This window comes from Spea bombifrons, chromosome 1 (genome assembly GCF_027358695.1).
Source record: "Spea bombifrons isolate aSpeBom1 chromosome 1, aSpeBom1.2.pri, whole genome shotgun sequence".
In the NCBI taxonomy this organism is placed as follows: domain Eukaryota; kingdom Metazoa; phylum Chordata; class Amphibia; order Anura; family Pelobatidae; genus Spea; species Spea bombifrons.
In genome coordinates this window covers 88694358-88766446 of record NC_071087.1, presented here as the reverse complement: position 1 = coordinate 88766446, position 72089 = coordinate 88694358, and the positions used below count along the sequence as shown (strand labels likewise).

At 39.9% G+C, this 72089-nt stretch overlaps 1 protein-coding gene, 1 long non-coding RNA gene and 1 other non-coding gene across 3 annotated transcripts; 2 read left to right on the top strand and 1 right to left on the bottom strand.

The window, feature by feature from the left end:
- Positions 1-50030: 50030 nt before the first annotated feature.
- On the top strand, positions 50031-53489 carry LOC128495114 (thioredoxin-like). Its single transcript, XM_053465855.1, has 5 exons — positions 50031-50161; positions 51894-51995; positions 52469-52528; positions 52639-52704; positions 53020-53489. Exons 1-5 carry the CDS (start codon positions 50138-50140, stop codon positions 53080-53082), a joined length of 315 nt encoding a protein of 104 aa, XP_053321830.1. The 5' UTR covers positions 50031-50137; the 3' UTR covers positions 53083-53489.
- Positions 53490-62620: 9131 nt separating this feature from the next.
- LOC128468526 (small nucleolar RNA SNORA35) lies at positions 62621-62750 on the top strand. Its single transcript, XR_008345857.1, has one exon. It is a non-coding gene; the product is annotated as a small nucleolar RNA SNORA35 (small nucleolar RNA).
- LOC128495163 (uncharacterized) lies at positions 62627-63106 on the bottom strand. The gene is made up of 2 exons (XR_008354221.1): positions 62911-63106; positions 62627-62869 (listed from the first exon to the last, which is right to left on the bottom strand). It is a non-coding gene; the product is annotated as an uncharacterized LOC128495163 (long non-coding RNA).
- Between the last annotated feature and the right edge of the window lie 8983 nt (positions 63107-72089).

Below are 72089 nucleotides of genomic sequence, written 5' to 3'. Positions count from 1 at the left end.
TAAGGCCTGGGGGACAAGTCTAGTCAAGTGGCCCATTGTGCCACCAAAGCGGCTGCGAGCGACATTGAAATCGGCCGTCGTGCGGCAGTCACTCCACCGGCGCCACGCCGCCCAATAACCGTGCCTCAGCTCTTTATCCCACCCCTTTTAAGACGTGGGACGAAGAGCTGAGGAATGGCCATTGGGCCTGACTGCCGCACGACGCAAGGGCGTACCTAGAGTTTTTGGCACCTGTGGCAGATCCTGTATGTGGCACCCCCACCCACACACACACACTTTAAAACTGCATAGTTTCTATGGTTAGGCAAACATTGACAGGGGTACAGCAAAATTGTTATCATTATATACTTAGGGATTACGCTGTACCACCGTCAATGTGTGCCTATACTTTGAGCCAGACACTGACAATACTGCAGTACAACCCCTATCACTATATACTAAGCCAAACATTGATGTGGTGTAGGCCTAACACTTCAGTGACTGGCTTAGTAGTAGGGATGCACCGAAATGAAAATTCTGGACCGAAACTGAAAATTCTGCATTCATTTGGCCAAAAACGAAAAAAAAAACTTTTAAAATACTTTATTAAAAGTAACACACCAAAATTAGACAAAAAAAAAATCAATAACAATATTAATATATATATATACATATATATAATGAACAGCAATCACAATCCTATCATGCCCAGGTTCTATCATGTACTGGCTGACTTAGCATGATAGGCGTGATGATCATTTATATTTTTTAATACTGTTATTGAATTTTTCTGTCCAATTTTGGAATGTAATTTACTTTTTTTTTTTTTTTAAACTTCTTTATTACACGGAGAAGACAACGCATAAAACATAAGAACAAAATGGCATCCACACATGGTGATATGATAACCAAAAATGATATCAACAAAGACAAGCGATGTACAGTTCTAGTAGCATATATAGTACAAAGAAAAAGTGGGAAGACCCAAAGTAAGGGGAGGCGGATGACATTCATGGAAACAATCATCAGGTACAAAAAACCCCCTACACAAAGATGTTATAACCCCTACAGACGCAAACCTCCGGGCCACAACACATACTCCTCCCTCTCAACAAGAAGATCAAAAGCCAGGTATGGGGCGAGTACCCCTCAGGACCTGGAGGCAGTACCATTCCGTGGTATTAAAAGTTTGGTACAACGATAACCTAGTATCGCCATCTAGCGTGGCGATAAATGGGGACCAACGATTAAACAAAAATTTGACTTTACTCTCCTTATGAAGAACGGCCTCAAGCCAGTCCATTTGAAACAAAAAGTGTAATCGCGACAGGACCAGAGGCAACCGCGGCGGCTGAGGAGCAATCCATTGAGACAATATCGCCCGCTTGGCCACTGCCGAGATAGTAAGCAAGAGAGACCTAGCTCTCGCCACAGAGGGAGGAATATGGTCAGGGAGGATACCGAAAATAGCCCATTCAACAGAAATGACAAAACGAATGCCCAAAGTGTCTGAGATATATACCGTATTTGCTCGGTTATAAGACGACCCTGATTATAAGACGACCCCCCAAAATCTAAATATTAATTTAGGAAAAAAACAAAAAGCCTGAATATAAGACGACCCTATAGGAAAAAAGTTTTACTAGTAAATATTAATTCATGTAAACAATTTTTTCATATTTAACAAAAGCTATGATTGAGAAAAATATATATTTTTTTATTTCCTTTTATTTGCCAACCCCCCCCCCCAGTTATGCACATCTGCCCCCAAGGTTGCCACTCTGCCCTCAGAAATGCCTTAATACCCCTTTATTTGCCACTCTTCCCCATGATATGCCTTTTAACCCCCTATATGCCAGAGTGGCATATAGGGGGTTAAAAGGCATTTCTGGAGGTATATAACTGCTAACAGCAATCAAACTCCTATCAAGCCAAGGCAGCCAGTACATGCTGGAACCTGGGGATGATAGGAGTTTGAGTACAGCCTCCCTATGCCATGCTACCACCCCCCCTTACACATCCATGCTATCACACACACACTCATTCACAAACATTTAAATACTCATTCATTCCATTAATCACACACACATACACACACGCTCAAACCCCCCACCCCCTTACCTGAACTGCAGATCTCCCACTCGCAGACTCCTGCAGAGGCCCGGCTGTGCAAGCAACTTCTCTGGCCCCGCCCCCAGAGGAAGGAGGGGGAGGCAGAATTATGTGACACTCTGCTAGCTTCCTGCTGCTAATAGAAGAGACGCTGCTCCGGTAAGCACCGGTAAGCAGCCTTGCCCCAGCAGACATTTTTTTGAGGTCTAATTAGAAGACGACCTCGATTATAAGACGAGGGGTATTTTTCAGAGCATTTGCTCTGAAAAAAACCTCGTCTTATAATCGAGCAAATACGGTAATTGTAGGGCATCCCAAAAGGGGACAATAGAGCCACAGGACCAAAAGCTGTGAAGAAGATCAGCCTCAGGTGAGTGGCATTTGAAACATCGAGAGTTGTCCGACAAGCCCATTAAGAACCGGAGTTTGGGGGTGACATACGCTTTATGCAAGATTTTGAGGAACATTTCACCATAATCCCTAGACACCAAAATTTTAGAATTGCGGGAGTATGCCTGAAGAATCTGTTTTGGACTCAAATGCGGAAAATCAGTTATCCAGGAGGTAATACCAGCCGTTTGGGACTCCCAGTTGATAATTGGTCGAAGCAGATTATAAATGGAAGACATGGTGAGCATGGGGGCGGATGATAAGATTGTTACCTGGTCCAAGGGGTTGTTGGAATGAGCCCCAGAGAGATGGGGGAGTAGCGTGTTAATATAGTTACGGAGCTGGAGGTAATGAATAGGATGAATTTGAATATTAGGGAATTTAGACCGGAGCCGCGAGAAAGACAATAATTTACCCTCACGCTGATCAAGGAAGTCACCCACAGCGCCACCCCTCGCCCGGGCGAGTCGCCTAAAGACAACATCCTCCCTCCCGTGCTGAAACTGCGGGTTACGAACCAGGGGCAAGAACCGGGAATAATGAACCTCCAAGCCTAGGCGACGCCTGACACGCTCCCAGGCCCTCAATGTATGATACAACAATGGATTGGCGACAACCTCGGATGGTAAAGTGTGTCTGGGCTGATGCAGGAGAGAGGCCAAAGAAATGGTTGGAAACAGTTGTTGCTCAAGGTACACATTAGCGAATCTAGATCTGCCACATAGCCAATCCGCCACAAAACGGTAATTAGAGGCCAAATTATAGTCTAATAAATTTGGTAAGTTCACCCCCCCGTTATGAGCAGGTTGTTGAAGCTTCACCAACGAAATCCTAGCCTTCTTGTCACACCACAGAAACCTACGCAGCAGGGCATTATGATATTGAATATCTTTCCTCCGCAAGGCAATGGGCAGCATGTGGATCGGGTATAATAGTTTGGGGAAAAAGGCCATTTTATATAAGTGGCATCTACCTAAAAAGGAGAGGTTAAACTTAGACCAAAGTTTAAACGAGTCTTCCATTAGGCGTAACAACGGGGAAAAATTGAGTTTATAAAGATGTGACAAATTTACGGGAATCACAAGGCCAAGATACCGCAAAGAGGGAAGTCGAGTCCAATTGAAGGGGAACGTCCCTCCCCAGCCACGTTTAGCCTGTGGGAAAATGGGAAGCGCCTCAGTTTTAAGCCTGTTTATTAAGAAACCCGAGGCCTTATGAAATTGATCAAAAAGATGAAGGAGATGAGGCATTGCCGTTTTAGGGTTAGAGAGATACAACAAAAGATCATCAGCAAAGGCGGCAACCTTTAATTCGACATCGCCCACCCTGATTCCTTCAAGCTCGGCGGATCGCTCAATAACACGAATTAGAGGCTCGATCGCCAGATTAAAAAATAGAGGAGACAGGGGACACCCTTGGCGAGTACCCCTTCCCAGGGAGAACCAATGGGAGTTCATCCCATTCACCGTAACCTGAGCCACCGGCGAATGGTACAACGCTCAAAACATTTGTACAAAAGGCAACCCAAAGTGATGGAATTTAAAAAAACTAACAAGGTATGGCCATGAGATTCTGTCAAACGCTTTATCAGCATCACAACTAATTATTATAGAGGCCTTACTCTGAGTAAGTTTGGCAGTAAGAATAGCTGAGATAAGGCCCCTAATATTTTGAGTGGAGTGGCGCCCCTTAACAAATCCAGTTTGGGAGGGAGAGGTGAGTTTCATTAAAATTGGTTGCAATCTAGAGGCTATAAGTTTGGCATATAATTTGAGATCTTGATTCAAGAGGGAAATAGGGCGATAAGAGGAGAGCAAGGTAAGGTCCTTGTGTGGCTTGGGAAGGACAACAATGCGGGAGGCTGTGAATTCCTTCGGGGGAATCCTCCCCTGCAGAAAGCCATTATAAACATCAGTAAGGTGCGCCGGTAAGTACGTAGAGAGAAGTTTATAATATTCGGCACCCAGGCCATCCGGGCCAGGGGATTTGCCATTAGGAAGGGACCTTATAGCAGCAGCAACTTCAGACGGAGTGAACGGTCTGACCAATCGCTCGCGGTCTGCAGGTGACAGCTTTGGAATATTAGCCTGCCGAAACATTTGAAGCGCCACATCAGGGTCAGTAGGTTCAGAAGAATAAAAATCCTCAAAGTAATTAGCAAAGAGTTGCACAATTTTATCAGGGTCGTTCACAACCGATTGAGGAGAATCCTGGAGCTGGGTAACAGGATGATATTTAGATTTGGAGTGACGAATTAGATTGCCTAGGAGCTTGCCGGACCGATTGCCCCAGCGGAAAAAAGCGTTACGAGTATAATTATAAGACGTAATTTACTTTTAATAAAAGTGTTGTTAACACACCACAGTTGGACAAAAAAAAAAAAATTGATAACAGCAATCACACTCCTATCATGCCTAGACAGCCTCCCTATGCCATGCTATCCCCCTACACTTCCATGCAATCTCAAACCCTCATTCAAAACATTCATCATAAACTATAGCATAACACCCATCACTCTCACACACTTACTAATATTTTCCTACCTTTCCTCTGGCACTGTCACTTTTCCTCCTCCTCTTCATTCTTCCTCTTCTTCTTCCTCTTCTGTGTCCCGTCCTTCCGGTGCAGAGAGCGCGGAAGACGGTGGGCGTGGCTTCAGTGTTGTGCGCCGGGATTTGACATCAAGTCCCGACGCACAGCCACAGTTGGCGTGCGCATCTTTTTTGGCGGACAGTCCCGGTGGCAGCCGCTTAGTTTTTAACTTTGCGGCTGCCATGAATGTTCTTCTGCCGGCCACCCGGCCAGCCTGCCGCCCCGGATTCAGGGCGGCCTGGGGGGCAACTTCCCCCTGGCCCAGCACGCCCCTGGTTGTACTATTTACTGATGGTCTGAGATTTTATAGCTGTTACATTTTGCTCTGACATACATTTGTTTGGCATTTTCTTTTACAAATGTCCCCCCCCACCACCAAGGACCATGCTGTAACATGACTTGTAGAATACACTCATTAGAACTTTGTGGGGTGCACATGGGTAAGTTAGGAGCAACAAAACACTTTTTAGATATCCAGCATCTACATAATACTAGAAGTGTATAGACTGCACTGCTATCCTCATGTGTCTGGATAAATCAAAAGCAGCTTGTAGTTATCAAGTCTGACATTACAGGACATTGACTTCTGCCTCTCATCTGATCTACATTATGTAAAATATAGCTGTAATACCTTTATTTCTTCTGTTATTTCATCCGATAATATTTAAGTCATGTATTCTAGACCAAAGCAAAATAATGATAATCTCTGTGAACTCTACTCCATTTAAAAAAACAAAAAAATCTTTGTTATTTATTGTCTTTAGCAGTGAAATGGATTTTCCCTTTGTTCTTGTCTCTTACAATACTTGTATAAACCACCGCTGAGCAATGTTCATTCCCTCATCTGACAACATCGAATAATAACTTTTACTGAAACAGTCTTCCAGAACAGCATATCTGTACATTCTCTCCAAGAGGTTCCCTTGGCTCCAGCCCTGTCCCTCAAAGAAAGTCAGAGTAAATCTTCCGTTAAGAGGATGTAATAGTACTAAGCTCAAATTTTCAAATGTCCAGATCTGCCCTGTTGGGTAATGGGTGCGACAGGATGGAGCCAAAAATATTGCATGTGTGGGCTAAACAGTTTGATTTATATATAGTGCCACTGAATATATCCGGCATGAGTTCTGGAATTATATTACTTGAATGTGTTATGCTAAATACGTCGCTAAAATAGCTTAATATCAAAATACAAATCCCTGCTTGTGCAGGCTGATCCAGAGGACCGGGGGCAATTTTGGGGTGAGGGCACTTGGCTGCACTTGCCCCATCCAAAGGGTACAAACCTTCGCTTGGGTGTTTTCTAACTCTTCTTGATAATTATTAACTTGATAACTTAACAGCTCTGGCATCAGGAGTTGCCAACAGATAGTCTTGTGGGACAAAACTCTCAAAATGCTCACACAACCACAGGAACCCCCCTTTTCCTATAGCATTAGGGTCATCTGAAATAGATGAGGAGGGGCATGTGTGCAAAAGCTTTTCTAGGTTTCATGGGCAAATTATAGACGTTGTAAGAGGTTGTGCTTTATCCTCTTTGTTGCCAGCTTTATTATGTTACAATTTCTCCCATGACCGAGACAGGTTAGCGACATCAACAAAAAAGGGGCATTCACAGACTTTCTTAGAATTTCTGTAATTTGTAATAGCATCTCCTGCTTGGTACTTACTGAACTATTCCATATAGCTTTGCATGAAACAAGAATGGAAAGAGAAAGTTTCAAGCCTGGCTTGCTGAATAATATAAGGAAATTAACACTTTGCATTTTCTATCCAGGTGTAAAATGTTTATTTTTTGTATGTGTTAACATTAAAAGTCATTTCTTAATTTGTTTCCCTGTGCAAAGAACATATTAATTATTTTCTAACAAATAATCTAAGTTGATTAGCGCATGTTGATGTAAACACTCCCAGTATATTAAGTATATTAACACTTAACCAACCAATACTATTTATTTTCTTAAGTAAGGGAGCAATAATTAATCTAAACACAGTAATCTCGGGTCTTTGGCTCTACAAAGTTATTGGCTACTGCCTCGTATTTCAGTTGGATGAAAGCTTCAAAGACTGTTTCGTCATCTTCCTCATCATAATTTCTCAGATTTAATTATACATTTTTTCCAGTGCTTCCCAGCATTTGATCTCATCTTAGAAATGGTTATCGAATTCAGTTTGTGAGAAAAAAAAAATCCAAGGAAAAACACTTTACCTAAGCACAGTATTTCAGCCATATTTCTTCAACTCTTGGATATTTACTACACATGGGTTTTGGGACCTGGTGCATTTTAAATTAAATCTAATCTTTTCCCCAGCATCTGGACTTTTCTCTGAGTCAAAAAATGAAAAGAAAGAAAACATAGTAAGGGCTGCTTTAGGTTACCACCACCTGGAATTCATTTACAGACAAAGCAGAATGAGGCCTTCTCATGACGCTAAATAAAAAACAGATGTATTCTGCTTACAACACAAAATTCAAGCAGTTTGAAGGCGACTGTGATTCTTTCTATTGAGTTTCTATTTTGTCATGACGTACTCACAGAGAGGATTGATCTGACTACAAAATGATAAGCAATCTCTTATTTAGGTATTCTTTAAAACATCATGTTTAGATAAAAACTACAAATATTTTTACCTATGCAGATCTTTTAACTAAATCTCAGTGCTTGATACATGATATTTTTGCAAAACTTGCAAGTTGTCCATTGTTGGCTTGACAAAAGCGACAAGTCAAATGTGTAAGCAGTATCTGAGCAGGGCCTTCTACTTGTTGTTTCTGTAAGTTGGATTGTTACATTATACACTACTTGTTATGCCCTTCACTCTAGGGACCCAAGTGACCCCTTGTGACCACTTGTCCACCCCTTTAAAGCTGATAAGTACGATAATAACCACAGAGGCACAAAGAGTAGGGTCTGTTTGGGGGCACTAAGCAGCCGTTTGGGACAAAGATGGTGCAGACAAGCTGTTTGGGGACAAAGATGACTCAGATACGCTGTTTGTGAGCAGTGACAAGCTGTTTGATGGCAAATATTGCATAAAAAGATGGCACAGGCAGGCTGTTTGGGGAACTGACAAGCAATTTGATTGCAAAGATGGGCCAGGTAAGCTGTTTGGGGACACGGATGAGCTTTTTTTGGGACAAAGATGACAATGTAAATTTCTGAAGCACAGTATAAAAGGGAAAGTGGACAATGCTTCCAAAGAATACATAATAAAAAGTTTCTCTCAGTAAATGGATCATTACAAAACATGTTCTTCTTTAGGTCATGGTGCACAAATGCTTACAACACAAAATTTAAGCAGCTTGAAGGTGACTGTGATAATTTCTATTGAGTTGCTATTTCAATTTTAGGACCTATTTTTTAAAAAGCTTTAGATGCAGATATTTTCTTTAGAAATAATATATATCTTAGCTATGTTAAAACACACTAGTATTTTCTTGATACAACCAGCTGAAGCAAATATCTGACAGCATAGCTTTTCAGAATTAACTTGACATATTGTACAGATGCCTCATCAATTGGCAATTCAGCATAATCGACGGGAACATTTTATATGTATACAAAGTATAAGGTACTAGACAGTAAAATACATATATGGTACAACTGTCATTGTGTATACTGAGTAACAGTAGTGCAAAATACTAAATGTGGAGTATTCTACTAGTTGCTAATGACTTTGCATACATCACCTTCAATAAGTTAACAATGACTGAGAGTGATTCATTTAGAAATGATCCTTACTGACTGATGTAAAAGTAGGTAAACTGTGAAAGAAAATGGCTCAATAGTTTATCTTTTGGAAACCCACTGAAAGAAAAATATGACACCAAAAATGAATAATTTATGTTCACAGGATTACCGTATATACTCATGGATCCAGGATCCAGGGCTGGGAACACAGGGGAAGACTAATTTCAAGGAAAGGCATGGTTGAGCAGGGACATATACCCCGTCCCAGTAGTAGCAAGGCTGCGTTGAGAACAGACTGGGGTTGTAGAAGGTAAGCGAGTATGTGTGTGTGTTTATGTTTGTGTCGGGGTATGTTATATTGTGTATGTCAGGGTATGTTGGTGTGTGTGTCTGTGTTAGTGTCTCGGTATTTTAATGTGAATGTCTGTGTGTAATTGTGTGTTAATGTGGTTTGTGTGTTTAAATTTTTACAAGCGGTTTACACATTTTGCTTGAAATACATTTTGCTTAAAACTTTGAGCATTGGCTTATCCCCAGATGGGCTTAGGTAGGAAGATTTTGGACACAGGTAGCCATAGTTTTTAAATTGCTGCAGCCTTTTTAATGCCATATTATATTGAGCTACATGAATGATTCTCCCCAAGATATCTAAACTAATCACGTTGGCCTCTAAATTATACATATTTCTTTTTAGCCTGAAAAGTGACAGACAAAGCACCGCTCCCTGCATAAAAAAAAATAACATTATAGAAATGCACATATACAGTGCAGGAAAAATGTATTTCATCCCCTGCTGACTTTGCATGTTTGTTGTTTGAACAACAACAAAAAAATCCAGAATAACACATTTCAAAAAGGTTATAAATTGATTTGCATTTTACTCAGTGAAATAAGTAAAGTAAGTATTTGATCCCCTATCAATCAACAAGATGTCTGGCTCTTTTATACAGGTAACGAGCTGTCAGGGTAACAGGGTCCGTCGTAGTGACTCACCGGAATACCCGCGTGGTCCTGCCATTAGGTCCTGCGTCGCGTCCTCCGCTCCCTCCTCCTCAGCATCCTCTGCTCGCACGGCGTCTGCGCGCCTTCATTAACTTTATGTGTTCCCCGACACTCCTGGCGAACGAGCTTGTGTAGGGACAAGCCCACTGGGTGTGTTGTCTACTGCCGGGCTATTCAAAAACTGAGCACTGAGACTCAGTCAGTGCTCAGTTATTGTGCTGTATAGACGTGCTTCCTTTTGTGAACTCCTGTTAACCTCTTGTGTACCAGACCTGGCTATCCTGACTACGTTAACCTCTTGTGTACCAGACCCGGCTATCCTGACTACGGTAAGCTCTTGTGTACCACACCCGGCTATTCTGACTATGTTAAACACCTGCATACTGGACTCTACCTATTTTCACCTGTGCTGTTGTACACCTACACGAGCTGAGATTAGCTCTTAAACTCTTTCCATGCACTAATTCTACCATCAGCCTTTTTAAAAATTTGTGGCAGTATTTTTATTGTGGTTTTCTTCACATTGTACTTCAGGTATAGATGTTTAGCTCGTGATATATGTCACTGCCAAACAATACCCCAAAATGTGCAACTGTACAGTGATATCACCCATGCATAGGTTTGTTGGAGGCTAAAAGGCCATATTTGGGACACACAGGCATTTTGACATTGGTCATCCTGTCCCCATGTCCTATTTGGGGAAATCTTTAAAGCCGGCCATGTAATTAAAATTGGGAGGATGTCTAGAGAAAGTGCAGACGAGATCCAATATTAACAAATGTACAGCAATGCATTTGGGTAGTAGCAAAACACATACTCAATATCACTTAAATAGGGTCAGATTGGGGGAAACTTCACATGAAAAATACTTGGGGCAACTAGGTGGGTCCAAACTCAATGCAATGTTAAGTAGCAGCTACTAAGGCAAAAAATACTAACATGCAATCAAAAAAGAATATCAATGAAAAAACAGAGCATTTGATTGTGCTTGTAAACAAAGTTAGGCTTGATTTAGAAAACGCTTTTCTGTTTTAAAATCCCATAAAATATGTGATCAACTACAAAATTGAGGATTTTATCTACAAAGGGTACTATTGCTAAATTTGATTTTTATACTCTTGAAGCAATTAAAGTTTGACTTTATCTCATGGTACACATACCATCGGTGTAAGACTAGGGAAATCGTTACCCCATGGATAACAACAAACTCTGAATTGATATTAGAGGAGTCATGGATCCATCTTAAACAAACAAAGGAATTTCTCCACTGTAAGGGCTGTAAACTTCTGGAATGCATTGCCTACAGATATGGTGGCCAGAAGTACAGTGGTTTTTTAAAATAAACTGTATAGTATTTTCCAGAAAAAATACATGGATTATTCTGAGACCTCATGGAGTTTTTCCCTTCCATTTTAAACTAGAATAGTTCTTGCTATGGGGGCTTTTTATGTCTTAATCTGGATTAATGTCATTAGGGATATCTTGGATAGGTTGAACTTGATGGGGGTTTCAACCCTTCTTTGTAACTATGTAAATATGTATATTAATCCATAGTGATCTATACTTCTATACTAGCATTATCTCTGTCTGCTCCGCCCAGGAACAAGAGAAGAGACGCTGTGAGGGAGCAACACGAAGGCAGCCTTGCGGGACTGCGCGGGAAATCTGCAGTTCAGGTAAGGAGGTGGGCGTGATTGACCACATATGTGGCGGGAGCGGGGGTGATTGACCATATATATGGCGGGAGTGGGCGGGTTTGGATACACATTGCGAGAGCGGGCGGGATTGGAGAAAAAAATCAGGGCTTTATTTGAGTGTATCACACAAAAGAGCAAAAATGGGAAAAGCTATAATAAATGCTCCATAAAAACCATAGGTTTTATGAGGTAAATCTGTCCATTGTGAAACAACCTTTGCAAACAAAATTTGAAAAGGCTGAAACAGTGTATTGTTTGCTCAGTCTGGGATTTCACTACACAAACACATTGCTCAGGGGGTAAAGCCTGTAAGCAATTGCTTTGGTTATCCATATCCAAATCTTTTGCAGTTGGTATGGCTAGATCAAGGCTCTCACTTGGCAATCAAGTTGTGTGTGTTTTCCATTATGACTAGTGACAGACATCTTACCCTTTGATTTCTGACCAAGTGGGAGGACAGCAGGCAGCATTTTCTTCTGTAACCTCAGAAGCCCAGGAAAAAGTGGTATTGTTCTGGTATCTTAACAAACTCTTGCAAAAGGCCAAATGATATACTTTATTTAATATGTCTCACATTCCTCATTGCATTCAGAGATTATGCCATGACTGCATATGTTTAATAAGGAGACTGTAGGCGACAGGCAGTTGTTACTGCATTTGGTGTCTTAGACAATAGTTTAGTCTTTCCTCAAATAGTAAACGTTAACAAAGCGTTCACTTAAATATATGACATAGGTCATTCAGATTAAGATATGTTTAAGATGCCTTCATTTTCTCATGATTATCGAATAAATAAAATGCAACAATTACAACAGCGATTGAACAAAAATATGCCAAAAGGCTAGTTATATCATATATTTTCTTTTAAAATATAAAAACTGATTGATGGCATTTTTTAATCCAGAAAGCCATGGCTCTTGAAATATAAACATTTAGTCTGATAGAGACCAATAAAATTCTTCTGCTTAAATTCCCTGGTGTTTGCTTATATGACTGCTTGGAATAGGGAACTTCTGCAATACTTTGGTTCTTTCCAAATGGGTGCCAATAGTAAGCATTCATCCTTAATGCCCATAAATAGGAAAACCAAAATCACACGTGTAAATATAAAATAAAATAAATTAAAAAAAATAAAATAAAAAATAAATAAATACTTCCCACAATGAGAGCAGCTACCAAACAACACTCTTTCTCAAAGTGTATACAATGGACGCTATACGGAACTTTTTATGATTTATGCTGCCGTTTGATTTTCTTTTCTCCTGATGAAGCTGACGATCCATCGGGGAAACGCGTTGAGAGAGAGAAAATAAATTGGAGAGATTTTTTAACCATACACCGGATGTTTTATTTCTACATGCGTTTGCACAATACTCTTTGAGTTGTGCTACATCTTAACTGTAAGTGCATTTTGATCTTTTAAGATAAGGTTACTGAAGATACTGCACCATCCTGGTTTATGCTTGGTTTTACAGATCACAGTTTTAGAAGTTTGACATTTGATGAGCCCGCTTATCCAGTCCTTTTGTGAGTCGAACTTACACTATATTTAATTTCATTCTTTTTGACATATTACACTATTGGCGTTGTTTTTGTTTCTTTTTCTATGTATATGCGCTCCATTTTTTCTGGTTTGCATCCTTAATGCCCATACCTGGGAATTTTGTGGCTCTTGCTACCCAGAGCTCTCCTCCTTTTGGTCCCACTGACGTCGGTGTGCGGTCCCGCTGATGTCGGTGGGCGGTCCCGCTGATGTTTTGTGCGGGACTAACCCCACATGCAGGAAAGAGGCCTTGTTGTAGGGGAAGTGGGCGGGGATCAGGGCATACTGCAATGTCGACCCAGAGTTTTCCCCCAGAGACCTGAAGAAGCGACACTTCACCCGGAGTCTCCAGGGGTTACATCCAGAGAGTTCAAAGGCGTTGGGAATGTCCTTGCCGACATGGGCATCTTTATGTGCACATGCACAGTATACTTGGCAGAGCTGGCACATAAGCAGACTCCTGGTTAACTAAGCAAGACATGTTTCTCAGTGAAACATTGTTTATTTAGGTTAGAGGAAGACATTAGTGAGGAAACCTCTTGGGTATTACTGCTCCTTTAAGAATGGAAAAAGAAGACATAGATCAGGAACATGGAGATCAATTTGATAAGGCATTGAACAGAGAATTCTCACAGTCAAACGTAGATACTAATCCAATGATTCCCACAGCATCTAGAAGGAAAATGCTAACTATTTTTATGATGTGTTCAAAAAGTCATCAGATCCCCTAGAGAGCCCCCCTGTTTATCATGTTTAGAAGATGGTAATTCAATTACTAGGAACACTTATTTCCAAATATTTTTTTAATTTAAAATTGCTAAGAATAACTTGATTTTGTTATTATATTTGAGAATAACATATTGGTCATCATTTAAATATTTATTATTAGTGTGGTCCTTGACTGGCTTCCAATCATCAGCCAGTGACCTAATCTGCTGTATTATTACACAAATATTATACACAAGTTTTTTCCCCTATATAATTAAGCTGTCACGACACAGCGTAGGAAGGACACACCTAAGTCAGGTATGACTGGTAAGGAATGGTCCAGAGAGCCGAGGTCAGGATACCGGAGAACAGGATCGTCGTGGGATAAGCCGAGGTCAGGATACCGGAGAGCAGAAGCGTCGTGGGATAAGCCGGGTCAATAACAGGAAAGCAACTGGAACGGGTACAGAGATAGGCACGACCATCAGAAGGCAAAGACTGTGTGTTTGAGAGTCTCTTAAATAGGCACAGGAGTTTAGGCACTAATTGGAGATTTCCCGCCAAATATTCAAAGTGTCGTTACGTCACTTCCTCTGCGGCCATCTTGCTTGTGCCGAATACGTAATCTTCCCGTATAAACCAATGTAGTTCCTGCCGGCGCCACTAGGTGGCGTGAAGAAGAGCGAGTCCGGACACCGGAGCAGGACCTGTCTCCCGGCTGCGGGGAACGTAGCGTGGAGGAGGGGGGTCTCCCTCATCGTCGCAGCGGCTGCTGCTGCTGTGCAGAGGAGGGGGGTCTCCCCTTTCTCGTGGCAGCTGCGGCTGCTGTGCAGAGGTGGGGAGTCTCCCCCTTCTTCGCGGCGGCTGTAGCTGCTGAGTGGAGGCAGGAGGTCTTCCTCTCCCTCGTGGCGGCCGTGGTTGCCGTGCAGAGGCGGGGGTCTCCCCCTTCTTCGCGGTGGCTACGGCTGCTGGTCCGAAGCGGGGATCTCCCTCTTCTTCGCAGCGGCTGCGGCTGCTGGACCGAAGCGGTCCAGGTATGTCACAGAAGCATAAAGTTATACCTGCATGTTATATACAGGTGCCTATTATACCGAAGATTGTACAGTACTTGAAGAAAAAAAAAAATATTGAAAAAAATATTGCATACAAAAACTGACTTTGTTGACCATTGTTTGAATGATAGTTGTTAAAATAGCATGCCTCAGTATAGAATACAACTATGCTGTAAATTTGTCATGATCCCGGCCGGAGTACGGGCCGGGGGGACTCACCGCGTCGTGCTCCCGTGCGGAGTGCGTCGGCTGAGTACCCGCGGCGTCACAGCCCCGTCCGGGACGCGTCGCCCGGGTGCTCGTGGCGTCGCGCTCTGGTGCGGAGTGCATCTCCCGAGTACCCCCGAATGGTGCTTACCCCTCCCGGGACGATCCAGCCACACAGTGTCCTCATACGCGGCGGTTCACAAGAAGGAACCGCCGCACAGTGATGGACACCCACGGTGTCACAGGACACGCCCCCTGCCGATCCCTTACCCCTATGGAGGAGAAGCAACGTCCATTGGACGTCATCATGGCTGGGGGCGGGATCTGGAAAGGCGGCAGGTTTAAAAACAGAGCACTGATGCCGGTTCAGTGCTCAGTTGTTTTTACAACTAGCTGTAGTACTTACCTGGTACTTATCTGTTTATTCATGTTGATTCCTGTTACCGACCTTGGCTTGATTCCTGACCACGTTGACCTCTCAGCTCCTGACCCGGATTGTTTGACCATTCTCTGCCTGCTGCCTGTTACCGACCTTGGCTTGATTCCTGACCACGTTAACCTCTCTGCTCCTGACCCAGATTGTTTGACCATTCTCTGTCTGCTGCCTGTTACCGACCTTGGCTTGATTCCTGACCACGTTAACCTCTCAGCTCCTGACCCGGATTGTTTGACCATTCTCTGTCTGCTGCCTGTACCGACCTCGGCTTGATTCCTGACCACGTTAACTTCTCTACTCCTGACCTGGATTATCTGACCATTAAGAGACTGATCCATTTGTATCCTGCATCCTGGTTTCCACACCTATGCAAACGTAACAAAATTGAATTTTGAAATATCTGACCACGAATTAGGATGTTTTTCACAGTCAAATTCAGAGCTATACTGTAGTTGTATTTTTCAACATTTATTTCAAACAGAGTCAATAAAATACATTTATTCAACATTATATCTGATAGCTATGGTTTTATTCCAGAAAAAAAAGCGTTGGGATAGAAATGTAAAATATACAGCTGCTCCACAGTTGACCAGAATCAAAATGCAACTCATGTGCAATCTGCGTTTGATAGCAGTGCATATGAATGACATACCATATGATCCTCTGGCAAATGTGCTTCTTGGCACTAGTCTCAATGTTCTGTTTCCATAAGTCAGACAGGGCTGGGCTCCTGTTGATGGGTGATCATTTATCCTTTCCTAGGGATATCGTGTTCTCTTGGAATGTTTTAATAGGCTATATCTAGAGGGCTTAGAGACTTAGCTGATATCACGGAGTGATCAAGGTGGAATCAGGATAGTGCAGAAGAACTTCAATCAGTGATGCACAAGGAAGCTCTTGTTATGTGCCTGAGAACTACACACAGTTGTGTCTACAGGCTAAAAGGATCAATTATTTTGTTTTCTTTTGATGTGTGACTAAAAATTAACTTCCAAAATAGCGTTTTGTTAAACCAACAAAAGTGAGATTATAATGCAGCCAGATTCACCAGTCAAAAATGGTCTAGATCTATTCCATTGAGAGGACCTGGATATTTGGAACGTATTAGAGACCAACATAATCTCTTTTTTTTCCCATGAAATACTTACTTTAAATCAGTTTTTCTGTTGTTTATAAACAGGAATAGGCATGGGCATATTTCATGGTGCACATTTTTTAAAGTAACTGGACTAAATGGAGGACACAATCATTTTCATTTAAAACAATGCAAAATAGTTTTACTTATTTAAAACTACGTTCATTAACAAACAGTTTATAATAGAAACATTCTATTCTCTTTAAAATGGCACCAAAATAGAACAAGTAATACACATACTGTAAAGCCTAGTGATCCAAACAAGAATCAAATATGTGCTTTATATGCAGTTAGCTCTACCAGTAATTTTATATTGATATATACCACTACCCCCAAAACTGATACTATTCGCCGGGGAATGATATCACTTCCCAGCATCCAGGGTCAGTTAGATAGGAGTGCCTTCAAGGACACCTGACCAGATCAGATCACTGTTTTTGGCGATCTGCTTCCATTATCAATTTTGCTGTGGTTCGATTGACGGACACCGGAATTCTTTGCGGCAGACACTGCGCTGACATCTTGACGACAACTGCTTGTAACCAATATCTCATGTATTTTTTATTTTGCAATGCAACTGTATAAAGATACTTAGTATCCAAGCATCAGGACTCATTTAATGCTATTATTTGCCTATGTCTATAATAATGGCTTATAAACTTTGCATTGCCTGTTTTGGGGTCACCTGACAATTGTGTCTCCAATAAAACATATGCAAAATTTTGTATTAAATAAATTATTTCCAGGAACAGTCTGGGCATTCAACAATACTAGGGGTGATGTATCTAATGTTGCATTTAGCTACCAAAGTGTTAAATTCTGCAGAGTAGACGGAGCAACCCCCTTCATGGCTCCACTTATATGAATAAAAAACTTAAACCCATACACTGAAAGAGTTAAGCAACATGAATCTGCTGAGGTTACCAAAAGGTTTTATCTGTTGTGGGTATTATTTTCTATTATGTTTCCACTAGCAGTCAGGTTTCTAACTTCCTAAGAATATTGAAAATATATATTTCTTAACCTAGCTTTATCTTACTAGAATTTCCTACACTCATTAAATGTCTAAGCAAATTTATATACGGAATCATAGGTACTTTTGAAGTCCACTCACTAATGCAAATGAAATAGTAGTAAGGTTGAATACAATCTATCGTGATATTTAAAAGGTAAATGAGCACAACTCCGAAAAAAAGGAAAACTCTTTGGAACAGGAAAGTAATAATTACTAATTGTAAATGATCAAAAGAAACCTGCTGGATCACTGCCATGATGTGACTCAGTAAGAAACTCTCCTTTTTTTTCTATACCCTCTGTATTTTCATATTAAACAAATCTTGCAAACAGCGCACTCCAGACTGGTGATTTCGGCAGCTGTTTGCTCCGTTACTAGAAACCTAAAGGCCTAGACCTTCTTCTTTTCCTTTTTGTATTTTTTTTGCGGTTTATTTTTGTGCACCGAAAGCTTTGGAACTACAGCTTGTTATTAAGAATTATGTGTAAGCATCATGTCGGATTTCTAAACAGCACGATCAGTCCAGGACAAGCACTTTGTTTTGCTTACTAAAAGCTCAAAAGGTGACCCTTAATTTCCTCTCGTTTCATGGTGTTTAACTTTGGCTATTAGCATGTTATGTCTATACAGTGCCGAACCTCGCGGTAAATATAGAAATTATTAACGTCAATAAGAACCATGCCCTCCCAGCTTATTCACAATCCAAGTCCTTGCCACCACCACAGACAGATCTCTGTCTGTTACATCTCCCTTTTTCTTCCCTCGACTAATTTGACTGTGAATCTGGTATACTGTATCGTCTGAAGATAACCCATTACAGGTAGCTCTCTAGACACTTCAACAACTGCTCAATACGATTTCAGCTATGCAACCTAACATTTAATAAACCTAATCGCAAACAAATTAAATCGTCTAAGCTTTCTCTTCTCATGCTTGTTGTTCCAATAACAATAAAAAAGTGATATGGAAGAAAAATGCTTAGAAGAACTCTACATGTCACCGGAGTCAACAAACAAGGTTTACATAATCAAAACACAGCTGCCGGTGACTCCTATTAAGTCTCTCATCACCAGATGGCTACTATGACATATTCCAACACTCAATACTAATAGTATTACGGAGGTACAAACTACAAAATTGTGTTCTCATTGACTAAACTCGGTTACCATCTGATTCTAACGTATATAACCCTGCCATACAAGGTACATCTGTACAGCACATATTAACTCTACTGCCACCACAGAAGCCAGAAAAAATGGTGTCACCACATGTAAATAAACAGAACTGCTTCCCATTGATTGAATTCAGATGATTCAAAAATAAAAAACAACTGTATTGGATCAAATGCAAATTCCCCCCCCCCCATACAATGATGACCCCACCACAGTGCTCTGTGATTAATTACTTTAGGAGACTACCACTGCAGTAAAAATCATAATGGAATCATAATAATCTTTATGAACCAAAATATATCCTGCATTTTTCAAATATAGATATTTTTTCAAATGACATTTACTGTAATACGCAGCTTAAGTGCACCGATTTCTCTCTCCACCAGATATTTGGGACAAGAGTCACGTGGAATAGGACAAATTGTGTGCACTGATGAACTAACATCTTTGGTTTCAAATGGACATTGGTGTAAATTTTGTAACATTTTATGACAGCATGTATGGTGTTTTCTGAACTACTACCGCTATTTATGTTGAGAGATGTTCCTGCAGGACAATCCTCTTCAATTTGCACCTCTGACTACCTCTTCAATTTATGCATCCTGTTCCTCCATGTAAATTACAGGACATGAATGGTGTGATTTTGTCTATGTCTATGGAATTGATTTAGTTATTGCTTCTATATGCCGGTATCGAATAGTTATTTTCCTGCACCCATATATTTTATCTTATGTTATATGTTTTGACTAATTAAGAGTGCACTCCCTTAAATGTTTATTTGTAACATTTTGTTACTTTAGGCATGTCTATCAACATCGTAGCTTGTTGTTTTTCCCTAGCATCCTCTTTCAAGGAACTATCTTTAATAGCCTTTTCATAGCAGCTTGGTATAACTAAAGTCTATGTATGTCCTGGGCTACATGAGTGACTTAACAGTGACCCCATGTGTCCAATGCGATAAACTGCATCCTTCATCTTATTGATCAGAAACTGAAAACATATGGTTTTTGGTGTGTTTATCAAACACAGGGACATTATTTAGCATTCATAAAAGTTGGCTATGTTTCACTTTGATCTATTAAGCCACCTTTATTTACACACTAGGAGGGCGCTATTGTAGGTAGTCATGTGACTACAGGTGATTTTCCCTGTTCAAATGCCACACTGAGCTGATGAGGTCTGGGCCATCTGTATGAGGGGGAAAAAGAAAGGCAAATCAAGGGGTGAGTTCAGGAGCTATGGTATAGGGAAGGAAGTGGTCAGAAGAGTTAGGCAGCCATGCTGGCATCACACTACCATAAACCAGTTTCCTATACAATAAAACAGCAACAACTACTTTTATTTAAAAGAAAAATGGCTACTGTTAGAAATATCAATTATAGTAAATTATGTAGGAAACAAACACTTTGAACGCTTGAGAAATGTACCACCAGCTCTTGTCTCACTATTCCTGTCAGGAACTTTGTATGGAAGTCCCATAGTGCTAGATTGCAAGCTTATGAGCAGGTTATTTGTATGTGTACAGTAAATGTGTATTTGTAAAACACCCATATTTGAATTGTACAGTACTGGAATATGTTAGCGCTTTCTAAATAATGAATAATAATAGTAATAGTGCCAGGGTTTTTAAGAAGGTAATATTTAATTTTGGTATCAATTGGACCTTTTTATTAATATAGATTATAGTTTCACTAACCCATTTAATTCTATATTACATATATTTATAAATTTCTGTATAAGAATGAAGGTTTCAATTAGGTTTGACTAGATATCCATTATTTTGGCATAGTATAATAATTAAAATAAGCCCTAAATAAACCTTCCAGTTTAAGGCAAATGATAGAGTTAAAAAAGTTATAAAAGAGGAGAATAAGAGGAATATGAGTGAGTAAGTCACAAAATATCCACATATTTTAGTTTATTATCAATAACATTTGGCAACACTCAACAACAGACACTTACCAAACTATTCTGTTCTAAACTTTTCTAAAACTCTTCTTCCTTCTGGTTATTTCTTTACCAGATCTTTCTGCTATTTTAGTATCATCTTACGACGAGTGGCTGGTGATTACTGTCCCTCCACAACAAAAAGAAAGCCAGACTGGTTGCAAAGCAGGAACCCGTAGCCATGCATTGGAGTGATATAGTATCACCTTATCTTCTACCATAGTCTGTAGATTATTAGTTGGCTGGGATTGTGGGAGAAGTAGTTTGTTGACCTGCTGGGTCAGAACCTCCATCAACTCTGACTATATGCAAGCAACACACTGTCTTTCATTCACATACACAATTTCTTACCAAAACCTTACCAGGACAGGTTAAAGGATCTTAACCTATATAGCCTGGAAAAAAGACGGGACAGGAGGGATATTATAGAAACATTTAAATACTTAAAGGGAATCAACAAGATAAAGGAAGATAGTTTATTTAAAAGGAGAAATACTACCACAACAAGAGGACACAAGCATAAACTAGAGGGGCAAAGGTTTAATGGTAACATCAGAAAATATTACTTTACGGAAAGGGTAGTGGACGCATGAAATAGCCTCCCAGCAGAAGTGGTAGATGTTAATACAGTAAAGTCATTTAAGCAAGCATGGGATAGGCATAAGGCCAAGCTAGATATAGGATAAGGGCAAGTACTAAAGGAAAGTACTCAGAGGTTGGGCAGACTGGATGGGCCTACTGGTTCTTATCTGCCGTCACTTTCTAACCTGTCTTATGCCAGCTTATATGTGGTGTTAGCTACCCCGCTGCTACTGTAGGGTCATGTAACATCACATTACATGACCCCACTTTGCTATCACGCTCCATTATGGGCCATCTAGGTAAAGAAATCAAACTGGCCAACGGGCCAATTGGTTATCCAAATAGTTGGAGGAATAAACATTCATTTCATCAAATAGGAGTCTTTAGTTGAAGTTGATACCTTTTATTGGACCAAAACAAAAAAGGGATGTTAAGAAATGTGAGATTTAGGGATGAGATTTAGGGACCCTAGAGGTCTCTTCTACAAATGGAAGGCTATTATTTTGTCCTACACATTTTTTACCACCAACTTTTGAAGATGTTAATGTGAAAAGAACTGCACAAAGCATGTCCATATTCCCCAAGATAAATACCCTGGGTTGTCCAGTTTTATTAAAATATTGGTATATGTTTTCCTGAGTTAAATTGAAATATAGGACACCAAGTTGCCTCAAATGAGACTTGGGCCCAATAAATCAATCTGTTAAAATTTTTAATTAAAAACTGTTTTCACCAGAAGGCCAGAAGGAAATATCAAATTTTTGTGAAAAATGCATATTTTTACCAAAAAGTTTGTAAGATTGTGGTGTGAAACCAGCTGCATGAAACATGCCAATATGTCACTAGATAAATCTGTCTAGTTTTCAAAAATATGTTTGGAAATTCAAATATGGGACCACCATGCTGCGTCAAATACTTGGACCCAATACATCAATTCGTGAAAGTTTCTAACTTGAAAACTGAATTGCTAATGTTTCAATTTAGACACTATAACATCCCCAAAACATCACATTTTTATTATTAGGCTTTCCCAGGGAATGTGGCTTAATGCAAATTAGGCTTTTTTAAAAAACATTAATGGTCTTACGCAGGGAGCCGATATCCAGGAAAGCTGTACAACAAGCCAAGGTCAGGGAGCCAGAATTCAGAATAATCGAGTAATATGCCAAGGTCAGGAAGCCAGAGTTCACAATAGTCAGTGTTAAGTTAAGTAAAACACGGGGACAATGTAGCAATAGCACACATTAAGACAAGATATACTACGGCAAACATAGGTAAGACCATCAGAGGGCAAGATGTAGCAGTTCGCTGATTGTTATATAAGAAAAGAGAGGAGAAAAGGCGCAAGTTTCGAAACTGGCACCAAATTCAAAATCACTTCATTCACGTCTGTCCATTGTGTCCATCTTGTGTGTGGCGTGGCTACGCGCAAGGGCGCAGCTGGCCACCGTAGTCGGAGGGAGCCGGAAAGGATTTGCAGAACGTTGTGGGACACTGCCTGGAGGTCTCTCCCGACGGTGCAGCAGAGAGTCTACCCTATTGCAGTGGCAAAAGGACGTGAAACTGTCTGGGGGACTCCCCTGTTGTCACGTGTAGGTAACAGAATTTTTTTTTTTCATTTTTTGCACATATTTTCTTTTTTTAAGAAAATGATAATAAACCTAATTCTCGTGCTCACAAGTGAAAATAAGAATTGGTGAAAAATAATAATAAACTTGCACAATACTTCCCAAGTGACTGCAGCAGCCCAAAAACACTCTTCCTCAGGGTGTAGCTATACAGATAAACAAATGATTGGGGCGCAGGTACATGTAAGGGAAAAAAATAATAATACAATATAGTGTAAAGTGTATAAACAATAATTGGTGTAGATCGTGTTGTCGTTGCACCTACAAAAGTTATAGATGCTTCGGACCCATCAGAGTTAAGTGGAAAAGTGTCTTTTATTGATCTTTATATAGAATGTAAAAAGACAAGCTGAAATAGTGCAGTAGCTTAGGTAAAAACGAATCACCGATCGATTTCACTTCTCATGAGGAAGCCGACTTGGCGAAACGCATCAGAAGGATTACATTGGATATTTTTTCGATCGAACTTTGGTGGACTTTTAGCACAACGATTTTATATGCACATTGTGCATAGACGAACTGTGAGTGCATTTTTACCAGCTATATTTGTTTTTACCACAATCCACACTAATTATTGTTTATATACTTTACACTATATTGTATTATATTTTTTTCCCATACATGTACCTGCGCCCCAATCATTTGTTTATCTGTATTTCTTTTTTAAAAAACATATTTAATAATAGTGTACATAAATGAGAATGGTTGAATATAAAATTTCTACTTGCCCTGAAAAAAAAAAAGACAACAAAAATCCTGAAAACCCTGTGTCCGAAAACATAAAATTGTGTGAAATACCTGTATCCTTAAGGGGTTAAGAGCTGGACACCCAGCTAGATTTTTAGAAGCCTGAAGAATGAAGCCATGCTTATTTGGTTTCTGGTGTTTCTCCAGTCCTGAGTGAGGGTAAGAATGGTATCTGGAATCATACAATATATATGCGAAACATGTATTTTTTGTTAGTGCTTAGGTTAGAGGAGTCCTGGGGATAGTTAACCCCAGACCCTTACCCATTCCCCTCAGAACAGACATACGACTGCCAATCTTAACAAACTGATAGTTTGAACAAAGTGCTCAAAGGACAGGAAGATGAAGGAGATCATCATCATGAGATGCCTGAATAACAGTTATGCCCAAAATTAACATGGGAGACCTTGAAAGTATTAGAAACTGTCCCTTGCCTAAGAATGTCTGAGAGATGTCAATTGATTAAACCACGACTTTCAAAGGATTATAAAATTTTCAAAAAAAATCTAACAATGATCACTGGGTGGCAGCACTGTTTTGTGTTTCATCAAGTCACCCCATTGTACATGTATTTTACAAAAATAGTCTATATTCCATAAAAAAAAAACATTAAAGCAGTACATATTTGCTTCCTATGATGCACACAGTAATTAAAAACTACCAATACTTGCCCCTCCAACAAAAAAATGAATACACCTTGCTATAAAAAAAAGCAAAACTACACAAAGGGAGAAATATCATTATGATTTTCTCAATAAATGGTTAGAAAAATGGATATAGAATGGAAGAGGCCTCTGAGGTCCTGAAAGTAAATTCTGTGTTCTCTAACTACATTACCTAGCCAGAGTCTTGTCTTTTGAAACATTACCGTATTTGCGATTATAAGACGACTCTGATTATAAGACGACCCTATAGGAAACATTTTTTTACCAGTAAATGTTAATTTATGTAAACTATGTGAACAATTGTTTGTTAATAAAAGCTACGATTGAGAAAAATATTTTGTTTTTATTTCCTTTTTTTCAACCTGCCCCCCCAGTTATGCACATCTGCCCCAGAAATGCCTTATACCCCATATATACGGGGAACTCTGATCTCTGACACCCGGGGAAGGTCTGCGCGATGGACGCAGACAACCCCCGCTGCTACCCGCACCTCTACACGCTGCCCGGACTAAGCACCGGGGACTCAGAAGTACCGGTAAGTTGGGGGGGAGACAGGAGAATCCAGGTCCCCTGCATCGCTGCGGGGGATCTGGATCTTAGTCTCATAGTCAGACCTAGTTGAGGTCTGATTATAAGACGACCCCGATTATAAGATGAGGGGTATTTTTCAGAGCATATGCTCTGGAAAAATCCTTGTCTTATAATTGAGCAAATACGGTAACATATGCTGACTAACTGCATAATAGATACCAAAAATGTTAAAATACATGTATTCCTGTTCATTAGGTAAAATACTGTTTTGCCACTAATGTGTATTTTTTCTTTAAAAATAGGTTTTTCTTTAAAATAGCACCAAACTATAAGACTGCGGACTATAATCGGGTGCAGCCTATAATCGAGCCAATACGTTATTATCACATAGTTGTTTGGCAGCTTTTTAAATCATAATGATAGCAGATATCACCAAAATGGCATTGATCAAAAGTTTATATACCCTTGAATGTTTGCCCTTGTTACAGACATACACAGGTTAAAATGCCAATTGAAAGGTTAATTTCCCACACCTGTGGCTTTTTAAATTGCAATTAGGGTCTGTGTATAAAAAGTCAGTGGGTTTGTTAGCTCTAAGGTGGATGCACTGAGCAGGCTAGATACTGAGCCATGGGGAGCAGAAAAGAACTGTCAAAAGACCTGTAACGGAACTTATAATGGAAAAAATGGAAAAAGATATAAAAAGATATTCAAAGCCTGGAAAATGCCAGGCAGTACTGTTCAGCCACTTATTAAGAAGTGAAAAATTCGGGGATCTCTTGATACCAAGCCAAGGTCAGGTAGACCAAGAAATATTTCAGCCACAGCTGCCAGAAGAATTGTCCTGAATACAAAGAAAAACCCACAAGTAACCTCAGGAGAAATACAGGCTGCTCTAGGAAAAGACATTGTGGTTGTTTCAAGAAGTACAATACAACCATACCTGAACAAAAATGAGCTGCATGGTCGAGTTGCTAGAAATAAACCTTTACTGCTCCAATGCCACAAACAAGCCCAGTTAAAATATGCGCGACAACACCTTGACACACCTCATAGGTTCTGGCACACTGTAATTTGGAGTGAGGAGACCAAAATAGAGCTTTATTGTCACAATCTTAAGCGCTATGTTTGAAGGGGGGTTAACAAGGCCTATAGCAAAAAGAATAACATCCCTACTGTGACGCACGGTGGTGGCTCACTGATGTTTTGGGGCCTGTGAGCTCTAAAGGCACAGGTAATCAGAAAATACTGGCAGACAATTTGCATTGTTCTGCACGAAAGCTGTGCATGGGGCTCTCTTGGACTTTCCAGCACAACAACGACCCTAAGCACAAGGCCAAGTTGACCCTCCAGTGGATACAGCAGAAAAAGGTGAAGGTTCTGGAGTGGCCATCAGAGTCTCCTGACCTTAACATCACCAACTCTGGGGAGATCTCAAACGTGTGGTACATGCAAGACAACCAAAGACTTGGCATGACCTCGAGGCTATACCACCTGCAAGAATTTGGGGCCTCATAGACAACTATTATAAAAGACTGCATGCTGTCACTGATGCTAAAGAGGGGCAATACACAATATTAAGAACTAGGGGTATGCAGGGTAAAGGTGTTTTATGATTGTGCCATTCTCATAACCTACAGTTGAATTTGAATCCCATAAGAAATAAAAGAAATGTGTTTTGCGTGCTCACTCATGTTTTCTTTAAAAATGGTACATATACTACCAATTATCCAAGGGTATGCAAACTTTTGATCACAATTGTATATATATGTGTATATATCATCAAAAAACTCACTTTACAGCTTAGAGACCACTGTCTTGGTTGGCTTTATAGATGGCCTGTACTGATGCAATGTTTCAGGCATCTTGACTGGTTCTCTTACACTTAGGGAAGGGTATAACTAGAAACCAGAGGGCCCTGATGCAAAACTCCCAGGTCAGAAGGGCACTTTCTAAACAAAGAGGTGACAGGGAAGGGCCCCGTCGCAGCTACGACCCCTGTAGTTACACCACTGCACCTAGATTATGATATAATTAACATTTAGACTATGCATTATGGCTAAGAAACACCAGTACTGCAAATGCATGTGACAGGTAAGCTGCACTTAATTAAAAATTGTAATCACAGATCAAAAATTACAACAAGATGGTAATAGGAGATGTAGTGTTGCATGTTGCAACAGGTTGTTTATATTTAATACTATGTTGAAAGGGATTTCTTGTCACATGAACCATCAAGAGATGTAATTTACATACTTAATCACCATTTACAGTATTGTGGTGTTAAAAACCTGACCAAACAATCACTAATTAACACATCATAATAAAGCAAACTAAATTTAACAAAGGAACTGATGATTTGAATGATTTAGACAGAATCCTAACCAAGTGATCCTGCAATATTTGTTTTTTAGGGTAGGTGCAGTAGGCTTGTTGGATAACCACACTAAACTTATTAAATGCTCACTATCTCAAGTCACAAAGAGCAAGCTCTGTTTTTTGGCGGAAGTTGTTGCATAGCGGAGCTTGGGAGCTTGTCCTGGTACTTGTCTTGGTCTTTGGGTGTGGGGTCGCTTTGGGAGATCACAGATCTCCCTCTTATCGGCCGAAAATTAGACCTCTGCTTCAGCTCTCTCTTTTGTGTGGTGTCAGTGCACAACGTAAATTTGCTGTGTGCCAGTATACAGTGTACACTGAGAAATGAAGAAGCTGTACAGAGTAGGGGGAGATCAATTATTTTCTGTGTCAGGATATGATGCACCTCATGTACCTGATACAGCTGCCCATGCAAAAAAAAAATTGCTCTGCACCCTACTGTGTACAGCTTCTTTCCTGCTCCATCAAGCTAGGCTCTATGTAAGAAGGGACAGTTCAAGAGAATATCCTTGCCTTTGGTGCTGGTCTTGGACTATCCCTGGGCACCACTAAAACAAATTTGAATCCAGGAGTTTTTGAGGGTGAGTGGGGTCATGTAACGTTGAGAATAGGCTGAGGCGGGGTAAGTGAGTGGACATGTTAGTTATGTTAGTGTGGACATGTGTTTGGATATGTGAGTGTGGAGCAGGTATGTTAATGTTTGGGTATGTTAGTGTATGGGTATATTAAGTAAGAGATGTAATTTATGTGCTTAAATACCATTAACAGTATTGTGGTATTAAAACCCTGATCAAGCTATAACTAATTAACCCACCATAATAAACCAAAGAAGATTAAGCAGTGGAATTGATGGTAATCTTGGGGATTTTGACAGAATCCAAACCAGGATATTTAACTGCATTTTCTAGATAGAGAGAAATACAAGACTGGTCACTGTTCTTGCCTTAGCACACCTCTCCACAATACCATTAGAGCTGACTATAACTATTGATCAAGAGGCAGGACTTTTATTTAAAGGTAACATGAGTTAATATATCATACACTTAAATCCCAACGGGGGGGGGCGGTAGATACAGGAGGTTGTTGGATAACAAAACTCAGTTTATTACATACTTACAATCTAAAGTCCCAAAGAGGAAGCTCAGGGTCCCCACAGTGCACAATAGTACATCTCATCACAAATAAAAAACTTGTATGATTGAGGCATAAAGGAGTAAGGTCAGTACAATAATCATAGCCAGCATCAGTTACTGAACACACAAATCTATTGTAAATGAGAAAATGTGACAAAAAAAAATCAAAACATGTTTTTGAATGTTAGTGGGTGATTGAATGAATGAAGCTAGTAGCAAGTTAGTGTTTAAGGGGGAAAAATGGAACAGGCAGGCTGATTAGGGGGACAGAGGTGGCACAGGCAGGCTGATTTGGGGGGATTTGGATTTGTAGTACAGTGAACTCATTGTCATGTTCAAGAAACCAGTTTGAGATGATGTGAGCTTTGTGACATGGTGCATTATCCTGCTGGAAGTAGCCATCAGAAGATGGCAACAACAACCATGCCACGTTTAAAGTCACTTAAATCCCCTTTCTTCCCCATTCTGATGCTCAGCAAATTGTCTTGACCACGTCTACATGCCTAAATGCATTGAGTTGCTGCCATGTGATTGGCTGATTAGCTATTTGTGTTAACAAGCAATTGAACAAGTGTACCTAATAAAGTGGTCAGTGAGTGTTTTTGAACAGACTTCGGGGTTAAGCATACCACCTACCACACAAGTACCTCATTGATGGTGACCAAAAAGGGCTTTAACCCCTTAAGGACAGAGATGTTTTTTTGGTACTCTGCATGACAATGGTCGTTTTAATGATTCTGCAGTGTTTGTAGTGTTTCTTCTCTCTCATTTAATGTACCCACACAAATTATATATTGTCTTTTCAGGACAAAAGGGCATTGCTTTGATACTATTATTTTGATCATATTATATAAGTTACTATAAAAAACTTATGGTAAAAAAAATCTGACTTTTCTTTGAAAAATCTTCTACAAAATCTAATGAAAAAACCTGCTAAATAGATTCTAATATTTGTCCTGAGTTTAGAAACACCCCTAATTTTTTGTGGGGTTTTTTTGTAAGTTATAGGGCAGTAAGTATGAGTAGCATATTGCTATGTCAAAACCATTTTTCAAATCTGGTCATTCTACCCCATGTTCTATTAGCGGGACCAGTAGCGTACCTAAAGGGGGCGAGGGGGGTGGTAAGCCCCGGGTGCCACTAATCAGGGGGGGTGCCTGGTGGCCTGATGGCTCCCTAACGCGGGCCGGCAGCTTACTGCTGTGGTGCCCACGTACTGTATGAGGAAATTCTTTCCCGCGCAGGAGGAGAAGGAATGTGGGTGGGAATAAGCTGCGGGCCAGCGTTAGGCAGCCGTTTGGCCGCATAGATGTCTGCACGGCCGCCCCCCCGGACCAGGGAAATCAGCAAGAGAGGTAAGTGGGTGCGGGAGAGTGAATGAATGTTAGTGGGTGATTGAATGAATGAAGCTAGTAGCAAGTTAGTGTTTAAGGGGGAAAAATGGAACAGGCAGGCTGATTAGGGGGACAGGGGTGGCACAGGCAGGCTGATTTGGGGGGAAGAGGTGGCACATATAGGCTGCTAAAGGGGCAGGATTGGCATAGATAGGCTGTTTCAGGGGCAGACTTGGCACAGACAGGCTTTTTCCAGGGACAGGCTGTTTCAGGGGCAAAGCAGGCACAGGCCGGCTGTTTCAGGGGCAAAAGGTGGCACAGGAAGGTTTCTAAATGGGCAGCGGTGGCACAGGCAGGCTGTTTTAGGGGCCGAGGCCTACCACGTCAATGTCTGGCTTAGTGTATAATAATAGGGGTTATGCTGCACTACCATCAATGTCTGGGTCAGTGTATAGTAGTGGGAATTACGCTGTACCATATCTGTTCAAAAATATTTATCTATTTAAACTTATTTAATAGTTAATAATTTATTTTTCCAGATTTCTACATACAGGATCCTCTCCGGGTGCCAAATACGCTAGGTACGGTTTGGGACATCTTTGAAGCTGATCAGTTCAGTTTACTCCTATCAAACCATATATGTTTGAAGACATCCCAGGGTATTTCAAATGCTAGTATTTAAACTATTTCCACACACTAATTCTACTACAAGCCTTTGTCAAACTTGTAAGTGTGGTAGTATTTTTTTCCGATACACATTGTATTTCAGACATGAATTTATAGCTTGTGGTATATGTCACTTAAGAAAAACACCCCAATATGTGTTCAGCAACATCTGAATACAGTGATACCACCCATGCATGGGTTTGTTGGGGGCTTTTGCTTTAATTTTGACATGTGGTAAGTTTGTGCCCATGCCCTATCTGGGACATCTTTAAAAAAAAAAAATATTGGCAACATCAAATTTTAGGACTTGCTCTTAAAAATAATTTTTTTCTTACATTTTGGACATATTTTCATTGAACTGGATGGTTTCCCTTATGATGTCATGGTAACATCACTGTGGTCTTTTTATTTTAAAATGTTATTACATTTTTTTTTTTTTAAAGGATTTTTACATTTTTATGAGATGGACTCTACTGACCTGCATGGTTGGCTGCAGTACCTGTAGTATTCCTGCAGGAGATCAAAGTTCTCAGTAGGGTCTGGAGAGACCCAGGGTCCAAGAAATATTAAAGCCCGCCATGGTTTACATGTACATTCTTGTATGTTTGACCGATGCAAGAAGATGGCCTTCTTTTGAGACCATTATTATCTTACTATAAAAAAAAACTATGGTGAAAAAAATTCTGACTTTTATTTGAAAAAACATATACGTTACTATAAAAAAGAAAGTAAAAAAAAAGTATTGTCCTGAAACAATAACATAAAGGCAGCAGAGCAAGCTGAAAGACTGGTTTTCGTAACTCATAGCAACTGTGGATATTTTTTTTGTTTTTAAGTCCACACAATGGAACATTACGAAGTAGTTAAGGTACTGTGTATACAAAGCTGTGAGTCAAAGAAGGATTTCAAGTTGGACTAACAAACTGATACTGTTTGAATACTATGTTTAGAGGAACCCGTGGGTAGAATAAGACAACAAGGTCTTAACATTACAAATTTGACCGAGACCATGTTTTAATTATTAACCCCTTCAATCCCAGGGGTTTTTGGTACCTCAAGTCCCAGAGCAATTTTGCCATTTTTGCGCTATGTCGGTTCAGCGATTATTCTCTTTTCCTGCGAATAGTGTACCCATGTAAACTATTTATTATTTTTTCAAGGAGAGATAGAGCTTTCTTTTGATACCATAGTTGGATGATTAGCTGAAAATTTAGAATGAGAAATTTAGTAAAAACTAGCGAAATTCTGAAAAAAACACCTAATTTTTTAAAAAATGTTCCCTCTGAATCCTCATAAAATTAGGTAAAGTGATGAAAAATCCACTCCAAGTTTATCAATTCAGGTGTCCTGATTTCAGAAATACCTAATTTATATGGATTTTCCATAGTTTCCCAGGACTTATAGGCAGTGGTGGGATTCAATTTTTTTAGTAACCACTTCTTTTGTATTTTTTATATATATATATATATATATATATATTTTTTTATTTATTTATTTTTTAAATGGTTAGAGGTCCTGTTATTAATGCCAGTGATGTCACAATGACATCACTTAGCTCACTTTATATATGTTTTTATTATTATTTGTAATCATTATATTATTTTTTTTTCTTTGCAATGTTTTTTTATTTTGTAGATATACAAATTAACAACATATATCAATGCGATGTAACAGGAAACATAATGATGTAGTTATGTTAACATGTTATATTGTTCTAGTGTATAAACATATGTCTTGAAAGTACCGTATTTGCTCGATTATAAGACGAGGTTTTTTCCAGAGCAAATGCTCTGAAAAATACCCCTCGTCTTATAATCGAGGTCGTCTTCTAATTAGACCTCAAAAAAATGTCTGCTGGGGCCAGGCTGCTTACCTGTGCTTTGGTCCCGAGCAGCGTCTCTTCTATTAGCAGCAGGAAGCTAGCAGAGTGTCACATAACTCTGCCTCCCCCTCCTTCCTCTGGGGGCGGGGCCAGAGAAGTTGCTCGCACAGCCGGGCCCCTGCAGAAGTCTGCGAGTGGGAGATCTGCAGTTCAGGTAACGGGTTGGGGGGGTGGGGGGTTTGAGCGTGTGTGTGTGTATGTGTGATTAATGGAATGAATGAGTATTTAAATGTTTGTGAATGAGTGTGTGTGTGTGATAGCATGGATGTGTAAGGGCGGGGGTGGTAGCATGGCATAGGGAGGCTGCACTCAAACTCCTATCATCCCCAGGTTCCAGCATGTACTGGCTGCCTTGGCTTGATAGGAGTTTGATTGCTGTTAGCAGTTATAGATATATATATATATATATATATATATATATTATATATATATAGGAGGGCATAAGACATTTCTGGAGGCAGAGTGGCATATAGAGGGTTAAAAGGCACATCATGGGGCTGAGTGTCAAATAAAGGGGGATTAAGGCAATTCTGGGGGCAGAGTGGCAACCTTGGGGGCAGATGTGCAAAACGGGGGGGGGTTGGCAAATAAAAGGAAATAAAAAAATATATATTTTTCTCAATCCTAGCTTTTATTAAATATGAAATTTTTTTTACATTAATTAATATTTACTAGTAAAACTTTTTTTCCTATAGAGTAGTCTTATATTCAGGCTTTTTGTTTTTTTCCTAAATTAATATTTAGATTTTGGGGGGTCGTCTTATAATCAGGGTCGTCTTATAATCGAGCAAATACGGTAATTCAATTATTGGTTAATACTGCTACTTATTTATCTCTTTGGTAACACACTTTGTGTATATAAACTCGCCTTTAATTGAAAGATAAATTTAGCCTGTTTTGACATTCTTTCTAGATAGAATTAAATGTTTCCTCTTGAGAAGTTCAGAGTCGGGTGTTATGTTGAATTCTCACTTTTTTTTTTTTGTAGAAGGGAAGGTATGGCCCTCATAGTCCGTGCGTCATCTCCTCCTCCCGCCCCCGGCAGGATCCCGACAATATGACATTTGTCCACAAGATTGCAATTGTGTGTGTCATAGGCTATCCAATGTCATTATTTTTTTTTAGGGTAGTGCAGTAACCAATGTTGCCACGATTGCACACATTTATGACCGTTGCCACTTTGCCAGGCAAATGTTTCTTCATAAATTTATGTCGTAGACACTTTATTAATGATTTCTGATATAGAAGGGACAGTCTCAGACTTCCAATACTTGGCAATGCTAGATTTAGTTGCTATGGCAATATGGCAAAGCGGTGTTCTGATGTCTTTATCAATTTTATCTAGGTTAATATTCAAAAGGAACAACTCAGGTGTCCATCTAACTTTACCCTGAGATAGGAGATGTAAAAGCATATTGAGATCTTTTCGTAGCTTATATAGTTTTGGGCATTCCCAAAAGATGTGTTTGAGAGATCCCTCGCCTCCGCATTTCCTCCAACACTTGGGGGAACAGTTCTGATACATTGTGTGGAGTTCTGTTGGAGTATAATACCACCTTGATGTCAGTTTGAAAAATTGTTCCTTATGCGCTATACATTTTGTGGCTCGTTTGAATTGGTCTAGAGCTCTAGACCACATTTCTTGTGTAATAGTCAAGTCTAATTCTTTCTCCCATTTCTTCCTATACTCTAGAGGGCATATGGATATATACTCATTGAATAAGTCATAAACTGTTTTTGTGGAAACCTTGTCCAGAAGATCTGAGGACAGCTCAATAATGTTCCATAATAATTGTGGAAGAGAACTTGTGGCTGAAGGGAATTTATGGAGATGTGCCTTAATGTTGTTGTATACTTGGATATCCGATTCCGGTATACCAAACTTCTGACAAAGTGTATCGAAAGGGAGCAGTTTACTTCCTGTCATTAGGTCAGAGATGTGCCTAATGTTAAATTGAGCCCATTTCTCAATGGATCCTTGTCTCATAAACCACTTTAATGATTGGAAAGGTATGTTTGTTATTGATCTCATGTCCGAGGAGGGGCATTTCCGTCTGCCAGCATCCCAGACTTTTAGAGTTGCTGAAACAATGGGGTTTGGTTTAAAGTTTAGGTTGTTAAGCTTATGAGTGTTCAGCACTAGATGCTTCCAATCATGAATATTATATAACTTGCTCTCTAGAGCAGCCCAGTTCTTTCTAACTGCTAGAGGTCTCAACCAAGACTACTTCAAGAGATTTGAATTTTAATAAACCAATAAGTTTGGAATGGTTAGTCCTCCATGGGAGTATTTTTTGGATAAGACTAATCTAGAGATTCTTGGTTTCGATGAGTCCCAAATAAATTTGGACATCTGCGTCTGGAGTTTGGTGATAAGTGTTTTGGGGACATTTAATGGGATAGTTCTAAAGAGATACCTAAGAATTTTAGACCTACATCATTCCATTTGTACTCGAGAGAGTCTTTCAGTTTTTTGACCATAGTCTCTGTGGTGGTGATGTTAAGAATTTGTGATTTGCTGCTATTCACCTTGTGGTACGAGACTAAATTTGGTTAACTCTTTTTGGATTTCTGGAAGAGATCCCTCTGGGTCAGATACTAAAAGTAGGACATCATCCGCAAACATACTGAGCTTGCTGTGTCCTTCTTGGTGTTGGAATCCTATTATTTTGCTGTTTTGTCTAATTGAGCATGCAAGGGGTTCAAGCGCTAATATAAAAAGTAGTGGCGAAAGTGGGCAGCCCTGTCTTCTCCCGTTAGAGATTTCAAAGTTTGAAGAATAGATCCCGTATGTACATATTCTCGCTGAGGGAGAGGAGTACAGCGAGAAGATGGCACGAATCAGAAAGACCGAAGGCATTCAGGGTTTTCCCCAGTGGACTCTGTCGAACGCCTTCTCTGCATCCAGGGATAGGAGCAGAGAAGGCGTCCCCCCCCCCCAGCCCATGACAGCAGATCTAGCACCCTCCTAGTACCATCCGATGCCTGACGCCCGGGGGTGAATCCTACTTGGTCAGTGTGGATTATATGTGGGGTAATCTGTTGCAGCCTTGATGCTAAGATTTTGGCGTATATTTTTTACATCCTGGTTAAGGAGGGAAATAGGTCTTAGATTAGCAGGTTGGTCAGGTGATTTACCTGGTTTGGGCAGGGTAATAATCGTGACGTTTAGCATGTCTTTTGGAAGTTGGCCGGAAGAGAATGCATGATTAAACGAGCTTAATAGAAAGGGTGTGAGCACGTCACAATATGTTTGATAATATTCTGCTATATATCCATCAGGATCGGGTGATTTATTCTTTTTTACATTTTTTATAGTCGATTTGATTTCAAACTCTAAAATCGGTTCCTCTAGGATCTTTAATTGGTCTGATGTAACTTGTGGGATTTTACATGTTGATTGGTAGCTAGTAATGTCCACTTCATTTGGTTGGGGTGTACTGTAGTCCTCTTTTAAGTTATATAGTTTCCTATAGAATAGGGCAATCTCCTCAGCAATCTCCTTTGGGTGGAAAATTTTTGTATTGTTAGTTTTGTTTATTAAATGAGGGATTCTGGATTTTATTCTAAAACCTTTTGCTCTTCGAGAGGTAAGTTTAGAGGGTTTATTGATATGTGCATAGTACCGTATTTGCTCGATATGCAGCCGGAAGGAGGTGTGGCTAGCAGCGGGGGTTGTCTGCATCCATCGCGCAAATCCTTCCCCGACTGTCATAGATCAGAGTGCCACGCACCGGTGCGGGGAACTCTGATATCTGACAGCCGGGGAAGGTATCCGCGACGGACACAGACAAACCCCCGCTGCCAATTCAACCTCCTTCCGGCTGCAGCGGAAGGAGACGTCAACCAGCTGCCCCGGCAATACAGCAGGAAATGGGAAGCACCGGTAAGTAAGTGTGTGTGTGTGTGTGTGTGTTACATAGGGCATTTCTGGAATGCCTTATACCCCTATATGCCACTCTGGCATTTAGGGGGTTAAAAGGCATATTATGGGGCAGAGTGGCATATAGTGAGGTATAAGGCATTTCAGGAGGCAGAGTGGCGTTAAGGGGGCATTTAATAGAGCACTCTGCCTCCTGAAATGCCTTATACCTCCCTATATGCCACTCTGCCCCATAATATGCCTTTTTACCCCCTAAATGCCAGAGTGGCATATAGGGGTATAAGGCATTTCTGGAGGCAGAGTGCTCTATACAATGCCTTTTAACTCCCTTAATGTCACTCTGCCTCCTGGAAGGCCTTATACCTCCCTATATGCCACTCTGCCCCAAAATATGCATTTTAACCCCCTAAATGCCAGAATGGGATATAGGGGTATAAGGCATTTCTGGAGGCAGAGTGGCACATAGGGGGTCAAAAGGCATACCATGGGGCACAGTGGCATATAGAGGGTTAAAAGGCATATCATGGGCCACAGTGCCATATTGGTGTGGCAAGCCTGGGGCCAGATGTGCGTAACTGGGAGACAGGTTGGAAAATACAAGGAAATAAAAACAAAAAAAATATTTTTCTCAATCATAGCTTTTATGAAAAAAAATAGTTTACATGAATTAACATTTACTGGTAAAACTTTTTTCCTTTAGGGTCGTCTTATATTCAGGCTTTTTCTTTTTTTTCCTAAGTTAATATTCAGATTTTGGGGGGTCGTCTTATAATCAGGGTCGTCTTATAATCAAGCAAATACGATATATTGATTTCATCTTCCTATCATGCTGTCAAATTCTCCTGACATTAGGTAGTGGAGTTTGAGTCTTTCATCTCTAAGTTTTTGTAGGAGAATCAGGGAATTGTTCTTTTTGTGAAGTGACTCAAGGGACCTCACTTTTGATAGTGTGTCAGACAGTACTTTTTTGATTTTTTTATTATGTCTGGCAGCATGTTGGATGAATAATCCCCTTATAACTGCCTTGTGTGCAGCCCATAAGGTTGAAGGGTTTTGTACTGAGTTCATATTTAGTCTAAAAAATTCCTCCAAGCCTGAAGTGATTTTTTCATTAATGTTGGGGACCGTTTGTAGATAGGGGTTTAGTTTCCACTGAAATGAGCTGTTAGGGTAATCAGGAACTTTTACTTTTAGTATTACGGGGGCGTGATCGCTCCAAGTAATGTTCCCTATCTCGCATGACAACACATCTGTCATATCTACAGTTGGTATGAGAAACATGTCTAATCTTGAATACGTGTGGAAAGTGTTAGAGAAAAATGTGAAGTCCCTTTCTGAAGCGTGCAGGCATCGCCAGGTATCGTTTAGGTCATTGGAATTTATCCAGGGATTAAGGTCTGGTCTCGTTCTCTCTCCAGAATAGGTGGAATCCAGACTAAAGCCCCCAACTATATTAAAGTCACCGCAGACTATCAGTGATCCTTGTTTTATCTTGTCTGCTCTACTCATAACTTTGTTTAAAAATTTTATTTGGTGAGAGTTAGGTGAGTAAACATTGATTAAAGTGGTTAATTTATTGTTTAGAGAGCATGCTAGAATGATGTACCTGCCTTGGGAGTCAATAATGGAGTCGATAAGGTTGAAAGTAATAGTATCTTTAATCGATATAATGACACCTGCTTTTTTCCTTTCTGCACAGCTATTGAACATATGAGGAAATTATTTATTTTTTAGTATGAGATGGTCTTTAAAGCGGGACTCCTGAATGCACTTTTTCACTTCATTCCATAGGATTGCCCGTTTTTTAGGGGAGTTTAGACCTCTTACATTAAATGACATTAGATTGATAGCCATGTTGATTCCGAACTGTCGCCCCGAACTTAATCCGGATCACAGGCGGGAATGTGTGTTTTTTGAGTTGTGTGCTCAGTGCGAGCTTACCCTGGTCCCTGTCGAGCAGGGGAGGAGGGAACGAATGGATGTCCAAGCTGAAAGTAGAGTAGGTAAGTGCTAGACGAGATCAATTAAGGTAGTCAAACAATTTCAAAAGGTGCAGTATCAAAGTATTCGACCTAAAGAAAAACAACTTAAACAGAGAGATGCTAAGTAACCTATTTCAAGTTTCAGGTAATTAACTTTAACGTGATAGTAAGAAGACTCTTGTAAAGTGATAGGTAGAAAACTTAGTGAGGCAGCAAAAGCTGCACAGAACTCATCATTATATTATTTTAATGATTTTTTATTATTATTTTTTTAAAAAGACACCATTTTTTTTCCCCTCGTTTTCTGTTTCAGCATGGGAGGAGGGTGAGAAACATGGTTTCTCACTCTTCGCCCCGCGATCACCCTGCACCGATCACACTGTGATCTCTATGCAAGTCCCCACAGATCGCAGCGTCTGTGCCTCATCGGAGGACAGGATATCCCCTGCAGGGGATATCCTGTCTTTCGATGAACTTCCAGGTTACGTCAGCGGTGACGCGACCCAGAAGGGAATGCCTGATCACGCGTTCGCCATTTAAAAATGTAACAGCTTTCTGGCTTTCGTGTCGGAAGCTGTTACAGGAGATCGGACAGCAGGGGAGAAGTCCCGGCAGGGATGTGTCCCTGCCCCTGCAAGAAGGGCTGGACGTACACGTACGTCCATAGGGGATTCTTGGGATGCGTTTTTTGGACGTATTACTGGGGTTAACCGTACTGAAGGGGCTATGGCCATATGTTGGTTAGCTGCCACTACGTCAAAGTACCCCAAGTTTGGCAATTCTTATCTAATTTTTCACGGCTGTATTGCTTACCAAGGAGCTGAATCAGTGGGACTGATTGGCATATACACCCAATGAGACTCTCATGCAAATTTTAACAGAAAAAAATATACAGAAAGGGGAGCGCACATTCAAAAATCATGAAACCCATACACATTCAGTTTGCCAGGTTTCTGCTAGAATATTATTAATAGCCAATAAATGTTTACTGAATAGTATTTTCTGTTTAAGTACTGAATTCTTCTTTGTGTATTTATTGGCTTTTGATTATTTGAGTTATTCATTCATACAATGAAAAAATAGTTTTTAATGTAACTATTTTTACTTGTGTGGAGAAACGGATTTGTCTTTGTTTTTAGTGTAATTATTTTCTGTAATTATTTTTTCCCTGGTTAGTGCAAAATTGGAAAGAGCGAAACTGGGGGGTTTTGCCTTCTTTTGGATCAACAGGAACAAATTAACAGATATAGGAAAGGCTGAACTTGATGGACACATGTCTTTTTTCATGTAACTATGTAAAAATGTGGGTCTATTTAACTTATGTTTCTCTATTATAGTTTAGTATTATATCTTAACATTGTAGGTGTACTGGTTTATTTTACTTTTTTTCATTACTTTCCATTTGTGTTTTTTTTTTAACTTCAATTGATTGATTGTGGACTTGAGGGAGACAGATAATAGTAAGAAACAAATAGTAAGAAAATTGGGTTAATTTAATATATATACAGTATACTCAATTTATAATATATACTTTTCAAATAATATAGCTATTGTGGTGGGGAATTAGTGGGGAGGTAAAGGTTAGATAGGGGTTAAACAAATTAAAAATATAATTAGCATATTAATACGACAATCATTCATCTTTACTGGAATAAAAACATTTCCTTTTAAAGCGGGGAGGAAATTCCCCAGTACATGACTCATGCTTCCTTGAACTACAATCAGGTAAAGGAATGCTTGCAACAGAAACATTATATCAGAGACAAGAACTCTGTGGTTGCACAACAAGTCAAATTATTATTTCATACACATTCCAGAGGATAGGGGCATCCCTTGAGAAATCTTGTAAGTGTGAGTGAGAGCTAGAAATCAGAGGAGAGAATAGAAGGAGATCATTGGATGAGCGGAGAGACCGCTTAGGAGTGTATTTAGAGATGAGTGAGGAGATGTAGGGAGGGGAACCGCTGTGAAGGGCTTTGAAAGTAAGAGTGAGGATTTTGAAATGAATCCCGAAGCGCACAGGCAGCCAGTGAGGAGACTGACAGAGAGGAGAGACGTTAGTAAAGCAATGTGAGAGGAAGATAAGTCTGGCAGCAGCATGCATGGTGGATTGTATAGGGGTGAGACGGTTAAGAGGGAGATTGGCTAAGACAGAGTTACAGTAATCAAGACGGGAGATAATCAGGGCATGGACAAGAGCCTTAGTGGCATGCTGTGTTAGGAAGGGAAGGATGTGGGCAATGTTTTTAAGATGGAGACAACAGTTTTTAGAGACAGACTGAATATGGGGTGTGAACGAAAGGTCGGAATCAAGGGTGACACCAAGACAGCGTGCATGAGTAGACAGGGAGATGATAGCACCATTAACATTGAGGGAGATTGATGGGGGAATCTTAGCATTGGAGGGAGGGACGATGAGGAGTCCAGTTTTGGAGAGGTTAAGTTTCAAGAAACTTGCAGACATCCAGGTAGAGACAGATGCAAGGCAGTTAGATACATGATCTAAGACAGAGGGAGAGAGATCAGAGGAGGATAGATAGATCTGGGTGTCATCAGCGTACAGGTGGTATTGAAAGCCAAAGGATGAGATCAGTTTGCCAAGGGAGGAAGTATAAAGAGAGAACAGAAGGGGTCCTAAAACTGAGCCTTGGGGTATTCCAACTGAGAAAGGGAGGGGAAGTGTTATTGGAGACAGAGACGCTGAAGGTACGATCAGAGAGGTAGGAAGTGAGCCAGGAGAGAGCAGTGTCACCGAGGCCATATGCTGGACTATCTGAGCCCAAATTGGTTCTGTCAGCTTCTAAAATTAAAAACACCGCCCATTATATTTATTTATGAAGCGCCAGCAGAAGCATAAACAGGTAGCATAAACAAAAATTACTAGGAGGATTCATCCAGGGAAAACAAAACCAAACAAACTCACTCATCTTATCTTGGCTATAACCATTCTTGGGAACATCCAGGCTCCAGCTACCCGGAGCCCTCCCTTCTCCCTTTTCGGGATGTGGGTAGGTGGGCAGTCCTGCTGACTTTGCATTTTGTGCTAGCCACAATTTGGCTTTGGTGTGCCACAATGCCTCTCCCAAGTCCACAGGTATGGCTATAATTTTACTGTTAAGGAAGCATTTATGTGACAGACATCTAAAAGAAAAGGTGACAGCACTTAAGAACAAAAGCTGCCATCAAATGAACTAAAAACCCTTAAAGCAGAGGTAAGCAAATTTGGTTTGGCTCTAGAAGCCAGTTTTTTTTTCTTCCCCAATCATGTTTTTATTTTCATATATTTACCCCTGGTCTGCAGTTAAAGGGTGTTTATTGGGGGCAATACAACAAAAAACACACCTGCACCATGTTGTCCAGTATCACAGTACAAAAGGTATCTTACATCATAAAGACAAGCTTGTATGTTTAACCATTATGCCTCTTTTTGTGTTTTAGAGTACCTGGCAAAGATTAAATTAGTTTAAGGTTTTATATTAAACCACATAAATGCTAATAAATATTACTTATTAGCACTAAAATATAAAGAATAAAACATTGAAATTTGTTTTTTTGAACCTATCGAGGCTATCGATCTTTCTCGGGTCTTTATAGTGCCTTCTGTGGAAGCTGTTAGAAGAACAATGACTACTTTATACTTTTCTAAGGTCTGTACGGCTTTCCATGAAGCTCCCACCGCTTTTTATCTGAAAGTTATAAGATAAGATAAGACCTAAAGCTAAATCACATTCAAACCAAATGGCTAGGAAGACATTTCCTGTAATATTTATGCAAAAAACAGAATGTTGCAGAATCTTGTAATAACTTTTTTATTGGACTAACAGTATTAAAATAATAGACGAGCTTTCGGGAGTCCTCCCTTTATCAAGTCAAAAGCATTTCTGACCAAGCAAGTAAAAAACACAGTTTAAAACTGACCAGTACATGTTCTGATACAGGGTTAAAACAGGGGTTAAAACAACACTGGACTAATACGGCTACCCCAAACTACTGTAATATTTACCAACACGCATGCACGAAACAATGAATGAAAATGTCAGTGCTTTTATCTGCTCTGTTTGTAGATGACTGCTTCATCCATTATAGATTGGGACATGTACCTGTAGCATCATATGCTCATGTACACAAATGCTAACACCATACGCTAATACACACACTCTACCACTACATGCTGACATAAACATTCATGCTAATGCCATACTGTAACATGCATGCTATCACCACCACATGCACACATGCTAACACTATACATACATAATATGGACAAAAGTATTGGGACATCCCTCTTAAATCAAGCACCTAGCCATGCAGTCTGAATTTACAAACATTTGTTAATACAATGGGTCATTCTGAAAAGCTCAGTGAATTCACGTGTGGTACTGTGATAGAATGCCACCTTTGCAATAAGTCAGTTTGTGAAATGTCATCTCTGCTAAATATTCCACGGTCAACTGGAAGTAGTATAACTGAAAGTGGAAGTGTTTAGGAACAGCAGCAACTCAGCCACAAAGCAGAAGACCATGGAAGGTCACAGAGTGGGGTCACCAAGTGCTGAGCCACATGATGCATAAAAGTTGCCAATGCTCTGCTGATTCTTTAGCTAAAGAGTTCCAAACTTCAACAGCACAAAAACTGTGCGGCAGGAGATTCATGGAATGGGTTTCCATGGCCGAGCAGCTGCATGCAAGCCTCACATCACCAAGTATAATGCCAAGCATCGGATTGAGTGGTGTAAAGCACACCGCCACTGGACTCTGGAGCAAAGGAAACGTGTTTTGTGTAGTGATGAATCACGCTTCTCTGGCAGTCTGATGAGCAAATCTGGGTTTGCCGGATGCCAGGAGACCGTTAACTGACTGCATTTTGCCAGCAGTAAAGTTTGGTGGCATGAGGCTGCTTTTCAGGGGTTGGGCTAGGCCCCTTACTACCAGTGAAAGGAAATCTTAATGCTTCAGCAAACCAAGACATTTTGGACAATTCTATGCACCTAACGTTGTGGGAAGAGTTTATTCCAACATGGATGTGCCCCAGTGCATAAAACGAGGCCCATAAAGGATGAGTTTGGTGTGGAAGAACGTGACTGGCCCGTACAGAGTCCTGACCTCAACACCATTAGGATGAACTGGAACGAAGATTGCAAGCCAGGCCTTCTCATCCAAAATAAGTGCCTTACCTTGCAAATACTCTAATGCAAGTTATTGTAGCAGCAAAGGGGGGCCCAACTGCATATTTATGTCTGTGTACAGTATCTCACAAAAGTGAGTACACCCTTCACATTTTTGTAAATATTTTATTACATCTTTTCATGTGACAACACCGAAGAAATGACACTGCTACAAAGTAGTGAGTGTACAGCCTGTATAACAGTGTAAATTTGGTTTTGGCATCAAAATAACTTAACACACAGCCATTAATGTCTAAACTTTGGCAACAAAAGTGAGTACACTCCTAAGTTGAAATGTCTAAATTGGGCCCACAGTGTCAATATTTTGTGTGGCCACCATTATTTTCCTGCACTGCCTTAACAATCTTGGGGATGGAGTTCACCAGAGCATCGCAGGTTGCCACTGGAGTCCTCTTCCACTCCTCCATTATGACATTACAGAGCTGGTGGATGTTAGTGACAGATGTGCTGTGATATCTAGCATCAAGATGTTAGCAGCAGATCCTTTAAGTTCTATAAGTTGCAAGGTGGAGCCTCCATGGATGCATCCTGGTGACATGGGTTCTCCAGGTAAGCGACGCACATGCACCCAGCCATCCACGTGATGTAAAAGAAAATGTGATTCATCAGACCAGGATTCTTCCATCGTTCCGTTGTCCAGTTCTTATGCTCACGTGCCCATTGTAGGCTCTTTCGGCAGTGGACAGGGGTCAGCATGGGCTGACTGGTCTGCTGCTGCACAGCCCCATACGCAACAAACTGTGATGCAGTGGGTGTTCTGACACCTTTCTATCAGAGCCAACATTAACTTTTCCGGCAATTTGAGCTACAGTTGCTCGTCTGTTGGATTTGACCTCATGGGCCTCATGACTCTGTTGCCGGTACATCACTTTTTTTTTTCTTCCTTGGGCCACTTTTGATAGGTGCTGCAGAACAGGAACAGCCCACAAGACCTGCCGTTTTAGAGATTCTCTGCCAGTCGTCTAGCCATCAAAATTGTCCCTTGCCAAAGTCGCTCAGATCTATACACTTACCCATTTTTCCTGCTTCTAACACAACAACTTTGAGGACAAAATCTTGCTGCATTGCTGCCTAATATATCCCACCCACTGTCAGTGGTCATAATGTTATGGCTGATCTGTGTATACACACAAACACACCAACTCTGACACTACAGTATACATAGCGCTATACATATACACACACACATTTATGGCTTAAATTAAATAATTTAAGGCATAAATGTGTGCGTATATGTATAGTGATATGTATACTGGACCAGAGTTGAGATTGTACCATTCTTGGTTGACAGCCAAATACTAGCTTTTCATTTATAGACTTTGTGGACATTTTCTTGTTTTATGTGTTCTGGGTTTATTTCTTTTGAGATTGCTTTTGCTATACATTTCTTTTTTTTCATATAAATATATTCTGTATCCTGAAGGTTTTAAGGAGTGTACATACACACAGCTTATTACACACGCATTGCAAAGCTGATGGGTTTTTTTTTCTCTTTTTACATTAAATAATCTTAAAAAAATGAAAAATTAAATAAGTGATACTGATAGACAACATGATTCATTTGAAGAAATATTTTTTCCTCAAGCTGCTGTAAAACTGCTTCCTACTGGTTTCAAAGGGGACTTAACAAAGGATGCTCTCCTTACACTGAGTACAATATGCAAAACCAAGTGAACCTGTTCACGATTACACAGCAGTTTTATTTCTAACAATGACATCAGTCGTTGACCTGATACTTCCTCCACCCAACATAATTAGACTTCAGCTTCTCAACTTTATTGTTTACAATAACCTTACTCTTTTGATCCCTGATAGTATCTAGAAAGACTACCTTGTAATTTTGAAACATTCCTTAATGGTTGTTGATGAGCAGCAACAGCAGCTACATGGAAATTTCTCTTGAGCACACAATTAGTTTATTAAGACCTGCTTAAAGGTGGGCTGAAGTAACAACTTAATATGTTAGCTTTACACATATGTAACTGTTACTAAATACAATAACGCTCCAGAACATAAGCCAGTTAAAAAAAAACATAAGCCTATATAACATGACAGAGAAAATGCATACCCAGAAAATTAAACATTCAGTTGTTTCAAACTGATGGTATTTTGTACTCAGCAAAACTCTGTTCAACTTTTACTCTTGTAAACCTGTACTAAGGGGTTTATTTGCTGTCATGGTAACCCCTGAGGCTGAGGACACATGGGGCAGGTTTGAGTTTTGGAGGGGGCCATGACGGAATCATGGGGAGACTCCTTGCATTACCCACTCAGTCCCTTCTTATGTCTAAGTTACCCTGTATTCATTGAGGGCCAGGGTGACCGGAAAACTCACTGTATTAAGATCTAACACTTAAACTAGGAAGCTGTTCTACTTATCTACCCACCCTCCTTTGAATTCTCTCCATAATGTCAACATCATTCTTGAGATGGGCCTCCAGACATACAAAATAAGGTCTGATCAGAGATTTGTAATGTGGCCCCACTACCTCCCTCTTTCAGCTCTCGCTATACAAACCAGCTCCCTGCTTGCTTTATACAATGCTTTGTTGCATTAAGGAAAGTCAGTGCTAGAAAGCTAGCAAACATTTTGCAGGTTCTCATTGGTTTTGCATGTTAGTGTCATTAACTAATAATGCTTCTTCAGAGAAATCAATTAGTGTCCCACAACTCAATTAGTATGATGATATGTGACCACTGTTGTGAGCCTGAAATTTCCAGTGCACAAGGGGCTGGAAAAATTCCAAAGTCCCTATTTTACAGTAAATACTTGTATGAATATGTAATGTAGCATACAGACATATATATATGTATATACTCACACTCACTGGCCACTTTATTAGGTACACCTGAAATACTCAGACCAGCCCGTCTGACACCAACCATGCCACGTTCAAAGTCACTAACATCACCTTTTTTCCCCATTCTGATGCTGGGTTTGAACTTCAGCAAGTAATTGAACAGATATACCTAATAAAGTTGCCAATGCGTGTATATTATATATATATACACAGTAAAGAAAAAAAATATTTCATCCACTGCTAACAAAAGACATGATCAGTCTTTAATTTCCATGGTAGGTTTATTTGAACAGTGAGGGACACAATAAAATCCAGAAAAAATGCATTTGAAATAAGTAAATCAATTTGCATTTTACTCAGTGAAACAACTATGTTTCTTGCAGTTGGCCACCAAGTTTTACACACATCTCAGGAGGGATTTTGTCCCACTCCTCTTTGCAGATCCTCTCCAAGACAGATTTTCTATGAAATTAAGGTCTGAAGACTAGTTAGGCCACTCCAGGACCTTGATTGATTGATTGCTGTTGTGGACAGGTGTCTTTTATACAGGTAAGAAGCTGGGATTAGATTTGTTAGATGTCATTATTTTGATTGTATCATATCATTTACTATAAAAAAAAAAGTATTAAATGTGGTGAAAAATCGCAAAGAAATGACTTTCTGACTTTTACTCATCTATAAAAGCTAATGAAAAACCTGCTAAATATATTCTATTGTTTGTCCTGAGTTTAGAAAGACCCAATGTTTTTATGGTTGTTTTTGCTTTTTTCTGCATGTTATAGGGCAGTTGGCGTTTTGCTATTTCAAAACCATTTTTTCAAAATCTGGTAATTCTTCCCCCATGTACTATTTTGGGTATCTTTGAAGCTGGCCAATGCAATGTACCCCATCAAATCATATATTTTTGAAGACTAGACACCCCAGAGTATTTCAAATGCTAACATTTTAACTATTTCCATGCACTAATTCTACCACCAGTCTTTGTCAAACTTTGTGGTAGTCATTTTTTGCTGTTTTTTTTCACACACATTTTACTTCATGTATGAATTAACAGGCCCTGGTATATGTGTTCAGCAACATCTCCTGAGTACAGTGATACCACCCATGCATGGGTTTGCCTGGCTGTTTTGGGGCAAAAGGGCCGCATTTGGGACGTGTGCATTTTTCAAATTGGAAATCAGACATGTGCTCATCCTTCCCCGTGTGTTAGTTGGGACATTGTTGAATTCAATTTACCCCATCAAATCATTCATTTTGTAAAAGTAGACACCCCATGCCAATATTTTAACTCTTTCCATGTGAGAAAATAAAGTGCTAATTTTAGGACTTGCTCATAAAAATATATTTATATATATATTATTTTTTTGGCCTTTTTAAAAAATATTCTTTGGAACTGGATGGTTCTGGATGAAGGTGGATGACTGGATGAAGGTGACCTCAGTGGGAAAGTATTTTTACATGTTACCTTTTTTTTTTTTTTTTTACATTTATTTTACTAATCACGTTGTGATTAGAAAGCTGGGCTCCACTGAGTTGCATGGTTGAATGCTGTACCTGTATTCAACCTGCAAGGGGAGCCAGAGTTCTCATGCGGGGCTGGAGAGACCCTCTGTGAAACATTTACAACGCCTTTATTTTTTGAAAAGGACGCGCCGCTATCTTGCGAGTGGCAAAATCACACGCTGTGGTCGGTTGTGACCACTCTCCGGAACGGTCACAGCGTGTCCTGGGGTGAGTGTTCGGTGTTGCTGAATGCCCCTCGCTAGAAGAGCTGATCTGGCCATGTATAATGCATAGCCACAATTTAATGATTAAGGAGACTGGAGAAATGTCACTTACTGTAACTTCGCACTATACATGGCCAGCCAAGCTTTTCCTACAACAAAAGTTTACTAGGGACAGATCTGCATAATATATACCACATTGTCCTGAATAAAGGACGCACTTTTTTCCCCTAAGTCCTTTTCCGCGGCTTCGCTTCTTCTATTGCATCTTGATTTTTTGTCTTTGCTTGTCCCTGTATCCTATTTCAGGCCACCTGACACACTTCCGCAAAAGGACTGAGCTTCCGGGCACACCAGCTCCCCCCGTTGGAGGAACAGGGGGGCTACACCTGTGACTCCGCTCTTATGCCACAGCTAAGTAGCCAGAATATTGCAGAGAGATTCAAGGAGAAAGAGGTGCAATAGCCCCTGTCTTTCTCCATGAATATTCTGGCTTCTTCCACAAAAGAGCGTTGTCACAGGGACAGTCTCCCCCCAGTTCCTCTAATGAGGTGAGATGATGTGCCCAGAAGCTCTGCCCTTTTGTGTTAGTGTGCCAGAAGCCCTGAGAGAAGACATGGAGGCAAGTGGACAAAGACAGAAGAAAGATGGCAGAAGAACAGGAAGATGTAAGAAGATGTAAGAGAAGAAGCAAAGCCTCGGGAAAGGAGACAGGGAAACAGAAGCGGTCTGCGGAAAAGGTAGGGAGAGAGCGTGAGTGTAAGAGAGAGAGCTTAAGAGGGTGAGTGAGAGTGTAAGTGTGAGAGAGGATGAGTACGGGTGAGTGAGAGAGTAAGAAAATACTGTTTTACTTTCTAGTAGTTGTGTCGGGACAATATGGTATATATAGCAGTTAAAAAGTTTAAACAACTCTTGTTTTAGTGAACAAATATTAATAACTACTTTAAAAGGTGGTGTTCCTGCCTAGAGAACCTCTTAAAATATCCCCAGGTTCTACAGCATGTAGACAGAAGTAAAAGAAACCTGCCATTTACTTTTCCCTTAATGCTCCCTGTCACATAAAGACTGTGTTTAACAGTTTATTGAAATACTGAAGTTGCCTAGAAACAGTCCTGTCAAGCACTCCTTTAGGTAATGCATCACAACAGTCTGACTGCTGACAGTCAGTACCAACTGCCGTTTTATGCTCATGTATGTGAAACAGCAAAGCTTTTGTTGGAAGTTGTTGGTCTGAATATCAAAACTGGAAAGATTAGTGACCTAAGTGACTGGATGGATCACAAGTTCCACTTGTGTCACCTAAAAACAAAGTGATAGAAAGAGACCCCCTTCCAAACCTCATAGCTATCACCCCTGAAACTCCCTACAAGTCTGTGCTCTTCATCCGTTTCCTCTGGGCTTATTCAGGGGTCTAAAGATTTTTTTTTTTTTAAGTATATAATAGTTTGCATTACCAATCAAATAATTTTAGTTAGGGACAGTGAAATCTATCGAACAGCATTACATATAAAGCAGATAAAATATGCACTTCAGTTTTATGTATTTGGGTCATGGTACCTTGTCATTACTCCAAATTATTAATTTACACCATACTAAAAAGGACATCATTTTAGGGTAGCAAGAGGTCAAAATGACAACCATTCAAATGGCCTGAGTGACATGTTTCAGAGTAGCAAGAGGCCAACGTTTAAAATGTCCTAATTTTAGTAAGTTATGTAACTAAGTAAAGCAATTACAATGCATTTTTTTACACACAATTACATTTATAATTCCCTATGTTCTCCATAAATATATTATGACTGATTATTTAGGGTTGTAGAATACTCTCACGCCAACCAAATATGTTGCGCTCTTAAGGGCATTGGGGGGAGAAAAGAAGGATTTGATACCGCTTTGGAGACCCTCCAAAAAAGAAACACTTTATAGGCAGGTAAGCGTTCTGAGGTAAAAAGGTTTAGCGAGCTGCTCTGACACTAATTGGGTAACGCATGCATAATCATTCGGGTTTGCTGACCTCAGTTTGCCTTAGAGCTCCTAAAACACCTTATATAATTAACAAAGATAATGGAAACAGATCATAAAACTCCGCATATATTGAATAACAGGACAGGCAGGATCTTTACAGTAAGCACTGCCCTCAAACTCCACCGCTTCCGACATCTCCGTGCACCTCCCCTAATTTTGGCGGCAGCGGGAGGAGCGCGAGCGAGTGTTCTACGTCACGTGCGCCAGCCCACCCAGCCTGCCCTACCTCTATATTACTGCACTTGCCGGTACTTCATTTATAGTGTGGTGGACTGGTGGTGGCATCTGCAGCGAGAATACCCGGTTGTGACGTCACGATGGTTAAGTTTATCGAAAGCCTGGTAAGAGCGGTACTTATGGGTAATTGAGGGCTAATTAGTAAATAGGAGGGGGGGGGTTATTACATTACGAAAACGCTTAATAGAGTGTTATGTGGGCGCGGTAGTGATTTATGTAATGGCTGCACGTGGCTTTGTGTGGCTGTGAGGGGACTGGCTCGGCATTGAGCAATCCAGTGTGTGGGTGCCGAGTCCAATACGTAAAAAGTAATACATTGTTGCACATTGCATTAGGTATTTAGACCGTGAAACAAAATGGCACCTCCATTCAGTCACAGAAGTCCAATAATGCTCTGTAATGGCCCAAGTCTAATTCATAGCAGATAAGGACAAGTATTTTTTATTTTACTGTATGAAGTAGGTTTAATATACGGTATTAAGAATATGGGGGTAGGAAAATGCGTTAACGGTGGCAGACTCTTGCTTTAATACCGATTCTGTGAGAAAATATTTTCCTATTCCCTTACATTCAGTGCAAGGTATATGTCTTTTTGTTTAATATATATTAATAGCTTTAATAAATATGTTTATTATCCATACTGCAGAAATCACTCGATGTAATCGAACTATATTAAAACACAAAATAACCAACATTTCTAGATTGTAAACTCTTTTGAGCAGGGCCTTCCCTCGCCTGTTTCTTTAAGTCGAATTGTTATGTTATATACTATATGTTATGTCCTGTCCACCCATTGTACAGCATTATGGAATATGATGGTGCTATATAAATCCATAATTTAATAATTTCCCCTGTTGTCTTCCTCCATGAGCCGTGTGCTGGGTTACTCATCATGTGACACATGACATGGCTTTATTCCTGTTAACTCCTTGGTAACTTGTCTCTTTACTCTATCTTCCTCCAGTGATTAGCCTTGTGGCCGTTACTATGCTTATTACAAATTTAAATTCTAGCCAATATGCTTAGCGTCAGCCACTCCTAAACAATATATATTACATTTGTCATAATTTAAGATTAAAGTAAATTATTTGCTTTATTATGGCATTAAAAAAATAAATAAAATAAAAACAAAATTGTTGGTTACTGTGTGCTGGGAATACTGCATTATGTAGTGGCGCATCAGCAATGCCCGTACACTGCTATTGTCTATGTAATATATTTCATTAATGTGCTGTGTAGTGAAATTCCTCTACAGATCGCCTCACTTTCATAATGGGTGCCCTTTAACATCCTCCCATTGATTTGGCAGCTGTCTGTATAATTTAATACCTTTTTGCCTAACCCGTTATGTATTGCAACAGTGTGTATATGTGTGTGTGTGTATATATGTATATAATAAATTATAATGTGTGTGTGTGTGTACATCTATGTATGTATGTTTGTAACTGAAAACTTATTGTTTAAACATCAAAAAAGTGCCAATTCTTGGTCGCCTCTAATGTCTTATCCATTTTATTTTTCCTTGGTGTAATCGTGTAACTGATCATGAGTGTGTGTGTGTATATAATATTACTGAGCAGATGCCTTGCTAGGATATGCAGTGGGAAGGGTTCTTGACATCCCATGGAATAGGGTGCAAATGTCTGAAGATATTCAATCTTTTGCTGCTTTGGTAACCATGAAGGGTTTACACAAAATGTAAATTAGGTTAAGTCTTCACAATAACATGTTAACCTTTCATGTACAGTATGTACGAAAGCCATTTTAAGTAGCCGACACTTAAGATGGGTTAGTTTTTGTAACACTGATGTCCTGTTTTCTTTGTTCTCCCAATAGGATGAATTTAATAATGTGCTCACAACTGAACAGGGTCTTGTTGTGTTTGATTTCACTGCCACATGGTGTGGACCTTGCAGAGTGATTGGGCCAGAGTTTGAAGTATGTATTACACTTGTTGCTGGATTTGGTGCTATATTTAATTAAAGCTAGTCCTCTGCAATGTTATATTTCAAAACACTTAAGTATATGGTCACATATAACATGGAAGTTATATCTGAGAATATATTAACTTTAAGACTAAAGCTGCAGGGTTATCTTATATTGTACTACCCTTATATCTTACAGTATACTTTAATACTATATACTTTAATTCTGCATTTTTTGATTACTCATTTTGTCTTATATGAACATTACTTTGATATGAAACATTTAAATTTGACAAATATGCAATAATAAAATATAAATAAAAATAATGCTAAAATAAATCTGGAAGGGGCAAATACTACTTAACAACACTATAGCTATTTTTATTTAAAAACAATCCTAATCTAAAACATATTGTACTAGTTTCAAAATAAGCTTGTTTTCCCTTGATACAGAATAATTTATTTTCTCTTTTTAATCTGTTCCAGAGACTAAGTACAGTCTATACTAACGCAAAGTTTTATAAAGTTGACGTAGATGATGTTTCGGTGAGTTGGTTTTTTTTTTTAAATTTTTTTAATTTTTTTTTTTTTTTTTTAAATCCTGTTCGGTTATGTAACTTATCTGACCTACTTACTTACTTCTTATTCTCTTCTAGGATGTAGCAGAAAAATGTGGAATTAGGGCCATGCCTACATTCCAGTTTTACAAAAATGGGAAAAAGGTACCTCATAGTCGTCTGTTTGCGTGCAAAAGAGAGAATGTTTTGCGGTTATGTTTTATGTTAGATTTAATTTACTAGAATACAGGCGATGTATACGTACGTGTGTGTATGTATGTGTATATATATACATACAAATATAATATAATTGCCCTATTATATTGGCATGTTGAAATCATCTGTTTAAGATGTCTGATTTTAATGTAACGTTTAGTTTAGGAGAAACGTTACATTAAGTGTTTTGCGTGTTTTATTCTAATCGGTTTTGCTATAAATATAAGGAAGATTAACTGCATAACATGCATTTCTTCTTGGCAGGTTGCAGAATTTTCTGGTGCTGATAAACAAAAACTGGAAAAGATAATAGCTGAGCATTGTTAAAGTCGCATAGCAAAGAATATGAAGTGTGACCATAAGATCTACCCAATGAACAACTTTTCATCAAAAGTTGGTAGCAGGTTTACAATGAATACAGTAACAGTTGTTGAACACTTTTTCTTTGACAGCATTGCTTAAGCATAGGCGACCTCAAAACCACCCTCGTTCAAAATTTTGTACCTCTGATCTACAGTACTGTAGCATTTTGTTATGTGCTGCTGAATACTATGTTTCAAGATTACTTGTGTCTGTAAACCTACATTTGTCAAACTATATATATATTTAAAAGTAACTAGTGTTCATACATCTTTCAAAAACATCTGTACATTAACCTTTCGGAGCTATTGAATAATGGTCTTTACATTTGTTTCTGCAATTGTAATATTTTAATAAACCTGCATTTAATTGTTTTCCATACTCATGTACAGGTGAATTACCTTGTCCTCTAATGGGGGAAAATGCATGATTTTTAACCCAAAATATCTTCTGATACAAAAGTGCACATAAGAGACAAGTTTAAAGAAGGAACTATCCATGAGGAGAAAGATTAAAATAAAGGGGACACTATCAATCCGTAACAATAATTGATCTTATTTGTAATGGGCAGCAGTTGGGGGTCAGTTAATAGGTGTCTGACACCCATAGCATACCTTATGTAAGAGGAGCTGTTTTGATGAATGGTTCAGCCACTGCTGTGTGTGTGGATTTATTTATTTATATTTCGTCTTCAGCTGCTCCAAATTGACATTAAGCTCATCTACCTTATGTGTCAACACTACAGTTGGAGGTGCTGTGGGTGCCTGTGCAACTATTATATAACCATGTATTATAGTCATCAGACCTGGGGGGTGAAAGGGTGTGGTAAATTAGAAACCCTAAAATCAGTCAGAAAAATTAAATATATCCCTTTGGCTATATTAATATTTAACTAAAAAATCATAGCAACAGTGTGGCCTGGGAACAATCTCCTAAAAAATGTAATTGTGCTATTTACAAGGGAGACTCCAAACAGCCTATAGATTGGTGCATGGCAGTGCCTGATTGTTTGGGGAGGGGGTGTATGCTTCCTTCTATTTGGCAGGAGGGCTGCTGCTTGCCTACTTATGCAACAACAGGTGTGATCTTTCAAGATGGTACCGGTACATATAATGACCCTGGGGCATATGCAAGTGATTAACGAGCAAAGATCACTGGCCAGACCGGCAGGATTCCAATGAGCCTTCATGAGGTTTACATTCTGAATTGAATAGAAGGGCATAATGGAAATACACAGGCAAAGGGGAAATTCTATAGCGCATACACTTACATACCCAGACGCTTACCTACCCTCTCAGACACTTACATACCCAGACACTAAAATACCCGATCAGACACCAAACCAAGACACACTCAAGCAACTAACTGCGATGCCTCAGCAGGCGCTTTCTGCAGCTCCCACGGTATTACGGAATGACGCTGTGTGCTCCAGAAAATTAAAGAGGTAAGTCTACCGGATCTGCCGATGATTTTGGGATGGCACAGTGCCGCCGGGGTCCCGGTCTTGCTTCTGGAGCGCCGCCTGTCGCAGAGAGATCAATGATCTCACCAACCGGCTCTGCTTCCCTGGCAGTGGGCAGCAATCCCGGCAGTGTGAGGGTACGCGCGTATGCACCCTCTGCTGCCCGCACTTTCGCCGGTGCTCGGTGATAGACGCCCGGTGGAAGTGCCAGCAGCAGCTGAGGTTACCAGGAGGATCCAGGCCCCCTGCAGCGCTGTGGGGGATCTGGATCTTAGTCTCATAGTCTGACCTCTATTGATTAGAAGATTACCTCGATTGTAAGATGAGGGCTATTTTTCAGAGCATTTGCTCAAAAAAGTACCTAGTCTTATAATCGAGCAAATACGGTATGTTCAATTTGGTGTTGAGTGGGGAATAGGAAATACACCAAAAATGTCTAATAGTTCACAGAATTCACGCAAGCTAAATACTAAAAGGAGAGCAGTGAAGCAAAACAACCACCTACCACCACACATAAACTAGAACAGGAGCGATTGATAATAATGCAACCCAAGACATATTTTCAACAACACGCTCAATCAGAACTATGCAGTCCTGTAAAAAAAAAAAAAAAAAAGAATACTTTTACACAACTCGCCCAGTGTAGGCTACACACAGCTCTGAGAGGGACCCAGCTTTGTGCACTTACAGGAAGGAAATGTATAGAATAGGGCATGACAAACACCAGGTTGTCATGACAAGACAAGGGTTTTGGAGGATGAGAGCGTACTGATCAAGGCTGCCATCAGGGAAGCCAGGCCTCCTACTCTACTGTAGAACTCGCTGAGGCAGGTGCATTACATGACCCCATGGTGGCAGAGAGGCAGTGGAGACAGGTCTACATGAGATAAGAGGTGGGGGGATTAGTGTTTGTTTTTGTACCGTACTGCAGTGTCAGAATATGTATAGTGCTACAGTCTGTGTGTGTATATATATATATAAATATATATTTATATTAGGGTGGTCGGTTTTGGTTTCAGCCAAGTGCATCTTGAATTTTCAGTTTCGGTCCAGACTTTTCATTTCGGTGCATCCCTAAGATATATATATGTAGATATATATATATATATATATATATATATATATATATATATATATATATATATATATATATATATATATTCTGTATATGGTGTTGGAGTCAGTGTATGTGTATATTGGAATATGGATGTGTGAGTGTATGGTGTGTGTTACTGTGTGGCATTAGTGTGTCTGTATTGTGTGTGGTGGTAGTTTGTGTGTTACTGTAAGGTGTTAGTGTTTGTGAGCATATGTTTGTGTAAATGTATGTTAGTGTATTATCATGTGTGGGTGTTAGTGTATGGTGTTATCATGAGTGTGTATGTCAGCTTATGGTGGAGCAGTGTCAGGAGTGAGCACCTGGGAGATGAAGAGGAGGAGCAGGAGAGAGATTATGCGATGCGTGCAAACGCAAAAAGATACAGCACAGAACAGAAGTGGCACGTACAATGAGCTTAATTCCAGGTATATTCTAATTGCTAGCTTTATGTTTAATAATGAACTAATGAATGCATTTATCAACTTTATTTAATGAACAATGAATTATTTAATGTATTTATTAATTTATTTAGCTATTTAATGTTTAGAAATTCTTAATTTGATTTACTAATAATTCAATGTATTAATTTATCATCTCATTAAATAGATTACTATTTTATATAATACCGGTATATGTAAAATAATATATTAATATTATATATTATATTAAGGGGACATATGATGTTGGAGTAGCACCTTAGAAGAGGGGAGATATGAGTGAAAATCAAAAAAAATAAACCCTTGTTATTCTAGTGGAATTGCATGTAGGTATTGGGCCAAAATGCTTAAATCAGAGCAGCAACCAAGCAACAATTCCCTTGCCCCTCTGCATTGGGGAGAATACCCTGAACCACAAAGCACTTAAAAGCATTTGATGGCTGAACATTATCTTAGAGTTATGTTATTATTTATTTTTTCAATTTAGTCTTTATTAAATATTTTTTTATAAGACGAACAATAACAAACAGTATATAAATAGACAAAACATTACATACTTAAAGTGCAAGTATACAATACATTAGAGTAAGTAAAATATTCAGATCTGATTCTGCAAACATATCAAAGAGAGTAGAAAATCGAACCATCGTATTTCTAGATTTGTGTAGTCCATGTGCACCCACACACATACAAACAATGTTTCCTGGGGAGGGGGGGGGATCTCGGAATGGAAGGCCAAGGTGTTTCTAATAAATAGACCACGGAGTCCAGCGTGCAGAACCCACAAGAAGTCCTTTGATAGTTTAATCAGTTGTCTGAAACCAGCGATACCAAATCTGATCATATTTCCCTATTGCATTTACTTCCCTAAAAAAATATTTTTCCGCAGTACATTGCTGATTTATTTGAATTTTGATCTCCTGCCATGTTGGGAGATTCTGAATTCTCCAATTTCTAGCTAAGCAAATTTTGAAGGCCAGCAAGATGTTTATCCACCAAGTCAGCTCATTCCCCTTAAGATCTATATGAAAAAGAAACATTTGAGGGGAAAGGTCTATGTCGAATCCAAATAACTTCTGAAAAAGACCAGTTATTTTTGTTTGAATCTGGATTAGACAACTACAATCCCACCATATATGTTTGTGGGTACCTATTTCAACATGGCAGCGCCAACACAAAGCTCCCTTTGATGGTTGAAATGTAACGATCCGTGCAGGTACCATATACCACCTGTACATAAGTTTAAAAAAATCCTCTTGGAGATTTATACAATTAGTTGACTTTCGAGTAGCTTGCCATGCTTTGTGCCAAGTCTGTAAAGAAATGGGGAGTCCTAGATCTTTCTCCCACTGCTTATGTGCCTTACTCTTATCAAGAGTTTTATTATCTTTAAGAAATTTCAAAATCCTCGATATTATTCTTTTGGAAGAACCAGAAGTGACAAATTTAAACCAGGGAATATTCCCAGGTGGCAGATTTGATATTTAAAAATGTTCGATATCTCTTGAGGGTAGCCCATATTTTCAAGTCAAAAAAGAGAAGGAGGCTATTTGGGTTTCAGTATAAAGATCTATCTTTTTTATGCCCAACATTCTCAAATTATCTAGTAAAAGGTCAGGCAAAAAGAGTGGCAGAACCTTAATAGGGCAATTTTTTTGTAAATAAAGTCCCTTTATCAAATGTTTTCTTAATTTTGAAAAAAGTAGACATAATATTAATTATAAGATTAGGGATAAGGCCATCGTTAAATGATGAAAAGAACCTAGTATACCAAATGCCCGAAGAGTTTCATCCAAGAATCTCCAGTTGACTCTATCAAATGCCTTTTGAGCATCTAAAGCCATTATCACCGGAGGAATTTTATTTCTATGAATATAATCAATGATGTTGAAGATTCTGCAAGTATTTTCATCTCCTGCTCTGCCAGGCATAAATCCTGCCTGGTCGGGGTGAATAAGATCTCTGATAACTTGAGCCAGTCTTAAAGCCAGTATTTTGGCATAGATCTTCACATCGATATTACCAATATCTACCAATTTTTCTTCGGAGAGTCTTGGGAGGCCAAGAGTCTCTAGAAATAGAGTCATATCAGGTGTGGAGGACGCAGGTTCAGGTAAGTTATATAGGGCTTCGTAATATGCTTTAAAGGCATTGTCTGTCTGTGCTGGTGAAATACAGGTTTCCCCATGTATTTTCTTAATTCTGAATTGTTGCTTTTGTGCTTTCAGTCTATTAGTGAGGTCTTTTCCGACTCTATTATTATTATAATACCAGCGCAATTTCAGTCTCTCCATAGTTGTTTCAGCCTTGAATTTAAGTTTACTAACTATTAGTTCTTGAATACTTTTTATCTGTCTCCAGAGTTCTCTGGAAGTATTATGTTTATTTGCTCTCTCGAATAGTGCCAAATCAATATATAAGTCGGCAAGAATCTCTCCTTTCTTTTTTTTAACCTTGCTCCTTTCTTTATCAAATATCCCCTAAGAACACGTTTCAGAGTACACCAAAGGTTCAAGTCCAAGGTCTATTTATTATCATTTTGTTCCAAAAATGATTTTGTCTGTTCTATTAATTAATTCCTGTCTACCTCTTTAAAGTAGATTCATTAAGAGTCCATCGAGTTCTTATCTCATATTGGGGATTCTCTTTGATACAAATGTAAACTGGGGCATGATCAGACCATGAGATATTTCCCATCAACGAGGTAGTACACATCTCCAGGGTGTGGCCCAACATTAAAAAATAATCAATACGTTTTACGCTTCCTAGATGTCTTACTATCCTTCTCTATGTCAGTTATACAATTCAGATCGCCCGCTATGATTAAAACAACTTTAGAAATCTTTTCTATTGCTTCCATAGCTCTGTTAAGGAACCTGGTTGATCCTTCGGATGGAACATACAGGCTAACAAGGGTATAAGTAACATCATTTATACTACATATGAGAATAATCCTTCTTCCCTCCTGGTCTATATCATGATAGATATATTCAAATTTGTTTTTTGTTGCAATCAGTATTGCTACTCCTCGTTTTTTATTGTCGGGAAGGGAGGATAAATAAGTATATCGATATCTACAATATTTCCAAATCGATTCTGCGATAGGTTGCTTCCAGTGTGTCTCCTGAATAAATGCTATATCGACCCCTTCTTTATTTCGTGTAAGATCTCTTATATGGAGAATTTAAACCCTGTGCGTTGTCAACAGCTTAAGAGACATGAGAATTTTGTATCTCCGTAGGCCTTGTTATGCCGTTCCCTTCCAATATCACCCCTTCCCATGACTCCCTAACCAGGAAAAGAATATCCATAAACATTCATACACAAAAAAGGCATTCATGCTCTTCATACTGTGAAGGAAAAACATTTCCGTCATTAGTATAAAACAAAGTCCTTGAACCAGCAAGGCAAAATGACGTGTCTAAGGACCGGTGAGTAGAAGGAGGGAAAAAAGAAGAAAAATGATTGACATTTAACGTGGATAAATGCAAAGTAATGCACCTGGGGCATAAAAACCCAAGGGCAGAGTATAGACTATTTGGTACTGTCCTAACCTCAACGTGTGAGGAAAGGGATTTAGGGGTAATTATTTCTGAGGATTTAAAGGTAGGCAGACAATGCAGTAGAGCAGCAGGTAATGCTAGCAGAATGCTTGGTTGTATAGGGAGAGGTATTAGCAGTAGGAAGAGGGAAGTGCTCATGTCGTTGTACAGAGCACTGGTGAGACCTCACTTGGAGTATTGTGTACAGTACTGGAGACCATATCTCCAGAAGGATATAGATATGTTGGAGAAAGTGCAGAGAAGGGCTACTAAAATGGTTTATGGATTACAAAATAAACCTTACCAGGACAGGTTAAAGGATCTTAACCTATATAGCCTGGAAAAAAGACGGGACAGGGGGGATATGATAGAAACATTTAAATACTTAAAGGGAATCAACAAAGTAAAGGAAGAAAGTTTATTTAAAAGAAGAAATAAAACCGCAACAAGAGGACACAAGCATAAACTAGAGGGGCAAAGGTTTAATGGTAACATCAGAAAATATTACTTTACGGAAAGGGTAGTGGACGCATGGAATAGCCTCCCAGTGGAAGTGGTAGATGTTAATACAGTAAAGTCATTTAAGCAAGCATGGGATAGGCATAATGCCAAGCTAGATATAGGATAAGGGCAAGTACTAAAGGAGAGTACTCAGAGGTTGGGCAGACTGGATGGGCCTTCTGGCTCTTATCTGCCGTCACTTTCTATGTTTCTATGTTTCTATATTACTTATATAGAGTGCCCATCTTAATTGCACATTAATGTTTGTGTTAAATGCCCATATAACGTATTGACTCGATTATCCCCTTGATGACAATTGCCGGTCCGGGCACGTCACCGAAAAACATGTCGATAACGACAATTGACGTGCCAGGACCGGCACGTCTTTAAACGGGTGAAAAAATCGATCCGTAATCGATTTTTTCACTCAAACGGTGTTGCTCTAATGCCTCGACATCGAGGCATTGAGCAACACCAAAAAAAACATTCTGGCCCCCCCACGATCGCTCCTAGGGGCGAATAAAAAAGCATGTTTGAAAAACTGCACGTCTTTCAAACATGGCGGCGCCCGCCGCGGAAAAACGGGTTTAGGAAAATCACTCATAAGAGTGATCATGATTTGATAAATCAAAGGCAATGTTTTCTAAACATTGCCTTTGACCAGTATTGGATCTGCCTCCCTCCTTCACTTGCTTCTAGTGAGGGAGAGAGACAGATCGGTGTGGTATTTCAGGTATTCTCAATAAAATATATATATATATTGATCCAAAGGCTCTTATAAGAGCCACCCATTCAATATTAACCCCTTCATTGCCATTGATCACTGCATAAACAGTGATCTTGCATAGTGGCAATTGTTTTTGGGGTTCTTTTTTTTTTTTACATTTTTTTCTTACTTTTTTTTATTTTTTTAACTTTATTTTTTTATTTTTTATTAGAGCCATTAACCCTTTCCTTCCCCACTATTTTTGCTGCAATTGTAACCATGCAGCGGTATACGGCTGAGGAGGCGTATGCCTTTTTGGCCGCAGATTCTGAGGCCACTGATACAGCGTCAGATTTTGACGTTGGTCAGTTCACAGATACATCTAGTGATGTATCTGTGGCTGTTAGGACGCCTGCCACACGTAGTCATGGCAGTGCACCAGAGGCATGGGTAGCGCCTAATAGGCACAACCCAGCTATCCCTCCTTTTTCTGGAATTCCTGGCATCAATATTGATGTTACAGGATTCACTCCACTGCAATTTGTGCAGGTTTTTTTGGGAGATGATGTCTTGGGAGACATTGTCACACAAACTAACCTTCATGCCCAGCAGCACCGTGCTGCTAGCCCTAATTCTTTTTGGGCAAAACAGCCATGGACTCCCATTGACGTGCCAGAATTTCTTAAATTCTGGGCACTCACAATGTTAATGGGCATTATAAAAAAGCCCTCCATCCGCTGGGATTCAAGCAGTATATTCCTTCCAAGCGCTCTAGCTATGGAGTGAAGGTGTATAAGCTCTGCGAGAGCGAGACAAGGTATACTCATGCCTTCCGGGTATACGAGGGTAAGGATAGCTACCTTGACCCTCCAGGTTGCCCAGAACATCTGGGCACCAGTGCCAAGATTGTTTGGGACCTAATATTCCCCCTTATGAACAAAGGCTACCACTTGTATGTAGATAACTTCTATACAAGCGTCCCTTTGTTCAAGCTGCTGTATTGTTTTGATACGGTAGCTTGCGGTACTATAAAAAAGAACCGCTTGGGTTTCCCACAACACCTGGCAGGCACCCGGCTAGGAAAGGGGGAGACCTCAGCTCTACGCCAAGAGGAGCTTTTGGCATTGAAGTTCAGGGACAGAAAAGATGTGTGCATGCTGAGCACCATCCACGATGAGAGAACCGTGGAGGTTTCTGTCCGTGGCAGAGCTGAGGTTGTACGAAAGCCAGTGTGCATCAGGGCCTATAACAAGCACATGGGTGGAGTTGATCTGTCAGATCAACTCCTACAGCCCTACCTCATTATGAGGAAGACAAAGGCCTGGTACAAGAAGGTTGCAATTTATCTAATGCAAATTGCAACCTATAACGCTTTTTTGTTGCACAAAAAAGCAGACACTGGGCTGAAACTGTCTTTTTTGCAGTTTCAGCTCCAAGTAATTTCGGGTATCTTTTACCGTGATGCACTTGGTCCCCAAGTGGTGATAGGAACCAGCAGGATTGGGGCTACCCATTTTATTTTTAAAATCCCCCCTACAGCAAAGAAGCAGAATCCCCAAAAGAGATGCAGAGTATGCTACAGCAGGGGGCAAAGAAAGGACACCACATTTTACTGTCCAGATTGCCCTGGAAAACCTGCACTCTGTGTCGGTGACTGCTTCAAGTTGTATCACACAGTTTCCCATTTTTTTTTTTTGTTCCTGCTCCATTTTTGTATTTTTTTTTTTGTTACATTTAATGTTTTTTAGCTTTTATTTGCTCCACTGTCAAGTGAACCCTGTGTCCATTCCGTGGCATGAGGGACCGCTTAAGGTGCTAGATCAAATCCCTTCTTGGAGATAGGCCAGGCTTTCTTGTAACCTGTCCCTACTGATAGTTGGGTACAAGCATTTTTCTTTACCCAGATGTAAAACTTCCTAGTTGAAAAACTGAATTGCTCATGTTCCAAATGTGGCCCTTTTGCCCCCAAACAATCTGACAAACCCATGCATGTGGGGTATCAATGTACTCAGGAGAAGTTGCTGAACACATTTCGGGGTGTTTGTGACAGCAACATATACCAGGAGCTGTAATTTCACACCTGAAGTACAAAGTGTGTGAAAAAAACACCAAAAACAATTACTATCACAAACTTTGACAAGGGTTGGTGGTAGGATTAGTGCATGGAAAGGGTTAAACTATCAGCATCTAAAATACCCTGGGGTGTCTAGTTTTCAAAAATATATGGTTTGGTGGGGTAAATTTAATTTGATGGCTTCAAAGATGCCCCAAATACCACATGGAGACAGAATTACCAGATTCAGAGAAAAATGGTTTTGAATTAGCAAAACGCTACTTGTACTTATTGCCCCATAACGTGTAGAAGAAAGCAAAAAAAACATAAAAACATTGGGTATTTCTAAACTCGGGACAAATAGTAGAATCTATTTAGCAGGTTTTTTCAGTAGTTTTTTATGATGAATAAAAGATTTTTCAAATAAAAGTGAGAAAATGTGTATTTTTTTATTTTTCGTCATATTTTATTATTTTTATTATAGGAAATTACATCATATGAAAAAAATTATGGTGTCTGAAGAAAGCCCTTCTTGTCCTGAAAAAAACAATATATAACTTGTGTGGGTTAAGTAAATGGGTTAAGAGAAAATTACAGCCAAACACAAACACCGCAGAAACGATAAAACAGCCATTGTCACGAAGGGTACAAAAAATAGAATCAGCCTTTGTCACGAAGGGGTTATAGGCCGCACCCGAATATAGGCCGCACCCTAAAAGTTAGGTGTTTTTGTAAAGAAAAAAAATTCTAAGTAAAAAAAAACACTCAGTGGAACAGATATGCTGCCACTCTGCGCCCCCCAGATATGCTGCCACTCTGTCCCCAAGATGTGCCCCCCGAGATATGCTGCCACTCTATCCCCCCTGAGATATGCTGCCACTCTGCCCCCAAGATGTGCCCCCCTGAGATATGCTGCCACTATATCCCCCCGAGATATGCTGCCACTTGTCACGGTCTGCCCAGGCTGCGGAGCTGCATATCTGTCCTGCTGTAGTTTCTCTGCTTTGCTTTGATCCATTCCTGGATTTCCTTTTACTTTGTTCTATTTTCCATTCCTTGCTTCTGCTCCGGCTCTTTGCTTCAGCTCTGCTTCCTTTATTAGGTGTGCCCCACCTGTGTGTTCTGTTTGTCTCAGTCTGTAGTCTGCAGTCTAAGATATGTCTCAGTGCTGTGTGTTTGGTTTATATGTGTGGTTTGTTTTGTACCATTGTCTGCAGGGATTAGCGTTAGGACCCACCGTCATTGGAGTACTTTGGCGTAGTGGTGGGCTAAGCATACTATGGCCATATCATGTGACGAAATCTCCAATAGTTATCTTGTAGTCCTAGGCTAGTTTCTGTATTCATGTTTGTTTGTATCTTATGTACCTTTGCCCTTCTTCCTTGAATCATCTGAGGATTCCGGTTCCTCTCTCCTCTCCCCATGTCCCTGTTAATATGTCCTATCCTTGCTTATAGGAGAAGCGTCCGAGGGTTCCGGCTCCTCACTCCTTCCCCTGTGTTCCTTGCCTTCTTCCCTGTCCTTTGTTGTGCCCTGTAACATGTATGTCTTGTCAGGTTATGTTTATTCCTTGTCTTGTGCCTGTTTATACTTTACGCTATTCATGTCATGTTTCTAGCCACTTCTCGTGTTTATCTTGTATCATGTTTCTTGCCTGGTCTCCCTTTCCTTTGCTGTGTTTATGTGTCTGCTACATTAACCCTTTGCTTAGCCTTCATTCTCCCAGCCTGCAGCATCCTGCTCGTGATCCATGTGATATGCTTCATGCCTGCTCCAGGGTGCCTGCAGGATTCATTTTGTTCTGGACTTCATCTGCTGCCATATCAGGGCGCTGGTGTTTGGCTGCACTACCCTAGGTGCTCAACGCCTGGGCGAGTGTGGTCACCCTGCACCAGGCCCTGCCCCAGACTCCGCTGCTGCATCGAGACTCCTGCAAACAACCATCGGGCGCGCTGGGTCCTTCCAGCCATCAGCTTGGACCCAGTCCGTGACACCACTCTGCCCCCAAGATGGCCCCCCCCTCTAGACTTACCAGTGCAGACTCCCTGGGGTCTTGCAGGGCCCGCCGTCAAGGAAGATTGTTAACGTACATCGCGCAGACGTTCACCGGCTGCGGCGATGCGAGCGTAAACAAGGTGAATAATAAGGTTTTGTGAAATATAGTAATACCATTCCAAAACCAGGAATCGTTTACCCTTAATATTATTAAAAAAAAATAGAAAAAAAAATAAATTATTATATATATATTTATATTAAACACCCATCTTAAGTGTCCATTGATATTTGTGTTAGGTGAATAATACCATTCCAAAACCGTAAATTCATAGTAGCTCAATCACCTTTTCTTCCCTTTTTCTATACTGTTCCATAACAAAATAAACCCATGTATCAACAACTTTTTTAGGGATACAAAACATCATATCATTTATCTATCCGAATCAATCAGGCCCTTAATAAATACTTATTATTGCTGGTAAGTGTGTCATATAAGGTTTTGTGAAATATAGTAATACCGTTCCAATACCAGGAATCTTCATACTATTAAAAAAAAAAGAACAGGTTTTTAGTGCCCCTGTTAATTAGCCTTATATACAGTATTTAACTTTCTCTTTTTCTCTCTTCCTCCCCCACCCACACAAATTATTTGTAACATTCAGCAAACCGGTTAGGTTTAAAGTCCTAATTTGAATTCCACTTCAAGGAATATTCTTTGGCCTGTGTATGATCGTTGCAGGTGTAACTCATCCCTTGATAATTGATTCGTAGCTTTGTTGGAAATCCCCAAGAATATGTTGTTTTGTCGTAGACAAGTGGGTAATCTCTATAAATTTCCTCCTGTGAAGTCTGGTTGCTCGTGAGAGATCAGAGAATGTGGTTAAAGAAGCAATTTTAAAGAGTAATGGGGACGAAGGGCATCTCTGCCTGGTGCCCTTCTCTAAATGGAAGAGAGGGGAACTTAGGTTATTGGTTGTGACAAATGCTTTCAGTGAGGAGTAAACTGCCTTACTTATAGAGAACCTTAAATTCCGGGTTGAGCAAAGAGATGTGAGTCCCTCCTTTTTTTACAGTACAATTATTGTAGCTAATTTTGAATGAGGGAGGATATCTGGGTTAGTAACAAAAATGTCAAAGGCAGCTGTAAGCGGAGGGGTGATTTTATCCTTCAGTATTTTATCTTAGGTGATTTACTACCCCCTTAATTTTAAGTGGAAGGGTTTCCCATCACCTTCACCACCATAACTTTTGTTATAAAAATTAAAGGGAATGATAAAAAGAAAGGTGACAGGGAGATGGAGACATTAATAGAGCAGAAAGATGAGATACAGAGAAGGGGGATAATCAAACAGAAAGGTAGGCACCAACATTTCTCACGGTGGACATTTACTGGGGTCTTTGATGGAAAATGTAATGATGCTCTATGTTCTATGGTTCTACTGATGTCCTTGTCTGGCAGGCCCAAATGGAGCAGCAAAATTAGGGTTTGCCTAATCTCACCCATGTCATCATTCTCCTTTCATTTTTTCTTAATCACTTTGGGACCAAGGCTGTTTTAACACTTTTGCGGTGCTCGTGTTTAGATGTAATTTTCTCCTCACCCATTTAGTGAACCCACACAAGTAATATATATATATTTTTTTTCAGAACAAAAAAAAATTAGACACCTCTTGGCTATTTGAAATGCTTTTACTTTAACTCTTTGCATGTCAAGATTTTTGGGAAGATACGGCGCTAATTTTAACACTTGCTCATAATAAGAAACTTAATTTTTTACATTTTTTTATTTTATTCTTTTTGGAGTTTTTTTTTTAATTTTTTTACATTTTGCTGGAATTGGATGGTTTCTCTGATGCATTATTATAATTTTGTAGCTTTTTTCCCCCCATATTTTTTAAAACATTGACTTGCATGGTTGGATGCAGTACCTGTATTCAACCTGCAAGTGGAGCCAGAGTTCTCCAACTGTCTGGTTTTGAAGCAAGTTATTTGGAGAATTGTTGGGTGAGAAGCCTAATCTGTTTGGCTAATTTCTATACCAGGAATACCAGGAATACACACAACCACCAGAATTCTACCCTCTGGGTCAGTCACAACCTTAGAAATTGTGGAACAAGATTGCCACTCCCTGTCCCTATCTGAGCGAGAAGCCCCAATGGTTTTCTGCACCCAACCACTCTGTAGTTTTAAGTGTTCCCCAGATGTCAAACAAGTATTTTCAAGCAGAGCAACAGGGTTGGAAATACCTTTAACATTCCATGAGACTAGGTTAATTACCTGAGAGGCCAATGAGATCTTAGGAGAGGGATGACTACGATTAGCGATAGATAAAATAAAACCTAGTGTATCTTTGCAAATGCCAAAGAAGTGCAGCCAGATCCTCTCCCAGTGGGAGGTGCCTGCCTAGAACCTTGTGTGACTTTTAATACGAAAAATAAATTAGCTCTGTTGGGACTCATAAACGAGACAGATGGAGTAGTTAGCTTGTCAGGAGAAAAAAATCCCTGTCACTGTAGTATTAAGACTTCTATGTGATTGTTTCATTCTTAGTATAACAAATAGGGCTGCAACTAACAATTATTTTCATAATCAATTAGTTGCCGATTATTTTTTCGATTAATTGATTAATCGGATAAAAAAATATGCAAATTTTTTTTTATTTAAAATAAAAACTTGTGTCATTAACACTTTTTTCTCTTTATCACAATGGAATTTCTCTATTTGCCTTCTTATTTTACTGACATAATAATTAAAGCTATATTTTAAAGCTACAAGAACCCAAAACATTATTTCTCAAACTAAGTTTTACCAAAATACCCAAAAAAGTTAATATTAATTCATGTAAACTATTTTTTCATATTTAATAAAAGCTATGATTGAGAAAAATCCTCTTGTTTATATTTTCTTTTATTTGCCAACCTGCCCCCCAGTTATGCACATCTCAACCCCAGCTTGCCACTCTGCCCAGAAATGCCTTATACCTCCCTATATGCCACTCTGTCCCCTGACATGCCTTATACCCCCTATATGCCACTGTGCCCCCCTGATATGCCTTATAGCCCCCTAAATGGCACTGATATGCCATTGTGCCCCCTGATATGCCTTATAGCCCCCTAAATGGCACTGATATGCCACTCTGTCTCCTGATATGCCTTATGCCCCCCTATATGCCACCATGCTCCCTGATATGCCTTTTACCCTCTATATGCCACTGCGCCCCCTGATATGCCTTATGCCCCCCTATATGCCACCATGCTCCCTGATATGCCTTTTACCCTCTATATGCCACTGAGCCCCCTGAAATGCCTTATACCTCCTATATGCCACTGAGCCCCCTGAAATGCCTTATACCCCCTATATGCCACTGTGCCCCCTGATATGCCTTATATCCCCTTTATGCCACTGTGCCCTCCTGATATGCTTTATACCCCCAGATATGTCTTATGCCCCCCCGATTTAAGAAAAACTGACAGTGCTAAAATAGGTATAAAATATATGCTTTAATAAATATAGACAAAAAAGAATAGATAGTACACAATACAATATATATATATATATATATATATATATATATATAAATATATAGACAATACAAACAATAAATCAAATATTACAGCAATCAAAAAATAAAAAACACAAATTAAAGAATGCACATAATTAATAGATCCTGAAAAAAATCCCACCTGCCCCACCAGGGGTTAATATATCAACAAAAGAATATATTAACCCCTGGTGGGGCAGGTAGAAGTGAAGGGAAGTAGCGGAGGTGGCATACATCACACACTAACATCCAAATTCCCTGCAGCGCTGCCGGGGACCTGGATCCTCTCTGGCAGCCGGTGGGGGTCTGCACGATGCGCGCAGACAGCCTCCGCTTCTCCCTTCCACTTCCGTTGGGGCTTCCATGGTGGAGAGCCGGAAGATCACGTGACGCCGGCGTTCAGTAATAGAAGCCCCAGCGGATGTGGAGGGGAGAAGCGGAAGTGGAGGGGAGAATAGGAAGTGGAGGGGACAAGCGGAGGATGTCTGCGTGTTTTGCACAGACCCCCACCGGCTGACAGAGAGGCGAATCCAGGTCTCCTGCAGCGCTGTGGGGGATCTGGATTCTAGTGTTATAATCCGATCTCTATTTGAAGTCGGATTATAGAAGGCGGGGAGTTTTTCAGAGCATTTGCATCTAAAACATCTAAAACATATTTATTTTTTAAATAATTTAACGTATCTTTCCTCCCTCGTTAAGTCATAATCTCCTTCTAATTACACAGTGATGATGAATATCTGGAGTCTTATTGCATGATCTAATGAGCAGCAGCTACCCACAAACCACAAGTGAATGGCTAGCAATTTAAACAAATATATGTGGAGTCCCATACTCTATGGTAAGTGGATGAATAATATTGTCACCTTATCAGGTGTTTTCTTTTCTTATTAAGAACGTTACACAGACCTTCTCCACATTTAGGCTTGGTTTCCATTGGGTTTTTTTTTTTTGCTAAAAACGCCAATAGCGCCACCTGGCGTTTTTTTGTGAAAAACGGCTGCAGCCAGATGTTAGCTGTAATTCAATAGGAAATCGCAAAATGCCATTTCCACTTGGCGTTTTTCTGTTTGGCGTTTTTTCAGTCCTCTTTGGCGTTTTTCTGCTTTTTGGGCTCTGTGGCAGTTTTTCAAAACTGCAGCATGTTGACACTCTGGCGTTTTTTGCAAGAAATCTTGGCTTTTTTTCTCCAATAGAAGTCTATGGGAGAGAAAAAACGCCATGAAAAAGCCATGTGGGTTTATTGTCTTGGCGTTTTTTATGGCGTTTTTTCCACAGTTACAATGCAGAGGATGGACCCAGTATCTGTGTGTCCTACGAGAAATAGGCTGAAAACAAACAGTTTCACACAAAACAAAGTCCTGGACTGGTTCATATTGAATTTTACACCATTTGGAACAAACATGCCATTACAAACAAACATACGCGACCGGATCCTGCGTGCCAAAAGCAACAGCAAACAATTTGCACCATCATTTGGGGCCAATCTTCCCAGAGGAGCAGACATTCGGAATAAAGCATGCCTTACAAACCACAGAAAAGAGACAAAAGGGTCTACCAAGTAAATGACATCAGGAGAGGGCAGATACTTGCCATTTATCCTAATCCCTTTTAGCTGGGTGAAACTTCTAACTTGTAAAGGCTGGAAAAACTGCCTAAGGTCAAAAAAAGCAATTTCCACAGAAAGGCTAAAACGCCAGAAAAAACTGCAGAAAAAACGCCAAAACGCAGCTAAATGCAGTGGCAGTTTTCTTGGCAGTTTTCCTGGCGTTTTTCATCAAGAAAAAAACGCCGGACAAAAACCCAAGTGGAAACCTAGCCTTAGACTTCCAATTTCATTTGAGGAAGTTGGATGGGTAGACATTGGTGTAATATATTCCCTTGGATTTTTAAGCAAGAGGTATTTTATAGACTGGATTCGGTTTTGCAGCACTGTGTCATTATTTTTCACATGTGTCTGGGAGATCTCAGTTGTTTTTGTAAATGTAAATACACCCTGCAATTGTATACTATGATTTAGAATGAAGGGGGAAAATCATTTTAAACAGGCGGCAAACAGTCACATGATGGCAGTAAAAGGCAATGGAATAAGGAACTTGTAGCTCACAAGCTACCTGTTGGAGTCCTGTTCTAGTTCTAGCCTGTAAAAGTAAGACCAAACAGCTGTGATGTATTATAGGCCTGCATATGGCTCAATGCAGTACAATATGTGCCACTTTACACCCTGAGGAGGCTTCCAGTCTCCACATAGGATATTTTATTTTATCTTAATATTTCCAATACATACAGGATATATTTTTTTTGAAATCTATATTTTGTTGAAAAAATTCTTAATGAAGTTTAAGTAGCACAAAGAAAACAGGAGTTTGACCTGAATCATTTCATATCGGTCTAAAATGAACTAAAGACAATTTAAAGAAATGTTTTTTTCGTTTTTGGTCCTTTGGTTTTCTGGGAAAGAATTTTGTTTCCTGCTCCTTCGGTTTGGGCAAAATTGGAGGGCTTTTTACATTTGAAAATCAAATTCATTGTTACTCACCATCATTCACTCTCTAATGCTCATTCACACTCTCTCACACTTTCACTCATGTTCCCTCACACTCTCATTTACTCTCTCTTGCACTCTCTCAGAATGTATACCTACCTTCTTCGCCAACTGCGATGCGCTCAAAAGTCTTCTTTCTATATCCGTTTGGATGTGGAGAAGTGGACAACTGTCAGGAAGCACTTTTTCGCTGCCTGAACCATGGCTTTTTTATACCTGTGGCATTTAAATCTGCTACCACTAGTGGCCACCCTCCGCCCTCTGGAGCACTCAGAACTCAGGCGTGCCTTGTTACCTGGATTACCCTGCCTTTATGAACCTGCCCTGCCGTTCAGTCAGGGCCTTTGTATTGAAGTCTGTGGACCTTTCTGCTGTGGCTCTGCACCTGTACCGTTCCTGGTTACCTGCTTTGTGTCCTGATCAAGTGGGCTCTCTTCCTTTCGTGCCCTTCCAAGTGGGCTCTCTGCCTTTCGTGCCCTTCCAAGTGGGTTCTCTCCCCCCCCCCCCGATTGAAGGAACTTTATGGAATTCTGGAAAAGTGAAGCAGACCAAGAATTGGATGAGGAAAGTAGAATCTTTAGAGCATCAGATGAAGAAAGAAGACAGAAGAACAAAAAGATGCTAGACAGGAAGAGGAGCTGACAAACTCACACATCCAGACACATACTAATATACCCAAACCACACAGACACAAACATTAAAAAACACAAATTTAACCCCACGCTAGAAGACACACACAGTCACCACACTAACACACCCAGACACACTTAGCCACCACACTAACATACCCAGACCCACACAGTCACCACACTAACATACCCAGACACACACAGAGTTATCACACTAATATACCCAGACACACACACACGGTCACCACACTAAAATACCCAGACCCACACATTCACCACATTAACATAACCAGACCCACACAGTGACTACAGTAACATACCCAGACACACATCTTCACCACACCAGCAGACCCCCAGCCAGGCCTAAAAGCAACAACCCCCAACATTTTGAAATACCTTTGGTAAAGGATGGATGCAGAACTATCCTTTAACCCATACTCCATAAAGCAAGTGTCCCTCTGGCCATT

What these genes read in the sequence shown, in the direction of transcription:
- LOC128495114 (XM_053465855.1), top strand. Translation starts at nt 50,138, where the DNA reads ATGGTTAAGTTTATCGAAAGCCTG. An exon ending in TTAAGTTTATCGAAAGCCTG is followed by an intron (nt 50,162 to 51,893) that starts GTAAGAGCGGTA and finishes TTCTCCCAATAG; the next exon opens with GATGAATTTAATAATGTGCT. An exon ending in TTTACAAAAATGGGAAAAAG is followed by an intron (nt 52,705 to 53,019) that starts GTACCTCATAGT and finishes TCTTCTTGGCAG; the next exon opens with GTTGCAGAATTTTCTGGTGC.